At 47.0% G+C, this 56,684-nt stretch overlaps 1 protein-coding gene across 2 annotated transcripts; it reads right to left on the reverse strand.

The window, feature by feature from the left end:
* Positions 1-13,443: 13,443 nt before the first annotated feature.
* Positions 13,444-52,791, reverse strand: NDST1 (N-deacetylase/N-sulfotransferase (heparan glucosaminyl) 1). Of its 2 annotated transcripts, XM_006893690.1 has the most exons (15): positions 52,756-52,791; positions 37,436-38,326; positions 31,015-31,509; positions 27,425-27,512; positions 26,324-26,478; positions 25,466-25,651; positions 23,868-23,996; positions 23,083-23,265; positions 22,721-22,817; positions 20,471-20,594; positions 18,189-18,363; positions 17,159-17,329; positions 16,366-16,475; positions 14,806-14,908; positions 13,444-13,833 (listed from the first exon to the last, which is right to left on the reverse strand). In XM_006893690.1, the coding sequence occupies exons 2-15, from the start codon at positions 37,946-37,948 to the stop codon at positions 13,714-13,716; spliced, it is 2,649 nt and encodes an 882-aa protein (XP_006893752.1). In that variant the 5' UTR covers positions 37,949-38,326; positions 52,756-52,791; the 3' UTR covers positions 13,444-13,713. The 2 variants fall into 2 exon arrangements, with proteins under 2 accessions (XP_006893752.1, XP_006893753.1); XM_006893691.1 differs by lacking the exons at positions 17,159-17,329; positions 52,756-52,791 and having other exon boundaries at positions 37,436-38,328.
* Positions 52,792-56,684: the final 3,893 nt, after the last annotated feature.

Consider the following 56,684-nt stretch of genomic DNA (forward strand, 5'->3'; position numbering starts at 1 on the left):
AAAGGAGATTAATCAGAACTGACTTTGACAAGCACTGTGGCAATTGGACAATTAAAACAGACATTCGGATGGCGGGGAAGAAGAACAAACTGGGAAGGAGGGTGGAGAGAATGGTGCGGCAATGAAGGAGTGAAAGCCCAGAATCCCTGTGAATGTTCATTGAAACTAATAAAATTTAATAATAATAAAAAAAATAATTTCTACACTTTTCTCTATCTTTCAGGTCCTTGACATAGCTAGAGTTCTGGCCAGTTATTTTGCAAATCTATCCCTTATCATTGCTTTTTAAGTCCTCCTCACTTGAAGGAAGCAAGGTTGTGTCATCTGCACACTGTCGGTTACTGACGAGTCTTCCTCCAATCCTGCTGTCATTTTCTTCTTCATAAAGTCCAACTCCTCAAATTAATTGTTCAGCATCCGAATTGGATAGGTATGGGGAAATGAGACACTTTTCTTAAAAATAAAAAAATGATACACCTTTCTTGATTTTGAACCACACAGTGTTCCTTTATTGTCCAGACTAGTTTCTTGATCTAGGGATAAGTTTGGCACAAGAACAACGAAGTGTTCTGGGATTCCCATTCTTCTTAGTGTTAGCTATAATTCCTTATGATCCACACAGTCAAACACTTTTGCAAAGTCAACAAGTACTTTTTTTCCCCCCTTAGTATTCTCTGTTTTCGTGTGTCTGGGTGGTCTAGTGGCAAGAAGCTGTGCTGAGTTCCTGAAGGCACACAGTTCAAGGCAGCCACCAGTTGCTTTGAGGGAGAAGGATGTGCAGTCTCCCTTTCGATCAACTGCCTCTGAAAACACACCGGAGAGTCAGCTATGGGGGTTCTGACTTGATGCTACTCAACAACAACAACATTCTCTGCTTTCAGCCAAGATCCACCTGGCATCAGCAATGATACCTCTCATACCTTGGCCTCTTCTGAATCTAGCTTGCATTTCTGGTAATTCCTTGTCGAGGTATTGTTTCATTGGTGTTAAAATAACCTTCAGCAAGATATTACTTGCATGTGATAGTATTAATTTCCACACTCTGCTGGATCACCTTTTTTGGAAATAGGAACAAGTATAGATTTCTTTCAGTCAGTTGGCCAGGTAACTGTCTTCCAAATTTCTTGCTGCAGAAGATCAAAGACTACAGCTTCAATATAGATTACATCTTAACAAAAAGAAAACAAAAATCCTCACCATTGGGCCAAGGCAACATTGTGATACATGGAGAAAAGGCTGAAGTTGTTAATAATTTCACCTTACTTGGATTCATGATCAACACTTATGGCAACAGCAGTCAAGAAACCAAGGGACATGTTGCACTCAGAAAATCTGCTGTCATGGCCCTAGCCAAATTGCTAAGAGTTACGTCAGTTTAAAGAATAAGATGTATCTGATCCAAGTCATGGCACTTTCAATTGATTCATATATTTAAGAGTTGAGTTGGGCAAGGGGAGCTCTGGTGGCCTAGTGGCAAGAAGCTGCACTGCAATCCCAGAGACGCATGGTTCGAATCCACCAGATGCTCTGCCGGGAAAGGAGGGACAATCTCCTCCTGTACCAGTCAGATCTGACTTGACGGTACACAGACACACAAAAATAATAATAATTATAATAATTAAAAAATAAAAATAAATTTTAAAAAAAGAGTTGGGCAATGATAGGGAAAACTGAAGAATCGATGTCTTTGGGTTGAGGTGTTGGCGAAGAGCATTGAATGCCATGGACTTCCAAAAGATTGACAAGGATGGGGAAACTTCCTTTCACATACTGGGCAAGTTATCAGGAGAGGTCAGTCTTCAGAAAAGGACATCGTGCAGGGAAAGGTGGAAGGTCAAAGAAAGGAAGCCCCAACAAGATGGATTGACACAGGGACTGTACAGCGGGCTTGAGCGTGTCAGAGATTGTGAGGATGTGCAGGCCAGGGCAAGGTTCAGGTCTGTTGTTCAAAGGGCTGCTAGGAGTTGTAGTTGACTTGATGACACCTACAACCACCACAGGGCTGTGCCTACTGCTTCCTTGTGGCTGCAGGTTTCTGTGGTTTGTCGGAAACTCCACGGGCCTTAACGCTGTGTCTGTGGAGCATCGCCCCCCAAAGCACTAGTTTAACTCTCCCACTGGTGAGGATGGGAAGCTGAGGCTCAGAAGACCAACATCCGAGCCGTGCCTTGTCCAGACACAGCATGTGAACAGCCAGGGCAGCCTCCTCAGTTCGGGTCTGACAGAGCCTCAGGATTACGTGGAGCAAGGCGGGAACCTCACAAGCCAACCTGGGGCACTGTCCCTCATGGCATCATCCCCACAAGAGTTATTCTGCCAAGAGTCCCTTTTTTCTGCTTCATCTGTTTCATTTTTAGTTGTGTTCTGTTAAGAACTTTCCAGTACACAAATGATACATCAATATACCATCCTTGGGGAACAAAACCCAAAACCTTTCAGTCAAGATGTAAGTCCCCTTTGAGAACTTCCACTCCAGTCTCTTCACCTTCCTCCAGAAGTAGCAACTCTTAAATGATGCACATCTATCTACACCACCCAGGGAACAAACAGCCCCGGGGCAGCAGCCTCTTTCAACAAGTGGTCTATCTCCTGACTGATCAAGCCTGTGAGTTTCCTCGTCCAGGCTCGCAGCCTCATTTGTACTGTGGTTGAGGTAGAGATGAACAGTGGGTCTCGTGTGATGGACAGCTAGGTTGTCCTGTGTTTTGCTATCATAAACATACTGTCTGACGTACATGATCAGGGTTTTCCCAAGGGGGCTTCCCACCCCTGGATGCCAGGTTCCCTGAGTGGATCCATCACTCAGGGGTGAAACAATCTGGTGTGCTTTATTCACTATTACTAGAATTACAGGACTCTAGGGCCCAAGAGAAAACTGGGTTGGTTTTCACGTTTCAAAGACTCTTAGGTTTCAAGACGGGCTGGGGGATAGGGGGTTGTTAAAATGGTCACAGTCCACCACAACAAGATAAAATAACCCAATCAAAAAATGGGCACAGGATATGAAGAGACACTTTACCAAAGAAGACATTCAGATGGCAAACAAACACATGAAGAAATGTTCAAAATCCCTAGTTCTAAGAGAGATGCAAATCAAAATAACTGTATCATCTCACCCCAGTCAGAATAGCAAAATTTAACAGAACAGCAAACATCAAATGATGGCAAGATTGTGGAGAAACTGGAACACTTAATCACTGTTTGTGGAAGTGTAAAATGGTGCAACCACTGTGGAAGGCTGTATGGCGCTTTCTCAGAAAGTTGCAAATAGAAATACCATTTGACCCAGCAATTCCACTACTGGGAATTTACCCTAAAGAAACCATAACCGTCACACAAACAGATATATGCACACCCATGTTTATTGTGGCTTTGTTTCCAGTAGCAAAGAGCTGGAAACAACCCAAGTGCCCATCAACGAACGAATGGATAGCGAAGCTATGGTATATTCACACAATGGAATTCTATGCTGCATTGACAAACAAGGAACTCATGAAATATCATGCAAAATGGATGACCCTGGAGGACATTACACTGAGTAAAATATCTCAGTTACAAAAGGACAAATATTGCATAGGGTCACTGTTGTAAAATGGGACTGACATCAGATCTGAGGCAAGACAGAGAAGGAGGGGAGGAATGATGTATATTGCATTGAAACAGATGAGGGAGGAACTGTTTAAAAGGGATATATGATTGGGTATTATTGTCATGACAGGAATCCAGAGTGAAGGCTGCATAGTGCAGTGACCTTGTGGGGTAGGGGGCAGGGATTGCATAACAAAAAAAAAAGTTTTTCTTTTCAAAGAGAAGAGTGAATTGGGGGGGAAAGGGTGGGCAGGGAGAAAAGTACAACAATGAATGACTGGAAACCCTAAGTGTCTGTAAACTTTCATTATAATTAATAAGGAAAAAAAAACCAACAAACTTGGTCACAGTCCAGACCCTCCGTCCCTCTGATCACAGCACCCTTATCTTTACCTGGTTTTCAATTTTTTTCTTTCCTTTCTTAAAACTGATATTTTAATAAAAGTTTATAGAGATCACAGATTTCCACTCATTCAGTTCACTTTTCTCTTTGAAAAAAAAAATTTCACCACCATCACATCTGTCCCCAGTTCACTTTATTATGCAGCTCTAATTCTGGACCACTGTCATGCAAATAATACCTAATAACATATTCCTTTTAAGCAGTTCTATCATCTGTTTCAAGGCCGTGTATATTATTTATCCCCTCTTTTCTTAGTTTTCCCCCAACTCCATGTCAGTCCTGTTTTATAACAGTGGCATTATGCAGTATTTGTCCTTTTGTGATTGAGATATTTCACTCAGCATAATATCCTCCAAGGTCACCCATGTTGTGTAATATTTCATGAGTTCCTTGTTTTTCAATGCTGCATAGTATCCATTGTATATATTCCATTGTACCAGAGCTTTTCTATCCATTTGTTATTGACAGGCACTTGGGTTGTTTCCATTCCTTTGCTTTTGTGAACAGTGCAGAAATAAACATGGGTGTGCATGAAACTGGGTGGCATTTCTGATTTCTTTAGGGTATATTCCCAGTAGTGGAATTACTGGGTCAAATGGTATTTCTATTTGCAACTTTTTGAGGAAGAGCCATACTGCCTTCCATAATGCTTGCACCATTTTACACTCACACCAACAGTGAATAAGGATTCCTATTTCTCCACAACCTCACTAGCATTTGTTGTTTGCTGCTCTGTTAAATTTTGCTATTGTTACTGGGGTGAGATGATTATCTCATAGTTGCTGATTTGCATCTCTCTTAGAGCTAGGGTTTTGGTTTGGGTTTTTTTTTGTTGTTGTTGTTGTTTTTAGAGCTAGGGATTTTGACCATTTCTTCATGTGTTTGCCATCTGAATGTCTTCTTTGGTGAAGTGTCTGTTCATATCCTGTACCCATTTTGTGACTGGGTTGTTTATCTTGTTATGGTGCTTGAGTAATCTATAAATTCTAGATATAAGTCCCTTATCAGATATGTCATTATCAAATATTTTTCCCCCAGTCTGTGGCTTTCCGTTTTACCCCGTTAGGAAAGTTTTTTGATATGCACAGGGATTTGATTCTTAGAACATCCCAATCATCTATTTTATCCTCTTCTGGTTGAAGGTTTTTCAGGATATTTGGAAGCCTATTCATGTTGTGGATTAGGGCTTCTGGAGTTCATCCAGGCTTTTCTCTGATGAAGTTTATTGTCCTTGGCTTCAGTCCTAGATCCTTGATCCACTTTGCGTTGATTTTTGTGTGTGGTGTGAGGTGTAGGTCTATCTTGAGTTTTCAGCAGATAGTTTTCCAATTCTACCAACACCATTTGTTAAAAAGTCTGTGGTTCCCCATTTAACTGGTTTCATCTCCTTGCAAAAATCAGTTGACCATAGGTAAATGGGCTGATTTCTGGGTTGTCAATTCTATTCCATTGATTTACGTGTCTGTCACTGTACCAGTACCATGCTGTCCTGACCATCATGGTAGTGTAGTAGGATTTGAAATCAGGAAGTGAGATGCCTCCTACCTTGTTTCTCTTTTTAAGGAGTGTTTTGCTGCTTATTTGGGGTCTCTTTCCATTCCAAATGAAATTAGAAATTTTTTCCATCTTGTGGAAGAATGGAATTGGAATTGGGATTGCATTGAATGTACTGTAGTTTGCCTTTGGTAAAATAGTCATTTTCACAATATTGAGTCTTCCTATCCAAGAGCAAGGAATATTCTTCCCTTTCTCCAGGTCTCTTCTTGTTTCTTGTAGTAATGTTTTGTAATTTTCCTTGAATAGGTCTTTTCTGTTTCTAGTTGAATTTACTCCCAAGTATTTAATCTTCTGATTAGCTGTTGTGATGGGTATTGTTTTCCTTAGCTCCAATTCTGTATTCTCTTTGTCACTGTAGAGAAATCCAGTTGATGTTTGTATGTTGATCTTGTATTCTGCTACTTTGCTGAATTGGTCAACTATGTCCAGTTATTTTCTTGCCGAGTCTCTAGGGTTTTCTAAGTATACTATTTTATCATCTGCATATAACTTTACAATTTGGATACCTCTTATTTCCTACTCTCGTCTAATTTCTATCACTAAGATGTCCAATACAATATTGACTAGGAGAGGTGATAATGGGCATCCTTGCCTAGCTTCTGTTCTCAAAGGGAATGCCTTTAATCTCTCTCCATTGAGAGCAATGTTGGCTCTTGGGTTTGCATATATACTTTTTACTATGTTGAGGAAACCCCCCTCTATTTCTATTTTGTTCAGGAAAGGGTGCCAGATCTGCATCAATTGACAGGATCATGTGGTTCTTGTTCTTTGTTAATATGTGATGGATTACATTGTTTTTCTTCTGTTGAACTATCCCTACATACCTGTTATGAATCCCACTTAGTCAGGGTGAATTTTTTTTTCCTATGTATCTTTGGATTCAATTGGCCAGGATTTTATTCAGGATTTTTGCATCTATGTTCGTGAGATATATTGGCCTATAGTTTTCTATTTCAGTGGTGTCTTTACCTGACTTAGGTATCAAGGATATGTTTGCTTTATAGAATGAGTATGGGAGAATTTTATCTTTCTATTTTCTGGAATAATTTATGTAGAATTGGTGACAGTTTTAGAAGTTTTTTTATTACCTTTTCTTCTTTTGTATGGGTCTGTTCAGTTGTTCTATTTCAATTTGTGTCAGTTTAGGGAAGGTATTGAGTTTCTAAATATTTGTCAATGTCCTATAGGTTTTCATGTTTTAGTTTTTCATAATATTCCATTAACCTTTTTATTTGCTTCTGTTGTGACATTGTTTCATCTCTTATTCAGATTATGTATCTTTTCTGTCTTTTGTTGGTTCTGCTAGTGGTTTGTCAATTTTATTGACCTTTTGAAAGAGCAAACTCCTGGTTTTGTTGATGTTTTTCTTTCAAAACAGTGTCTCGGTTGTTACAAAATTCTAAAAACTTCTGATGGAGCCTGGCCCTTACATGACTCAAGGATCCTTTCTGTTAGGCTTGGAAGTGTGACCAGCCAGCCTCAGGTGGGTGGGATGAAGAGAACAGTGGCCTGCTGCCCCCCTCACTTTAGACTTGTGAGACCTATTTTGAATTCTGACTTAATGAATTTGTGTGGTTTCCAGTTACTTAACTGTAACTTATTATGGAAGCATAAAAACTAATGTACCCATTTTGGCCCCCCTGCCTCTAGAACTGCTCTTGTTCTAAACCTCAGGCACCAGCCCTGTTCCTGTCCCCTGGGCCTTCCCAGAAGACACTTCTTTCCTTCTGGAGCAGCCTCTCAAGATTGGATGACAGTGGTCAAACCTCTCCCAGAATCTTCTCCAAGACAACAGACAACAGTATTTATGATGAGACGTTCTGGTCTCCCTCACTGGCTTAGTCACTCTCTGGGGATGGGGTGTGTGTGTGTGCGCGCGCGTGCTAGTGCTTCTCCAGTGAAGTCCAGCCTCCAGCTCCCTGCTAGAGGAGGCAGCTGTTCTACGGAATGCAGCCTCCAGGTACATTCTTGCTCATGACCTGTCAAGTTTCCAGTTGGAAAACTGCAGAGATCTCTGCAGATGTAGCCCTTGGGACAACGGTGTGGTCACTTGGACACCTTCAGTCAAAGAGTGGGAACTTCCAGTCATGCCCTCAGCACATCCTCTCCCACCCCTTGGAGATACCTGCTTGCAATTCTGTAGATGTGGCTCACATCTAGTGGTTTAATTCAGTGGTTCTCCCATCTTTTTGTGCATGGTGTGTGGGGGGGAGTTGTTAAAATACACACTGCTTGCCCCACTCCCAAGAGTTCTGAGTAAACTGAGGAGGTTCCAGGAACAAGCAGTTGTAAACGCTCCCCAAGGGAATCTCACTACAGACAGCTGGCCAAGATCCCTGTATGGCCTCATCTCTTTCCTCCCTAGGAAACTTCAAGCCAGGCCCTCAGACTAAGACGAGAAAATAACTTGCTTCATAAAGGTTTTAGATCGTCGGACAGTGGATCTCACCCTCATCTAGGACCACAGGTTCACCAGCCTGCACAGGGTTCAGGGTTCCCCAGGTGGGATGCTCCAGCGTGCTGGAAGCTTATTAGAATGAATGCAGGTGCCTGGGTCCCATTTCTGACTCTCTACAAGTGAGAGCTGGTTTTTGCATTTTCAGCTAGTTTTTCAGACAAGGCCCTTGACTCCCTTTACAGTCCTGAGGATGTGGAAAACAGGATCAAGAGTAGGGGTGACTCGTCGTAGTTACAAAATCCATTAATGGCAGAACCTGGCTCTCCTGGTTCAGTGCGTCTCCATCTCCAGTATTCTGAACTATCTAGTTTCTGTCCCAGATGGGTATCTGGAAAGATATCCATTCACAAGCCAGTGGTGGATTTAACCAAGTCACTGTGGGTGGGGTGCATGTATGTCCCTCATGCATCTATGGGAAGACAGAGAGCAGACTTGCTGTGTATGCAAATGCACCCATCTCCACGCCACCCTTGTCCTTGCAAAAATGTCAGACAAACAGACCAATGTATACAAACAGAACCCCACTTTATTAGCAGTTAGTTCAAGATTGTACATTAATGGAGGAAGGTTCCCACTTTTAACACAACCCAAAACGGCTGGTTCGAGAGCCCTCATCAGATGAGCTGAGAAGTGCCTCCTCTCTACCCCTCCCCACCCCCCCAGCATGGGAAGGAAACCTCTGCCCGCATCCCTAAAGTGCCCCCCACCCTCTCCAGTCAGCCCTCTCCTCTCCCCAGGAAATGACATGAATTTCATGCAAAAATTACAAAAGGAGCCCTCTTGCTGATAATAAAAGCTACACAGTCATAGAAAACCCATCCTCATCCTCCCCCTCTTCCAGGACCAGAGAGGAAGAAGAGCAGGAAGGATGAACTTCTTAGGATAAACGCAGCCATGGTCTCCCCCATGCCCCGGGCATTGACTCCAAAACCCAGGGTCTTCACTGGAGAAGGTAAGCCACCTCTGGCCCCTGAGCTGGCAGGGCAAGCCCCAAGGATAACCACCTCAAAACTTGACAGGCCTGTCCCCAGGGCAATGTCCAGGGCCTCTGGGAGGTCTCTGGGTCCCTGACCTTCTTTAACCTAGAGAAGGTTTGCTTCTTTCTCCCCTACCAGTTGTTTCTGCTGAGAACCTTCTAGGTGGTTTACAAACCTCTGCTGTGGCCCCTCCACTCACTCAGAGGGGAACATGGAGACCCTGGGAGGACAGCAGGGAATGTCTGCAGCTGGATAAAAGCTCTCCTCCTCCCCACATGCCAGCTTGGGAGACAGTTTCTACCCGGGCCCTCCTGTGGTGCTTCCTATTCAAATGTACACGAGTCCACGTGGACCAAAGTCCTCCAAGGAGTAAAAACCCAAGGACCACAAGAAAGAGACAGACATGAGACAGAGCCACTCTTTGGTGCCCTGTGAGCCAGGGCTGAATAGCTCATTCCTAATGGGGCCCCAATGCCTTCTAATGCTCTCCTTCTAAAACATTTTCTTCCCGTTCTTTCAGATCCTGACCCACTGGGAACACATCTCGGGCAGGCATGAAGCCATCAAGTCAGTACAGAAGACAAAACGCCACACAGCCTAAATGACCCTTGATGAGACAGCGAAGCTGGCTACAGGACACCATCAGAGACAATCAGACAAGGTCAGGGGTTTGTACAGGCATGGGCTACCAGCCTCCCAAAGTCAATGATATTTTTTTTAAAAATCCAAGTATGTGCATGTGGGGTAGAGGGCACAAGACAAGATTAAAGAAACACTGTACAAAATGCGTGGTGTGTGTCTTGTCTGGACCCTGATTTGAAATGTAGCTACAAGTTCCTTGTAAAACAATAAGAAACCAACAGAAAAAAAACGAAATCCACTGCTGTGGAGTTGGTTTTGACTCCTATCGACCCTACAGGACAGAGCAGAATTGTCCCACAAGGTTCCCAAAGCTGTAAGTCTTCATGGGAGCAGATCGTCTCTTCTGTCTCCCAAGGAGCAGCTGGTGGATTCAGTTGGCAGAGCAATACTTAACCCAACCTGCCACCAGGAGTCCTTCGGGGGGGGGGAGGGGGCAGGTGGGAATACTTAAATATGGACCAGCCAGCAGCGCCTTAAGGCAAGACTGCTGTCTTGAGTGGGATATTCAGCCAATATAAAGGAAAGTATACTGATCCTTCAGAGACGCTGGCTAATGCCTCTAGGGAAGAAGGCTCCTGATGTTTATAACCTTAAAAATAGTTCAGAAGAACCCAAATAAAACATGGAAATATGCAAGAAAAATGTTAATCATCTTAAACCTAGGTGGCGGGGACATAGGTCTGCATGAGAAAACGATGGTAAGACAATCTTCCTTGTTCACGCTATCCCATGGGCTGGCACCACAGGGGACCCCCAGGCTATTCAGGGTCCTTCCAGCTGGCTGTCTTCTGGGGAGAACACACAGCTTCCCCCTCAAGAGGCCCCAGCGGCACAGATACCCACATGCTACTCTGCTGTCAGGTGCGATCAGCCAGTTCCGACCCTTGGAGATCCCTGTGACAGTGGGATTGTCCCCTGGGGATTTTCCCCAGGTGATATTCTTTATGGAATTGGACCACCACACCTCTCCCAAAGGAACCACTGGGTGCATTCACGCACTACCAATTCAGTTTGCAGCTGAGCACTTAACGGCTGCACCGCCAATCCAGGGACCCTCTACTCGTATTTAGGGACATCAGAAAGGCCTAAGGGTTCAACTGTAGACATGCCTTCCCAGTGGGAAGAAGCCCACACCTCAGAAGGCTCTGAGAACATATGCGGGCTGAGGGGAGCTGCCCCTCCTGGGGACAAGGCTGATGGAGGACACAGAAGGGGAAGGCACACTCACGAGCATTATTTACGCTGCTCCTGTCTCTTGCTGTGGTTGATCATTCACAGTGAGTTGGTTACATGCTGCACTGACTGCTCTCTGGTGTTCTCTTCTCTTAGGAGAATCTGTGTGCCCATTAGCGGAGGGCAACAGTGATCAGACAGACATAACAACGTGCAGCTCAGGCTCCCAGTCCCCTGAAAGGGCCTGGGCAAAATCCAGAAATCTTTTCCCACAGGTCTCTGCCAGCTCCTTCCTCAAGCCAGAAGCATAAAGAAGTGAACTGCTCGCCCCATGAGTGATGGCTCCATTCAGCGCTACTGGGCTTTCTGGGCTCCAGAGGACAGGAGCAGGCCTCCAGGTCCAGAGGGCAGACCACAGGAGCTGGACAGTGGAAGGTTCTCAACCCCTCAAAGACAGATGGGGAGTGAAGCACAGGGGTGCTGCCCCTCTTTGGCCATAAGACTCCACTGTACAGGCATGAGGATGTGATGATATCCCACTCTGACCTCAGAGGCCCAGCTCCTGCTCATCTGCTCCCACCCTGTCTTGACCCAAGATCTCCAGACCTAAAAGCCCCAGTGAAAAGCATGATGAGAACTCTCCTGAGGTGGGGGTACAGTGAACCCACACATAGCTAGTCCAGTTTTCTTCTCTATCCCAGCATAGAATGTGAGGAAGGTTATCAGTCTAGAACTCAGAGACCAGGCTCTGCAGGCAGGGGAAGGATGCTTCAAGAGGAGGAGACCGAGACAGGGAGACAGATGCTGATCCGGAACTGAGAGAGAGAGCTCCAAGGCACCCCGGCGGGGAAGGAGTGGTCTGTCCCCTTTTTCTGGATTGACCAAGGGTGTGACTGAGGGAGGGACAGGAACCTGGCACAAAGTAGGGTCCCACGGATGGGCTCAGAGGCAGTGTGGCACTGGAAGAAGAGCACTGGACTCAGGATGAAGAGCCTCGAGTTCAATTCTTGGCCTTGCCCTCAACCAGCTCCATGACACTGGCCAAGCAAGCCACCTCCCCATCTGGGTCTTTTCCACACCCATCAAATGCCCTTCCAGAGCCAAGATGCTAGAGTCATCTCAACAAAACAAGGCTCTCCACAAAGTACTTCCTGGGTGTTGATTCAAAGCTGAGTTGGCAGTTAAGAGGGGGCTGGGGAGAGGCACCCCAGCCTCAGTCACTTCACATTGTTTAAAAGAAAGGGGTATAGGAGCAGACCCCAACCACTAGAGAACAGCCCAGAGATCCCACTGTCTGCAGGGGGCCCAGACACAGCTATGTGGGTCCCACTGGACATCCCAGTTCTCAGGGAAGCTCCCAACCTAGCACCATGTGAAGGGGAAGGGGCAGGCCAACTTTTGGCCCCAGCTCACCTACCCAGTCCCAGATGTTGCCTTTGGCCAAAAATCTCCCAGTGTGACTGGGCTCATTCCATGAAGCCAGATTTCCTGGAGAGAGCTGTTCTTCCTACACATCTCAGCACCCATGTTCACCTGGGGTGCCCCCAGGACAGCTGGGCACTTGGAAGGTGGAACAGAAAGCAACCTCTTCAGGAACTCTTCCGTACTGCTTACTTGAGGTCCCAGATGCACGAAGGCAACCACTGTCTCCCAGCTCACTCTCTAGCACTGAGATAGGATACCCTTGGGAACTGGGGCTTGCCACCATTTTGTATGACTGAATTAAAAACAAACCTAACAAAAAAAATAGAATATATATATATATATATGTATATATATACATATTTTTTTAATATATATATATAACACAGTGCGACCCCAGCACCCAGGGTATAAACTCTGGCACCAAGAAAAAAAAAACCAACAAAATATTAAAATACTTTAGCTTCTTAGTATTCGAGAGGTTAAAAGGGGTCTCTGGGAACACCCAGCCACAGGAAGCGTGGGCAGAGCAGTGGATGGCAGTCTCAGCAGCTCTGCTCAGTGTCTGCCAGGTGCCGGGGCTGGGTGGGCACAGGGACAATGTATGTACATTGGAACGTGTATGCTGGCAGACTCCTGAACCACCTCAGTCTTTTACCACAGGAAACACCACACGTCATACCCCAGGGTGAAGACAGGGAGCAGGGTCGAGGCCTGGGTCTCCAGGTTCAAATGGCATGGCAGTTCCCCAGGTCCTGAAGGAGACCTTGAGGACTGAGTGGATACGATAGGAATCAGATTCTTTCCCTTCCCAAAAAAGGGAAGGTGAGAGATGAAGATATTAACTAGAATGTGTGTGTGGAGGTTGAGAGTTCTCTCGAGGTGGCCACACTCACATCCAACCTAATGAATGACCTGGCTGAATGACCTCTGGATGGCCTGGCTCAAAACAGTCAGGGAAATAGCCAGCCCCTCTCCCTGGTTTGGCAAAAGTCCCAGTGGGGCTCTTCTCCCTTATTGTTAGGAGGCCGGGGGGGAAATACGGCAGCTATTACTGAGAGGACACCCTACTGGGATGGGTGGAAGGATGAAGGAGAGGATATGGTTGGTAGAACACAGTGAGGGAAAGAAGAGAGCCTCATGGAATCCCTCCTATCAGAAGTGGCCTTCCACCAACAGGAAGTGGTCTTCCACAAACAGGAAGTTGCCTTTCCTCCAATAGAAAGTGGTCTCTCCATGGAGAGGCTGTGAACGGAATTGACCTCTGGTGGTCAGCGAGGTCTTACAGGCCACAGTCCCAGCAATGAGTGCTCTGAGGCCCTTGTGGACCTGCCTGGGTTCTTCTCCTGGCCTGTCTGGGCCACGGCAGAGTATTGCTCCTAAGTGCTTGGCCGGCCCAGGCCCAGCTCCCCACCTTGCAGGTCAGTCTGGCTCAGCACGCGGCAGGATGTCCCTGCCATCACAAATGTTCAGTCTGGCTGTGGTGGCCGTGGCTACCTCGTGTTCTGAAGGTCCTCCCGCAGCCAGGTGGGCAGTGTCTGGCCCATCTTGTATAGCAGCTTGGAAAGCTCGACGTTGTGGTCTCGGTAATAATCCTTCAGGAAGGCTCGGGACTGTAACAGAAAAGAAAGCTCAGATCTTGGGCATGAGATAACTCGAGTGAACCCCTTTCTAAAACCACTGCCATTCTGTTGGATTCATCCCATACATCTAGTATTTATTCTTCTAAATGGTAGCCACCAACAGAGAAATTCTATACAGTAGAAGCACCAAAATCTAGCCCAAAATGTCAAAATTCTTGTGATAAGGAGAAAAGACAAAGAATTAACCACAAGGCAAGGCCAATGACAAAATGGAAACATAACTTGATTAGACTATGACTTTTCCCTCTATGCTTTAGCACACGCTGTTCTCTCTAACCTTCCATTCCATAGGTCCAAATTTGAGCTCATCCTTCTAGGTTCAATTCCAGAAGCCATGACTCCCCATCCTCCTGTGACAGGCCTTCCATACACCTCTCAGTGTCAAGTGACTCCTCCAGGATCTGAACTCCCACCACGCTGTGGCTACCTCACTTAGTGCACTCCATACCTTCTGCCTTGTATTCCTTTCGGGGTGTGTCACCTCCCTCCTAAACAAGGGGTCCTTGAAGACGGTGACTGTGTGTGGCTCATCCTCAACGTCCCACAGCACTCAGCCCTCAGTAGCAGGTAATAAACTACAGTCCAACTCTTTCCCAGCCCATATTTCTTCCTCTTGAGAAATTAAGAAATGTGAGGGCCATTAACATCCTGGGTACAGGGTGCCCCAAACCTACTACTATCAAAGCTATCTCAACTCAGTAACCCAGAAGGACAGAGCAGAACTGCCTCACAGGTTTTCTAGAGCTATAAATTTTTAAAGAAACAGGCTGCCAAATTTTTCTCCTTTGGAGTGGCTGATAGGTTTGAACCAAAGACCTTTCCATTAGTATCACAGTGCTTAACTAGTTTACCACCAGGACTTCCAGGCATAGGGGAAGTGGAAGAAAAGGCTCTCTGCTACTCAACAGGAAAGCTACTTGAGGCAAAGGGTCCATCACTTACATCCAAGTCCATCTCTGGGTATTTCCGGCCCTTGCTTTTGCCCAAACACTTGGTTTTTCCTCCTTCAAGCAGTTGGCACCAAAATCCTTTCTTTGGATCAAACCTGTGGAGGTGGAAAGAGTCTATGTATTAGGACCTGCCTGAACCCTTCCTTTTCAACTTTAGACAATGTTCACAGACCCTAGAAATAGCAAAGCCTTGGAAAGAGAGAAGTAGACTCCCCGATACCACACCCATGAATGTGCACACATACACACCTGCAGACGCACGTACACACACTTCTGGACTCTACTGACAGTGGGGGCTGATACTTGTTCCTTGGCCTTAGTTCTGTCCTTGGGCTACAATAAACACACTTGACTAAAGTCCTGAGTTCCTTCGCCAATCTCTAAAAAACATCACTTTCCCATCCTTCATTATTCTCTTTGTAACACTCTCTAAGTCAGTGGTGAGCAATACTTTTCTTACCCAAGAACTCAACAGGGGGAGACATTTTACTGTAGTTTCTTTTGGTTCTTATTCAATTATCTCTTTTTCAGGAGGTACAATCTTTGCAGCTGCTTTTAAGTATGCTCATAACTGATGAGTTTCATCTGATGGGATAAATTTCAGCAATGACAGACAAACATGTCTTCAGTAAGCAGAGACATTTGGGCAGATGAGATCTGAAGCTGCCATGGGGAGAGGAGGCAAACTGGCCTGAATCCAGCACTAGCTCCAGAATGATTAGGAGACTGCTGATGAGGAAGACAGCAGGGAAAAAGCATTCGCCTGAGGCAGGTAGAGGCACTAAGGATCTGAGGTGGCTTACAGTGTGGACAAAGTTACAGGTGCTGGTAAGAGTACAACTACAGTTTACTGCACACTCAGTACAGGGCAGCCACTGAGCTAAGAGCGCCCCATGCAACCCTTCATTCAGTTCTCACAGCGACCCTTATCCTCAATTTAGACATAAGGAAACTGAGGCTAGAAGAAGTTAGATAGCGAGAAGGGAACATCTTTGCAAATGCAGCCAGAGAGAGTGATTCCACTCCCTCATCTCCTCCTCATCACTCCTGAAGCCCTCATCTGTTGAGTCCCTCAGCTGCCTCTGCTGAACTCCACCCTGCAGCACAGGAGGACAGTCACTCACCTCGGGGAGCGCATTCTCAGGGCACAGGCACTGAGTTCTGACTAAGTTGGGATTACTATCCATTAACGATAAATAATATTTTTCTTCTCCCTTTTCTGAAATTATATTTTAAAACCATAATCAAATAATAAGAGATCTTTGTGGAGCTGGGACTGTTCACTACTAGTCTAACTTACATAGATTAGACTGAAGGAAACATCTCAGGAGTAAGCTGACCTAAGTAAAAGACATCATCACCTCCCCTTCTCTTGAGTGTATGTCTTTATTAATATGGTTCAAGATCAAGTAAACTTTTCTGTTTACCTGCCATAAGAAAAATGCTGCATACCCTCATACTTGCTGACTGTAATGAACGTGTTTCTCTCCCATAATTACTCACAATATTGGCTTTTTGGCCAAGGTGCCTTACAAGGCAAGACAATACTCACGCCAAAGTTTTGTGGTAGTCAATGGTGTTGGCCACCCCAAGGAACTTCTGCACTGTATCCATCACTTTGGCAGGTTCTGTTCGCAGTAGTTTGCCATCCAGTACCAGAATCTGGAAAGTTGGAAATGGATACTATTGATACTCCTCATATTCCTCTTTTGGCCTCTTTCTAAGCTCCCAGTCTCCACATCATGCCTCTGCCTCAAGCCCCAAGGTTTCCCCACCAGCCCTCTGTGATCTTGCCCCTTTCCACCAGGCTCTACACTCCCAGATCCAGCTGTGCACCTCAGAAATTTCTGGGTTACCATTTGTAAAGCTGTGATGGACAAGAGCTCGATGAATTCTCACATGTCAACCTTCGAATAAATTCAACTAAACCTGAAGATCCAACAATCAAATTCACAAATGGCAGCATTTTGGGGTGTGTGACTGAGGAAAGTGAGGCCTGATTAAGCTGAGCCCAAGGTGACACACGTGAGGCAACAATGCATTGGAGCCACTCACCCACTAGTCTCAGACATCAGAGCCTACTCTCTCAGCCATCACAGCCCACTCTCAGCTGCTGTTTCATTTTGCCTAAAGGACAGATTTTTCTTCCTTACCCTCAACTTGTAACAACATGAGATGCCACAATGTTCCCAAGAACGCAGAGAGAGGGCTGAGGGATTTTAATTTTCTAACTTCGGTCAAGTTTCAACTCTGGAAGTGATGGGATATTTGGAGGCTCCCAATTAAACACGGCAAACCTGTACTATGGCTACTTTCCCAGGGGCAGGGCAGCAGCAGGTAAGCACCTGGTTGGCATGGAAGGCGCTGAGCCAGCGCTCGATATGGGTGGCGTACCAGCCAGGGACCAGGCAGCGGTTCTGGAGGGCACGCAACTTTGCGGATGCTTCAGACCCCGCTGTGATCACCTCGTGGAAAGTGTACTTCAGGGCCACTGGGTCATCGTGGGCTCGCTGGTGCTGTGGAGAGTAAGTGACAGGGTCAGCGTGCTGGGTGAAGGGCACCAAGGAAGTAGCCTTCTTGGGTCAGCAGCTAGGAGGTGACAAAGAGGTGTCAGCGTCTGAGTCCTGGCACTGTTTCTCACTGCTGCTTCACCTCAGGGAAGCCACACAAGACAGAATGGGAGCTGGGGCTTCTAAATACCCTCTTCTGTAATTTCTGCCTTATCAACAAACCACTTGTATGTGCCATGATCAACGCAAGTGTGGCGCGTCATGAGTGCGCTGTTTAAAATGACTTTCCTAGCCATCAGCTTTGACTGTCACCATACAACTGGATGGGACTTTGTAATACGGTGAGTATAAACTAATCATTATGGGACTGGTCAGTTTTTCACACCCCATCCTCAAGTTTAAATTAGCAACAAAAGTAAGTATCTCACTACTAGCATGGATGAGGAAGCGGAGAGCACAGCACATGTGGACCCTCCGGTGGGTTTTCAGAGGCAGGTGAAAGCACAGGAGGACACAGCCCATCTTTCTCCCATGAACAGCTGGTGGATTCAAACCATATTCCTCTGGGTCTCCTCTCACACAGAGTGAGAAAGCTAATGGAGGGCCGTCATGAGTCACAATCGACCTGATGGCAACGGATCTGGTTTTTTTATTTTAGAGTTTGACGTGGATTTCTGCCTGTCTCCTCCCCGCATAAGAGCTCCATGAAGCTAGGTTCTCAATTCTTCATCATCACAGTCCAGGTACCGAGCTCGGAGCTGGCACACAGTCGATACTTAGTAAATACTGGCTGGCTGAATGAGTAACTGAGTTGCAGAAAGTTTCCCAACCGCTGCCCAGAGACTCCACCTCAGCCCAGACTCACCTGATACCAGGAATAGGCCCGGTCTGCTGGGTTGATGAGGATGGTTAGGACCTTGGCTTTGGGCAAAAGGGCAGCTGCCCGGCGGGGCGCCACTTCTGAATCAAAGTAGTTGGCGCTTTTCTCAAAGTAGAAGTCGGAGGTGGTGTTGGAAGGGATAGGGAAGAACTCCATGTACCTGTGGGCAGCCCAGGGAGGAGGTTCACAAGCAAGACTCGTGAGGATGGGCCTGAGGAAATGACTGAAGGGCAACATTTCCTCACAAAATAAGTGGGAAGTATCAATATCATTCATATAAAAGAATTCTAGTCCAGATTCTTCAAGAACAATACCCTTTTCTGAATTCATTTCTTTCCAGGGAAGACCTTGAGGTTAGGAGATTTTAGGCTTTATGGGCATGCTGTGGGTCTCAAAGCACAGGACCCCTGTGGTTAGAATTGTGTCAATCAATCCTGGGACCCCACCACCCTATCCAGCTTGGCCCAATGTTCCCACCATTACCCTGGCAGGGCCTTAACTTCTCTGGCTCTGAGGGTGAGCTGGGACTCAGAGCAGCTCCCACTCTGACCTGAGGGAGAGTAAGCAGGGACAAGCTGCTTTCCTCTGCCTCCAGAGGGCAGGGCTCCCCTCTGATTAGGCACCTCATGCTGGGTGTCAGTGTGGACCAGGAGACCAAGGGAGGGATGGGATCTTCTTGAACCACCCAGTACTCTCTCCCTGGCCGAATACAGATAGGTCTGATGGTTTTCCATACCAATAGCCCTCATCCCACCCAAGATGACCATCCACATCCATCCCTTGGGACTACTGCTGAGTTGAGGATTCCCTAGAAACGAAATAAACACTCCAGACCCTCCAAGGGATATTTCTGCAGGAAAGATGAAGGACATAACGTCAGATGCTTATAAGCAAAGACCAACCCTGGGTTGGTTATGGTTTCTACACTCCACCTTAGACCCACTTACAAAATCAAGATCTGAGGAAAAAGATGAGAAACTTTTAAAATATTCTTTATAGAACAGCATTTGTATGTCATTAGAATCCCTCGTTCATTAGGTTTAGAAAACACCTAAATTAAGAAATTTCTGAACTAGACACTCCCTCCACCCCAAATTTGTATCAGTTGGCTGCAAAATCTGACATCTGGGTAAATTTTCAAGCATCTTGCTGTTTGCTAGTGGGGTGCTTTCCTGGCCTTGCTGACTGTGGTACAAGGACTATGCTAAATACATGGTACGGAGCTTTAACGGTCTTGTCCACAGGGACTGGTGCTGCTAACTTAAAGGAGGGGCCTCTATGGCAGTTCGAAACCACCAGCAGCTCCTCGGGAAGAAAGTTGGTCCATCTCCTGTTTACAGGCAGAAAACCCAACAAACAGAGGGTCAGGTATGACTCAGGTCCAACTCAATGGCAATGGGTGTGAGTCTAAACTACACAATGTCACAACAAACTACCTTTCTATGGTTCAAAAAATTATGACTTCCAATAACCTATCTGGACACAGTGGACTTTACAGATATGTTAGGGAGAAACACAGATGAAGATTAAAATAAGATACAGACACCAGAAAAACAGTCAAGCAAACAAAGTATGTATGAATGGTGGTATGCAAAACCAGTTTGCTTTGTAAATTTCCAAATGACAATCTGAGAAAGGAAGACAATAAGAAATACTTACACAAAAATCAAATAAGTCTTTCCACCAAGCTAATCCACTGACATAAAAAGGGTAATAGCAAAGTAAAAAAAAAAAAAGGCATATATACAAGAAGACCCCAACCGGAAAATCAAAGAGAAAAGTCATTCCCAATCCGGTCCTCTCCTTTCTAAGGTAAGCTCTGTGGATGGGGTCTGGTGGGAAGCTGCTACCTCCCCAGCTATTGCCCTAGAAGCTAGGTGGGTGTATCTCAAGGCTTCCTGCCCCAACCTAGCCTAACATGGTGAGAAGGGACAGCTCGTACTCATGACATTTACTAGACTGCAGCCTTTGCTCTGTCCCTAGCTCTCAGATAAATAAATCCCTTTCTTTCTGTGGAACTCAGGATGTTCCTTTGCCAGAAAAGGAGAGGCTGTACTTTGACTTCCAGCAGACTCTGACACCATGCTATACTGCGAAAGAGCAAAGGGCTTCCTCATCAAGTGTCCTGTCTGTGACAAGCTCCAGCGTCACGACCCAAGAGTCACTATACTTTGACCCTGTTTACAGAACTTCAGCTGTGTGTGAACAAGGGACAGCTGCTTCCTGCTGGGGTCACTGGAGACCTCCTCTGAGGCAGGTCCACTTACCAGTCTATGCCTTTGTGATAGTTGTGACCATTAAAAAACTGTATCTCTTCAAAGGTTTCGGAGCTGGGATAGTTGCTGCTCAGGTCCGGGTGCATGCCCAGAAACAGGTAGAGGGCTGTGGTGCCTGTGGGAAGGAAACGCAGCTAAGATCCAGGGCCCAGTGTCCAAGAAGAGGGGAGAGCGGGTCACACACAGAACAGGGAGCCTCAAGCCCTGGGTTCTAGTCCTTGCTCTGTGTTACCTCCTAGAAGGGACCAGGAAAGCAGTTTCCTCTCTGGGCTTTAGAGTCTCCTCATCTCTAAAGAAATTCAAAATGGCAGATATATGGCACCTCAACTCCTGTACTCTCTGTGGACACCACTAACCCATCATCGCACTTTTCATGACTAAACGTGGCCTTGGCCTCAGGAACCTCCGTGCTGTGCTCCACAGCCACATCCATTTGATTACTGTCTCCACACGACCCCAGAACTAGATGGTTTCTACTGGTCCCTTGCAGCCACTACTCTCTCTGGCATTTAAGAGAAGACCAGAGAAAGAAGAGCTCCACGTCCTCCAGCTCTGTTAACATTAAATTACTGAAGAGCCAAGAAATGTTGCTCAGATGTCTCCTCCCCTGGGTGTCCTACCCTCGCTCAATACTCTCTCCTCCATCACAGTCCTAGAGCTCATTTATTCTCTGTGATGAGTGTTGTTATGTACCGTCAAGTTGCCTGCAGCTCATGGCAACCTATGTACAACAGCAACAAACCCTGCTCTATCCTGTGCCAATCTTATTGTCTCCAACATACCTACCGCGATTACCCCCGTCACTGAATCAATCCATCTCATCAAGAGTCTTCCTCTCCTGCACTGTCCCTTCACCCTCCCAAGCATGATGTCCCTCTCCAAGGACTGGTACCTCCTTGCAATATGTATAGTATGTCATATAGAGCTTCACAATCCTTGTCTCCAAGGAGCAGCCTGGTTTCACCCTCTCCAGGATGAATCTATTTGTTCTCTTAACAGTCCGAAATCTGTGATATGTGCGTCTATGGTTTATTTGTCATATAAACCATGTACCTGAGAGATCTAAAGAGGTTGTAGGGTTTTGAGATTAACAGTTATAAGTTTAGGGTCACAGATACAAATATTCAAGGCCTGAAGCTGCCATTCCCTAACTATTGTGTCTGAGGAAGCACTACACTGCTCCATGACTTGAGTTCCTTGTCTGTACAACAACATTGCACATTCCTGCCTTTCAGGGCTGTGTGCATGGCAAATACTTAGCAAGCATGTCAATATTCTACCTCCCGCACTAATGACAGACATGACTGATCACAGTCCTCTTGGCACTAAACTAGTTTTGTCTGAAACTGCTCAAACTTGCAGAGCAACCAAATCTGGGCTTTTCTGCCTACACTCAGAGATGTCCAGGAGGACAGCAAACAGTTTTGCTCAGGACAGGCAGGCTGTGAATTTTGCGCTGACCCCATCCAGGATCTAGACTCTTCTCACCTACATTTTGTTAGATGCCGTCCAGTCAACTATGACTAACAGCAAGCCTATGAGAAATCAGAAAGCTGGACAATGATCAAAGGAGAATTGATGCCCCTGAGCTGTGGTGCTGGAGAAGAGTTCTGAATATATACCATGGACTGCTAGGAGAACAAATAGGTTTTTCCTGGAGATGGTTAAAACAGGCTGTTCCTTGGAGGTAAGGATTCTGAAGCCTTGTCTGACATACTTTGGACATGTTGCAAGGAGGGACCAAGTCCTTGGAAAAGGACACCATGTTTGGGAGGGTGGAGGGACAGCGCAAGAGAGGAAGACCCTCTATGAGGTGGACTGATTAGTGACTGGGGTAATGGGGGTAGGTGTGTTGGAGACAGTAAGATTGGCTGAGGATCGAGTAGGGCTTAGGGCTGTTGTACATAGGGTCGCCATGAACCACAGGAGACTTTACAGCACATAACAACGACAACATTAGGAATGTATCAGAATCTGACCTTAGCTTATGCCACTCATAATCCGTGCCATGCTAAGCCCACTGTTATAGTCACTGTGTCAGTCCATGTCACTGAGGGTTGTACACACCTTTGCTGATCTCCCTAATAAGCAATTCATGGCTTATCCCAACTTTACTCCTATTCATGAGAAAGAGGGAACATAATAGTGAGGGATGAGGAGAACAGGTCAAGATAGGACCCAAAATTCTGTGGCTGAGACAGCAGAAGTCGGGGAGGCTGGGTCAAGAGGAGAAAGACCTGCCTGTTTTCTGGGGGCCGATGATGAGGAGCTTTGGGAAGCGGTCACATGTCTTCTCCTTGGACCAGATGTCTTTGTGGCGCTTGTCCTCGCAGGGGTCCTAGAGCAATAGTTGAAGAACATGAGAGGAGGCCAACACCCAATGAATGGATTCCACTGCACACGGGTATATGGTTCTTAAAATGCCCCCTCAATGCTGTAATAGCTATTTATGTCCTTGCCAGATCCCTCACCTTAGGACACTGAACTCCTTGCATGTAGGAACTAATTCTGGTTCATCTCATGCCCTCACAGGCCCCACTCCGATGCTTTTCTACTTCTCCAACGGAAGCCAGACTGCCCTGCCTTCACATCCTTCCCCCTACCTGCCAGAGCGGGTCCTTCTCCTCTGAGAAGATCTGGAAGTACTTCTGAGCCAGCTGCACAGGGGGCAGTGTCTGCAGCCGGAGGTTGGTCCAGGAGTGCAGGAAGCGCACCAGGTGCTTGAAGGTGTACAGGCCCAGGCGGTCATTCCCATAGTTGGACAGGTGCGTCATGAAGATACTGATCTGTTGCAGAGGAAGGGGTGAGAAGGGGGGGTGAGCAGTCAGGACTCAGGGTCACCCCTGCCCATACGACTGGCTCTTCCAGCCCGGCCTCAGCTTGCAGGGCCACCTGACAGCCAGTCTGAGATACTCCATGTCTATCCCAAACTATGTGACTCCAGGCTAGACACAACCAGGTGAGAATCCACCAAATCTCACAACCCAGAAATAAAAAGCTGCTTAAATGTAGGAATTATGTGTGTTTTGAGTTTTCTTTCTTTCTTTTTGGAGGGCAGAAAACAGAGAAGATAAGCTTTATCACATAAAGCGGAGTACTTACTATCATTCAAGCATGAATGTTTATTTCTATTTTACAGATATTTACAGGAAGCTCAGGTGAATAGTTAATATATGTGAATGCTTATGAGCAAATAATGGAAAATATGGTCAAAAATGTTAATGCTATTATTCTAAAATGAAAGATTAGGAAAGAAAAGATGCCTCAGCGGCAGCTGCTCAACACAAAATAGATAGAACCTCCCTCCCACACCAGTGTCTCTGCTCTGCGTATGGGAAGGCAGTCCAGCCCCTCCTTCTCACCCAGCCATGGGCTACGGGGCACTCACGGGATTGAGAAGCACAGTCAGGAAGAGTTCGCCCCCATTGATGATCTTGTCCAGTTCACTAGAGCCACCAGGGTACTCGCTGTAGAAGATGGTGTGAGTGAAGAGGCCACAGGTCTGCCTTGGGAGGACCTGGGAATGGGGTGGGGGAGAGGACCAGATTGGGTGAGAGGACCCTCAAGGGCAAGACCAAACTGTCTCTTCAGAAAGCCAGCCTCCCTTGTGACCTCAGAGAGCCAAGGATCCAGCCTGTTCTAATCTCACCTCCTCTCACAAGCCATACACATGGGGGACCTCTCCCCTTAAGACCTTTTGAAGCCTGGAACTTCCTTTCAGGCCCTTGCCATTTTGCACACTTCACTGTTATCCTATGCACAAGATAAACAGATCCAAGAGCAGCAGAGGAATGAAAGTAAGAATGTTCCTAGAATGCAGATCATGCCCACCGAGGATCTGCCACCCTCTCTCCATCACAATCTGCCACTTTGCTGGTGCCACTAAACTTCTCCTGGTAACATTCTTCATCATGTGCTAGCTTATCTGCTTCTTCTCCTTCTCCCATCACAAAACTGTGGGCTACGAGATGGCAGCAAACTCTGCCTTGCTTATAGGTGGGGCTAGTAACAGAAGTTCATGGTCAATCAGTGAATGAATAAATGAAAAAAGGAACAAAACCCCCAGCACTTCCACAGCTGGCCCATCTAGGCCGATGACAACATCCTTCTGGCCGTTCAGACCAAACCTTTACATCATCCTTGACTCCGCCCCTTCTTGCACACTCCACACCCAACTGGTCAGCAGAGTCAACTGGTTCTACCTTCAGAGTAAGTCCAAAATCTAATCTCATCTTAACATCGCATCCTAAGAAGCCATTTCTCCTCTGGATGACTGCAGCACCCTCCTAACAGTCTCTCTGCATGCACTTTTGCCTCTTACGGCCTCTGCTCTAAAGAGGAGACAGGATGCTGGAGATCCACTTAAAAGAAGTCACGTCAGAATACTGCTCCACTTAAAACTTTTCCATTTCTGACTGAAAACTGAAGTCCATCCAATCCATCACGCCTCTGACCTCCTCTCTTACTATAATCTCCCTCTAGCCACACTCAGCTCCTACATGGTGCTCAAAAGGCACCCAGTACAGCCTTGCCCTCTATGCCTTCAACATTCTCCCCTCCAAACAGCTTGGCAAACTTCCTCAGAGGCTTTCCCTAACTATTTAAATAGTTTCCTCTCTTTCACCAGCACTCCCCACCTCATCTACCTGCTTGACTTTTCACAAGACCACTTATCATCTCCATTCTATAGTCCACACTTTCATGAGCACATTGTCTCCTGCCCTGGAATGTTTACAAGCACTTTTTCTGTTTAAGTCATGTCTGTGTCCCCAAAGCTGAGAGCAGAGACCGACACATAAAAGTTCAAGAAAAAAAATACTGAAAACATTATCAGTGAATTACACTGAGCACTGTCCCAAGCCCTCCAACCAGAGCCACCTGAGCTAGCTTTAAAGAACATTAATGGCCCAATTCCTATGTGTGTCCACACAGGCCAGAACGGGCGGGCCCGTGTCTCCCGGCCTGCAGCTGTCAGGGCCCACTCACCATGATGCCATTGTGGATGAAGCCTCGGCGATAGCGGGCTGGCTTCAGGTGGGGGTACTCCTCCGTGCTGGTCACGCGAATGCTCCATACCTGCTTCCAGGCCTCATAGAGTTGCACATGCACAGGATACACACCTGAGTGGTGGGGTGCCACGGCATAACTCATGTCTGTGGGGATGCCATGCTCCTGCGGGGAGGGGTGTGCAGGGAAGGATAAGAATGGTTCTCCTTCCCTTCTGGGCCTTAGTTCCCCTCTGGAGAATGGGAGAAAGAAACCAGGGGCTGGAACACCAGAGCCACTGATCCCTTGGGGAAGAGACGTGCCCAAGTCCAGAGTGATAAGCAGAGCAGGTATAAAACTCTGGGCTCCAGACTTGGTCCAACAGCTCACATCCTCCCGCAGCACAGAGGACTCAAGCATCCAGTAGGGAGGGACAAAATGGGGCTCTTTCTGTCTTTTCCTAGCTCCAGTCATCTGGGGGATCCAGGATGAGTTTGGGATCCAACCTCATTCCCTTCTTACTGAGCTCCTCTTTCCGCTTCAAGGAGCAGCCAACGCTGGCCTAAGGGTAAGAACTTGGGCTCAGAAAACAGCCAGAAGTAGGTTTAAGTCTCATCTGGGCTTCCTCTTATCGGATATGACCCTCCCTGGCCTAGGTTTCTTGTTGATACCTGCCCTTTGGGGTCTCTGCAAGCCTTCAATGAGACATGTTTACAAAGGTTGCTTGTCCTAGCCTTGGCATAGAGGTGTTAACAAAAAGCTGTCAGGTCCACTGTGAAGGGAGCCAGAAGCCAGCAGTTTACAGCCCAGGCTGGCCCCTAAGCCTCCCAGCTCTGGCCTACAGGGAATCTTACTCACGACAGCGAACTTCTTGTTCAAGGCCATCTGTTCGGCCAGCACGGATTGGTTGTGGAAAAGATGGGGCTGCATGTGGCTCCACATGTGAGGAAACCACCAGAACTCCTTCACGTACGACAGCAGCAGGTCGTCCCCCGCGTCCTCGGCATCAGTACCTGCAGCCCAGCACAGGCAGCTCAGCTAGGCACCCAGCCCTGAGGCCCGTTACCTGAAACTAGCCAGTATGGGAGCAGAAGCCCCGGTCCAGAGCCCGATTCCATTCCAGAGTGTTCCCTGACCAAGTCCTTTCCTTTTCTGGACCCCGGGTCCCATCTATGCAACATAAGGTTTGGAGTCAATAATCTCAAGGATTTCTTCTTCCACTAACACGCCTGCTCCTAACATCTTCCTATTTTTCCATTACATCATTTATCATTTACTTCCTGATGTTTGAAGCTCTTTATAGATCATAGGATGTCCAATCCTAATTGTTAGCTAATAGGCTTTTCCCCCAGGTTCAAGAGAGGGTATCTTTACTGTGCTGTGAGTAAAAGGCAGCTAGGGGGATGGTAACTGAAGACCACTCAGGGAGTGTTCCCTCTTCCCAGTCCCTGAGGGGCATCATGTGAGGAAACTGGGAGAGTCTAGAAGTAAAAGGAAAGCACAAACCCACAGCCTCCACTCTTACAACCTCAAAATAGAGTCAGTCACTGTGGGTGGGCACAATTAGAGAGCATTTTCACTCCCTTTACTATGTATTTTTACTCTGTTCTTAAAATGAAAGCACTTTTTATAAGCAAAATAGACTAAAAATAATTGTAAAAGATAGTGGGTACAGAAGAGGAAAAGACATCCCAACCAGGACTGCACAACCAGGAAGGCCCAGGGAGGGAAGTGGGAACCCATTGTTGTCTTTCTGTTGAAATGGCCTCTGCCTGGGGCTATGACTGTTTTTGTGACTGTTGGCTCTAGAGATGCCAGGAGTCAAAAGCTGCCCCTAATGTAGTTCTTTACATTTTAAATTCCTGCTGCCCCTCATGGCACAGTGCTCTGAAGGTCTGGATTTCAACAAGCCCTGGAAGTTGCTAGCAGCAGCAGGTGGAAGCTGCCAGGCCCACTTACCTGTGTGGAAGAATTTCCCTGAGTAGCCCAGGTTGAAAGTGAAGTTTGGGATGTGTGTGCGTAGTTCATTCTGCGTGTCAAACAGGGCCTGTAGGAATAGAGGGGAGAAAATGGTGAAGGGGAAGCCAGGAGGTCCCACTGAGGGCCTGGGAAGGGGCCTGCTGCTGTAGGGTTGGCACATCATATACAGGACCCCATATAAAGAAAAATGTGGTACTCTTGGTGGTGCCGCTGTTTAAAGCACTGAGTTGCTAACAAAAGGTCAGTAGTTCAAACTCACCAGTCACTCCAAAGGAGAACGATACGACCTCTGTGTACATAAAAATTCACAGCCTTGGAGACCCTATGGGCAGATCTATTCTGCCCCTAAAAATCACTAAGTGGGAATCAAGCTGATGACTGCAGGTTTTGCTTCATTTTCCTGGTTTATTAAATAGGCATTCAGAATTTCAAGATGGCCACAGCAGAGCTTGTATGAGTCATTTCTGAATGCAGGCCTGTGTCAAACACATGAAGACAGCCCTGAGCTGCTACCTCTATGAGATTTCTGACAAAAACGACCTAAATCTAGTCAATCTCTGCTGTGTGTCCCTGAGAAACTGCCACTACTTCTCTAGGCCTCAGTCTCTCCTACTATGTAATGGGCATACAATCTCCTTCATGGGGCTCTAGGGCTGCAAGGAAAACTGTCTGACATATGAAATAAGAAAAAATGGTGTCCCTTTGCCATATCTGGGGTCACTGCTGCTGTGTGTTTCTGTGTGCTCCTCTGTTTATTACAGAGGACTACTCTTCCTTGCAAGAGTAATGTTCAAGGGCCCTGACTTTTCCCAAGACACCCTGGGTAACCAGTCATGCAAGGTTCTAGTGCGTGGCACACCCAGTGCTTTGCAAGTCAATGAAGGAATACTGATGCTCTGAAGACAGACACTCAGTTACAGTCTGGATTTAGGATTGAAAAAAAAATACTTTCTCCTAAATGACTCACTGTCATGGCTGTTAAATAACCTGCAACAAGCTAATTTCAAAAAGGCTTTGGAAGCTAAAAGCCCTGGTGCTCCAAGCACCATAGGCTTCCTACTGAGGCTGTGAACTTGCTTCCTGGCAGATGAGTATGTTTCAGCTGTGTGGCCTCAGGCATGTTATCTCACCTTGCAGAGCCTCAGTGGTACTAGTCCCCATTTCCAGGGCTGTGCAAATCACTGAGGTGAGCAGAGAGGAGCTGAGCACAGAGCCTGGCAATCCCCGAATCCTGAAGGGGCAGCCACTATTGGCATTTCTTAAATTGTGCTGTACATACAGAGCTTCGGAGGTGTGTCCACAGTGTGCTATTCTACTAAAGAAATCATGCTGTACAGCCCCTCCTGTACAAGCTAATGAGGACATTCATGTTTCTAAAAGAAAGGCTCAGTTGTAGCTCGTGTTTGGGATTAAAGGGAAAGAGCTCTGCCCTTTCTGACTCACTAGGATGTTGAAGGCAAATGAGACCAGGGATGGCAGAGCCAAGGGATTTCTGCATTGCTCTCAGCACAGAAAAGGGGTGCCTCTATTAGTATTCACCTACAGAAATGGCTCCAGACTGCAGTTCTTCCTTTCAACATGAAAAGGAAAAGTGAGTAAGTAAGAAGGGCAACCCCAGGCCTCCTCATGGAGAGACCCTGAACAGTCATCTAACCAAGACTCATCCCTTGTCTGCAGGTTGAGGACTTGTTTGTGTGTCTCACAGGAGAGAGCAAGGCTGAACCACCTGAAGAAAGTGCTAAGAAGAAAACAGCAATCCCCTCAATACAGACGGTGGCACTGAATGGAGTCTTGAGCTGGAAGGCTAAATCAGAATCATCTTTAACCTTTTGTAGGAGGGCGGGCCCTTTCTCCACCCCCATCTCACAAATGAGGGGCCATTTCTTAAAGTGCACCCACCACAAGGGGAAACACCACACCGATTAAAGGTGGTTGGATAAGGTGGAGAGCCAGGAGGGCTCTGAGCCTGGCTCCACAGCAGGCCCCCTTCTTCACTCTCCACTCCAGCAGTCCAGGCACCTTTGGGAAGCCCTCAGTCTCCAGGAAATAGCCAAAGTACCTCCCATCTACCTCCTCTTGTCACTTGCCAGCCGAGGCTCTGAGATGTGAAGGTTTAGGGAATGAACAACAGGTGCTGACTCCTAACGCAGCACCTGACCCAACACCACTGCTCTGGTTTTCCTCAGGAGTATGAGCAAGAGAAGAGTGTTCTCCAAGTCCCACAGGATTCTCTCAACCAAGGAAGGGCTCGGCCACAGCCCTACCGTTGAATGAGATGATTCCAAGTGGACCTGGGACACAAACAATCTGAATTACTCATTGTTTTCATAAGGGTCTTTTTTCTGTGCTGCTACTAACATTAAAAAGACATCTTGGTTTATGGTAATATGTTTCTAACACTCACTAATCTCACGTAAAAGAGGCCAGGCAGTCAGCAAGCAGCAGTATCTCTCTGGAATTTAATCCTGTTTTGTTTCCACTGGATTTATTGTTATGGTTGTCTTCTATTTATGGCAACTGATAATGACTTTCCACTTATGCCAGTGATATGCTTTTTTCTGCAAATAATTTTAAGTAAAATAAGAGAGTTGATTCAGTGACTGGGATAATTGGGATGGGAGTGTCAGAGACAGTGCGATTGGCAAAGGACAGAGCGGAGTTTAGGGCTGTTGTACATAGGGTCGCTATGAGTCGCATGCGACTCGACGGCACATAACAACAACAACAACAACAACAAGAGAGTTGACTAAAATAAAGTTTTAAGGACTGCTTAGTGATCTTAATTCTCCATTTTCTTTTATGAGTAATGGTTCACATGCATGCAAATCATTGTGGTTTGCAAAGTATTTTACATACAGTTTAGTTTGGTTAATGCTTTTTGAACTAAAAAACATATACAAGTGCACTCTCTACACTCTCTACACGTCAAGTTGGTCCCGGACTCGTGGTGACCTCACTTACAATGAGATCAGAACACTGTGGTCCACAGGGCTTTGACGGACTGGTTTCCAGAAACTGACAGCCAAGCCTTTCTTCCTGGCCTGTTCTACTTTATCAACTACTGAAACTTCTTCAGAATGATAGCAACTCAAGCCCTCCAGGAGCCTGACAAGTAGTGGCCATGACTGAGGTATACTGCCTGGGAATCAAACTGGGATCTCTTACATGGAAGGTGAGAAACCTCCCGCTGAATTATCACTGCCTTCATTCATATACACTTCGTCAGAAATATGCCTGATATATGCGTAAACCTTGAATTCTTGTTTTGAGAGATCTGTTAAAGATATTTGTAAAAATTCTGGCACTGACCTATTTTGAGAGTTAAAAACATGTTTTGGTGACTAGGTCTCTTTCTCTACGCTCAGATACAAAAATCTCTCTACACTCAATACTTCAATGTAATTTTAAATGGCACTTCCTCCTAACAAACAGAGAGTTTTAAAAACATGACTAGTCTGGGAGTGGAGGTAATTAGGTAATTGATAGCACAGGTAAGAGGCAGCAGGGCTAAAGTCACAAAGGGATGTCACACCTGGGACATCCTTACCCATGTGGCATCATGACCATACCTTCACATCCTCCACCTTCATGCGAGTGCCCTCCTTTCCCACAAAGATGTCATCAATGTCCACCAGGATGTAGCGGTCCAGCGGCAGTGACAGGCGCTTGCCCGTGAGGAAGGCCACAGCATCAACAAAGACCAGCTTGTGCAGCCAGAAGTTGAGGTTGTTGCCAAACAGCACACGCTGGATGCCGTCATGGAGGCCCAGGTCCTGGACCACGGTGGCATGCAGCGCAGCATGCAAGCCAGCGTCCGCACCCAGGTGTGGGATGGACTCAGACGAGCGCGTCTTGGCCAGCAGCACTGGCTCGTAGGTGGAGTGGTTTGATTGGAACACTGTCCAGTCCTCGCCAGGCAGCACACCCTTCTCTACCTCGCTCGGCCGTGTCACATAAAGCAGCGGGGACTTGGGGTTGATGCTGCAGTCCTTCAGGCCCAGGTTCGAGTGTAGGAACAGTGGGAAGCCTTTGAGCTGTGCACTCAGCAGGCTGTTCTCATTGGCCTGCAGCAGGGTGGGAAAGAAAGGCATAGGACTGTCAGATCTAGGGCCCCAGGGGATCAACACAATTCAGATGTGGTAATATCAACAATATTCACTAACATTTCTGGAGAGGTCATCCTGCTCCTGGCTGGAGCTAATCTGCCACATAAACCCAGCTCTACCCTCTTATAATACACTAATGAGTAGCATAAACTCATCTAAAAAGTTAGGCATCTAGTTCCATGAACTTTGCATACAGAAAATGCTGTTAATCCTCACAATGCTCCCATGATTAGATTACTGCTACTCTCATTTTATAGATATGGAAACGGAAGCACAGACTCCATAACTTGTTCAAGACTGCGGGGTGAAAAATTAGCAGTTCTGAGCATGAACCATGCCGTCAGACTGCCTGCCCTGGGCAAGTTATGTAACCTTCCTGTGCCTCATTTTCCTCTGCTGTAAAATACAGTCAAGGAAAGTAAAAGACTCTCTGTGTAGGGGTGTGTGGGGGTGTGTGTGTGTGTGTTTGGGGGTTGGGAAGCGCATCATAGCACTGAGGCTGGCAAAGTACTAGGACAGGACCTGCAGCATTATCATTCACTCATTCGGTCCTCATACCAGCCCTGGGAGGCACGCTCCTGGGTACAACACTTCACAGATGAGGGATGTGACCCTAAGCAGACCAGTGGATGCCAGGTGGTCTGGCCCTAGAAACCCCTGCACCTGACCACTAGAGCTCCACTGTCCGAGGCATCCAAACAGACTTTTGTCACATGATCCTTTCTTCAGCAGAAGTTTCATGTAGTCACCAGTGCAGAAGAGAGCAAAGAAAAGCAATCTGCTGGAGGTGGGGAGAATCAAAGAGATCTTACAATCCTTAATTACCAATAAGCTCTTACTATGCCCAGAGACATCTGAAGACCACTGAGTACAACCCTACCTCTGTCCCAGTCCCCCATGCTGATTTTTTCACTCCCTGCGACGCTGAATCTCTTTCTCCTCTTCTCCTAGGGCCTTCTGCTGCCCAGCTCCGTGGGGGCCAGCACACAGTGCCCACAGGCCCCTCTTCTTCCTTCCACTGGGCCACTGCCCTTAATCCTTCATGCTCTCCCTATACAACCTAATGTCAAGCTCTCTTATCCTCCCAGGCAGCTGTCTTGGGATATGGGTCAGTTTATCCTTGACCATGGGCCAATTCCTTTCTGTCTTGTTAGCAGGCATACTTCCGCCTAGCCTTCAAATCATAAAGCATGCATACTTCCCTCCTCTGCTCCAGCCGCCCTTGACCCACTCCTAAGCCTCAGCTGCAGCACTTCTCCCAACAGCTGCATCATCTGCTCAGGGTCTCCCCACCATCCTGTGCCAACTCAACTACAACATTTATACCTTTTGGATTCTGACAACCAGTGGGTAGACATACATTTGATCAATAACTTGTATGAAAGAATGAAAAAGCAGCAGACAGCTCCCAAGTACCTAGCACATGATATGTATTTAATTCAGGATTCATGTGTTCATTTCACAACTGTTCTCAGTGTGAGGCACTGTGTAAAATGCCAAGGGTACAGCAATGAAAGAACAAATATGGTCTCTTGCCTCACGGACTTTAAAGACAAGCAGGGAAGAAAGATACTAAACAAATAACCACAGGAAGAGACACACAATTAAAATACAGCACATGCTATAAAGTTCACAGTTTAGATGTGCAGATAACAAGGCCACAAGTCTGCTGCTTCCCGGAAGGCTTCCTAGAGGAAGAGGCTTTTAAGGTGAGACTTAAAGAAAAAGAACTATGAGCCAGGAAAGAGGTTAAAAGGCCAAGTTCAAAAAACAACAAGTGCAAAGGCCCTGAGGTAGGACGGGGCTCCTCATGCTCAAGAAGCAACAGAAAGCCACTAGGTCCAGAGCCGAATAATCTAAATAGAAAGGGAAGATGAGGGAGAAAGACCAGCTGAGAGCAGGCCTGCAGGACTCTGAGGCCTGTGGAGGATCAAGATTGTATCCCACCTACACTAGGAAGCCATCAAAGGGTTTTGAACAGGGGCATGACCGGTTCCCATTTACATATTTAAAAGCTCCATCTGGCTTCCTTGTGGGGAATGAGTGAAGTGGAGCAAACAAAAGTGGACAAAGGATACCAAATATATTTGGTGGGGGAGGCAGGGTCTTATATAGTACAGTCACCACAGAGAATGGTCAGGTGGGCATGCACAAGGGCCGTCTAAAGGGATAAGTGAAAGCTGACCTCTCAGCTGAGTTAGTGCCTCCATGCAGAGCTGTGTCTGCCCAGGGGCTGCATTTTACTAATCTCCTCCTTGCAGAAGTGTTTTTTGCTAATTCCCACAAAGGCTCTGCAGGGCCCTGGCCTTGTAAACCATGATTAGGAGTCTGGGTTTGATTCCAAACACCAGAAGGGCCTGCCAACTTCCCACCCTGCCCCTAGCCAGCCTAGGGTGTTGAGGTCCAATGCAGAGCTCCATCCTCAGAAGCCACCCCCTAGCCCTAGACTGCCTACCACTCGAAAATCAGCACTAGCCAATGAAAGCTGCTTGGGTTGTGGGAGTAAAGGTGTCTGGCTGGGGCCAGTGACATTTTATCTGCTGTGGCCTGGGAGGCCACCCAGGACTATGGGCGCTGGGGGATCCCATTTCAAAGCCCTGACCCTGAGCTGACCATCAGGTGCTGGCAGTTCAGCCAACTGCCCAGCTGGGAGCCATCAACGAAGGGAGAGCCAAGTTGCTTGATCATCCAGCCCAGCCAGCAATGAAAGCAGGCAGCAGGGGGAGGGAATGAACAGGGAGCTTTGGGCCTGCAGAGGTTAGATCACAGCAGAACTGCAATCATGTTGCAGTCAAGTTGATTTGACTCCTGGTGATCCTACGAGTTAAAGAGTACAACTCCTTCATAGGGTTTCCTTGACCATAATCTATATGGAAGCAGACTGCCAGGCCTTGTTTCTGCAGCACTGTTGGGTGAGTTTGAACCATTAACCTCTTGAACAATAGCCCCCAATAAACCATGTGCATTGTCAGGGGCTGGTCTCATCCCACCAGACTGAATAACTCTCCAGTTTGTCAGTACTGAAGAGTCACTCTGGGGACACTATGTCAATGTCCTACCCAATTCAATCAACAACCATTACCATTTGATTCTGCGCCAGGCTCTCTGCCTAGAACTGGGGCTACATATGAGTAAAACTTCCTCCCATCCTTAAGGATCCTGCAGGGGTAGCTACTGGTTAGAATCACAAGGCAAAGTGTGCCAGCTGCTGCACTTACTAACTGTGAAGACGACAAAACATGCTGCCATTATTGAGTAGTCCCGGGGTCATGCACTGTGCTTGGTGCCTCCCATCCACAGTTTCATGCATAACGTGGCCCACTCCACACATAGGGCTGAGCGCCATGTGCAAGGTCACACTACTTATGAGGCGCAGAAGCATTTGAACCAGGGTCTGGACTTTCAGGACTGTGTTCTCTAACTACGCTGGTTATGCAGCTGCCAAGGAAAACTGGAAAATGAGAGTCACCAGAATCCCATGGTGAACCTCCCGGTTTGGCAAGTTCTGCAGAAAAAAAACACCCCAGATAATTCTGTATGGTCACCAGGGGGCGCCCATCTGAGCAGAAAACCACAGGCGCACTAACCAAGCAGCTGTGTTTATGTGAAGACAGAAAAAGCACAATGACCTGGAATTGCCAGGCTCAAGAGAGCTCTCATGGCCCAGTCTACGGTGAGTGGCACTGCTAATTCAAAGGCTATGTATCTCTGGAAGTTCAAATCCACCACCAGCTCCAAGGTACAAAGTTGAGCAATCTCCTCTAATCAGAACTGACAGCCTCGGAAATTCAACAGGGTCACTGGGAGAGGGAGCTGTCTCAACAGCACTGTGTGAGTTGAGGCTCTTAGTTCCCCTTCTATAGGCAAGCAACTGGGGCTAGATTGTGTCTCTGTCCCATCAACTGTGTCTAAGAGCCTAACCTGCTGCTTGGACCCGAGAGATGACAGAAATCCTTATGCTGGATATGACTTCTGAGGTGATATATACTGAGACAAGTGTGTTTAAGACTCCAGGACTCACTGAATAGCGATGAAGGCTGTCTGGGTTCAAATCCTGGATTTGTACTCAGGACATGTGACTGGGTGCACGTTTCTTAACCTCTGTCTCTACTTCCTTCTCTCTTCAGTCAGGATCACCCAACTGCCTTGGAGGATGCTATGGGTGTTAAGTAATGCACAGAAGACAGGGTGTGACGCTGAATGAGCACTCAGCATTGTCATCTGTGCCAACCTTTCTCAGGTCTGGGGCAGGAAAAGGTACAGAGTTCAGCAGAAAAGGGAAAACAGGCAATGAAGACATTCTGACGTTATGCTGCTGTAAAGGCATAAATCAGATGAGCATTTCCCCAAGTCTGTGCTGTAAAAAGGGGTGCTCTATGAGTCAGCCAGGTGGCAGACACTTCTGCTGGTGTCTGCTGCAGGACTCTGCAGGACTTCCGGTTTCTTGACCTGCAGATGCTCCCCTCAGTTACAGAGCATCCTGCTGAGCGAGGTCATAAAACACCACATGGGTCACCGTGGGTGAAACCACCTCCTTGGCACTGAGCACAGTCCAAGAACACAGGTGTCTCAGGAAGGCTTGGGGACAAATAAACACCCCTACGTGGACATCAAGAGGTTCTCATTACTCAACAGTTTAGTGCTTGGCTGCTAACCAAAAGATTGGCAATGTGAGAGATGAGACCTAGCAAATGATGGGGCAATGCTGCTCTGTCACGTGGAGTTATCACGGTCAGAACTGACTCACAGCACCTAGCAGTAACAGGTGGACACTAGCCACCCATGCCCTTTGCCCTCCATGCCCTTCCCCTGGTTTTGCTTACTTATCAACACCTGCCACATGTTTATCTGTTCACTGTCTGTGTCCATCCCACTGAAACGTCAGCCCCATCAGTGTAGGGACTTTGTTCACCTTGATCACCATGTGATCCCCATGCCTAGCTCAGGACCTGAAATACAATAAGCACTTAAGAAACAGTCACTGAAGGAAGGAACAAATGCTTTCCTAAGCACACTTTGGGTATCAACTAGCACTTGCTTTTGTCTTGGCAGCCCAGTGTCCTCTGACTCAAGCTCCTCCTCCCAAGGAGAGAGTCTCTTTTCAGCAAGCACCCAGCAGTTGCTCTTGGTCCCCTGCACAGCTCAGGGAAGCTCCTTAGCTCCCACTGGACACTGGACTTTCTTTCTCCCAGTGCAAAATGGTTTGGGCTTGGAAGGCCCATGAACTCCATAACCCACCACAGCTAAGGAGGGGCATGGAATAGGGAATTCAACCAGGTTCAAATTTACTCCTCCACTAAGACACTACAATATAACTCCCAGAGCCTTGATTTGTTTATTTTCAAAACGGGAACACCCTCCTTTCAAAAACCATGCCAGGTTTAGAGTCACTCGGCAGTGCTGATTCTCCCCTCCCCTGAGCCACCTCCAGAACCTCTTTCAGGTCAGTGACTTTGTGCTGGCCCTGTACACAGTAGGCACTACCCCTGCCACACACCCCATCAGAAGCTGTTGTTCCTGTTAGGTGCCAGCAAGCCAGAAGCAATCCATAACTGACTCCTAAAGGGTTTTCAGAGGTTATAAAACATGTGGGAGGAGACTGCCATCTTTCTCCCATGGCAGTTTTGAACTGCTTACTTTCGGGGTGAAAGCCCATCTCCTTCCCACTAAGACACCAGAGCTCCCTAATACAAACTATTACTTATAAAGTTCTTTTAAGGCATCAGGCATTGTGTTCTTCCACTACTTCAGGCATGCTCACTCATGGAGTATGTAAGGCTGGCACCATCATTACACTCACTTTATAGTTGAACAAACTCTTGCAGCCAACTAGCAACTGTAGAGAAGAAATTCTAAATGCTGAGAGGCCCCACTCCCTGCATACCTTGAAGAAGCCAATGATGCCCACACCATAGGCCACACAGTATTTGTCGAGTAGCTCCCGATTCCAGGCATCCAAGTTGACATACTTGAGAATGTTCTCATAGATGATGAGGGCAAATCGGCCTCGGCCCTTGTCGGTGAGTGTGGGCATATCACCTTTGCCTGGTGCAATCTCTGTGCGGTACTTGAAGCGGCTAGACTCCAGGATGGCCACCACCTCCTGTCCCAGCTGTGAGTAGAGGCTCTCCACAAACACCAGCACCAGCGGATCCGTGCGAGAAGGGGTGGCTGCCTGCACAGGCTTGAGAGGCAGCAGGCGACTGGGGGCCATGGGAGGTGGGTCTCCACAGTCAGGCTCAGGGGCATCCGCTGAGGGCTCCAGGCCCCGCTTCCAGCCATACAGGTAGTAGGCTGAGACAAAAACGCTGAACAGGCAGAAGATGAACAGCAGGAAAAGCACAGCCTGCGGGGACACGTGCCGACACAGCCTTCGGAGGCGTGCCAGGGTGGGCATCCTGGCCCAGCAACCTCAGATGCCGGAGGCCCGGCCTGCCCTGGCTACTCCAGGGCCACACAGGAGACACTAAAGTCCACCAATCAACAAATTAACAGAGACTTGGAAAGTAAGGCCCTCAGGGGGCAGGGTATGTGAAGGACTGGGCCCCTGGCCCTTCTTCCCCAGCCAGGGGCGCAGTCCACAGGCTGGTTGCGCTCCTTCCTTCCTCTGCGCCCCTTTATGTCACCATGGCAAACCCCCGCGTGTTCCTGTGCAGAGTGGAAGTGCCCCAGGGCCTCAGGACCTCCTGGAAGGGCTGGGTAGCAGGCTGAAGGACGATGGACTGGCCCAGGGGTGCCTCATGCCGCTTGCTTGATGGGGCCCACGGAGCTGAGGCTGTAAAGAGAACAGAAGAGTAAGAAGGTGCAGGCATAGACTCTCGGGTCGGTTGACCAAGGACTTGGAGGGCCTGACCTCAGAAGGATGAGTTTAAGGACTGTTCCCACCCTGTTAGTGGCATGACTAGGGACATGCTCTTTAATGTCTCCAAGCCTTGGTTTCCCTATCTGTGAAATGAAGGTAACAAAAGTGCTCACGAGCAAGGAGTTGAGGAAATAAATTCAATAACACGAATAACTAACTTGAATAGCACGTAGCATATGGTGTCTACAAATGATGGCACTAATATTATTATTACTAGAATCTACGACTAAGGCAAGAAAAATCCATACACAAGGACCGAGTGAGCCAATAAACATTTATAAGTCTTGTGACTTAGAGGTAGAATTCTATCATAGCCAAACACCACATCTTCATTTGCTCACAGTGCTTTTCCACGAAGCTGTTCCTCTGAATGGGTCCAACAGTCCCAATGGATAGGGGGGAAGACTGAGACTCAGGAGAAGCAGTTGAGACTGGATTTCAAGCCAGTAATGTGCAGCATCAGTGCTCTGGCTGTGCAGAAGTCCTGGCATCTGTCAGGCACCAGTGACCCTGTCTGTAATCAGCCCTGCAGTAAAAGGCTGTGCTTAAAGGTGAACGGATTCTTTCTGGAGAATGACAAAGGAGGATAGAAGGAGAATTGATGCCTTTGAGCTGTGGTGCTGGAGAAGAGTATCGAAGGTACCATGGACTGCTAGGAAAACAAACAGATTTGTCCTAGAAAGGGTTAAACCGGGTGGCTCCTTGGAGGCAAGGATTCTGAGGCTCCATCTAACATACTTTGGACATGTTGTGAGGAGAGACCAGTCCTTAGAGAGGGACATCATGCTTGGGAGGGTGGAGGGACAGCGCAGGAGAGGAAGGCCCTCTATGAGGTGGATTGATTCAGTGACTGGGATAATTGGGATGGGAGTGTCAGAGACAGTGCGATTGGCACAGCACAGAGCGGAGTTTAGGGCTGTTGTACATAGGGTCGCTATGAGTCGCAAGCGACTCGACGGCACATAACAACAACAACAACAATGCAAACATTATCTGTCCTTCATCCTTAGGGCATGCATGTACCTACCAACCTAGTGCAGTGGGTGATCAAACCAAAAGCATCCTCCTCACTGGAGGGCTCTGTTCACCCAAGAGATGAGAACTCTGGATTCCTGAGGGCAGGTCTCTCTGAGCATCTCAATGGAGAGAGTTAAGAAGACCGGTGCACCCATACACTAAGCCAATCTTTCCAGTCCAAACAGCTTCCCACGTCCATGACCCTCTAGTCTCCCTTCAACATGAGTTGATGTCAGAGGGACTGAGGTTTCCTAACACTCCAAGTAGCAACTATCTATCCACCCCAGCTGCAGAAAGCTGGGGGAGCACCAGGGAGGGCCACTCAGAAGAGAAGCTGGGAAATCCTGACTGGCCCAAGACTGAACGTGGGGGCCAGTGTGGGTACACTGGACTAGTGCCCCAACAACAGCGCTTCCAGGAGCACATGACAGCACAGGTAGGTAAAGACTTCCCACAAGAATACAAATCCCAGTGCTGCTCCTAACAGTAACTGTCCAGCAACAATGGATTGCCTTTAGAAATGATGGGTTCCTAGGCAGGCATTTAAACCACACTAAAAAAAGAACCTTTACAGAGACAGAAATATAATTACCGTTTGTATTGTTAAAGTAGGGAGCCCTGGTATTCCACAGAGAGTTGGGCAACCCTCACTGGTGGGTCACTCTACCAGTGGCTCCAAGAAAGAAAGATGAGCAGTCTCCTCCCACTAGATTTACAGCCTTCAAAATCCAATGGAAGGGCAACTATGAGTCACCTCCCACTCTATAGCAATGAGATGAGATCTGACTGTTAAAGTAGAAAATGTTTATAAAATAGCACGTGAGCTTATTTTTATAAAAAAAATACTGAAAACAGATGCAACAATAAAAAATGTTAACAAGAATTGAGTGATTTTCTGTTCTTTTATCTATGTCCCTCACATGTTCTGCATTCACAATTTTTGTAATAGTAAGAAAACAAAGGTTTTCTTATTTTTATGTCCTCAGAAGTAAGAGGCAGGGATGTATCTTTCTCCTAGCTCTGTGTGAACATGCTGTGTGGCATGCCCTCTCTGAGCCTCCTGTCTGTTAAAAAGGGCTCGGGACTCAGGTCAGGTGCTGCCTGGGGCTGACCTATCTCAGATATTCTACAATTCAGTTCCTACTCTGTGCTAACATCCTGGTAACCAGAGGGAGCCAAAGAAACAGGCTGGGTGATGATGCATGGTGACAAGGGCAGCAGTAAGCAAGAAGAAGGGTGTATGGAAGGGCTGAGGGGTCAGTGAACCCTCTGGGTAGGAGTGGAGGAACTGTGAAGCTTGAAGAGGGGAAGGATAAGGAAGCAGCACCTAATACTGCTTGGAGTAAGGCAGAGCACAGAGCTTGGTGGGAACTGCCTGGAGCCAGGAAAGCTGGTTCAACAGCCCTAAGAGGGAATCCACCAATAAGGGCAACCCTCTGACCTACAGCCACATTGGTTTGGGGCTGGGGCAGGAGCACTGTGGGTGGGGAAGCAGGGAGTCCCAAGGTGCCCTGCCTACCACGGATGCCACTGAGACTGGCCCATCCCAGCTATCCAACTCTACAGAAGAGGAGATGAGCCCAGGAAAGTAGTGGTCAGCCACATCCCCTGCAGGCCTGAGCACTGAGGTCTTTCTAACATTAACAGCCTTTTGGCGTGTTAATGAAGCAGCCAGCCAGCAGAGACTCAGGCATCTGGGGGTCATGGACCTCTGTGGGAATCTGGCAGTGTTTTTCAAGAAAATATGCACATATGCTGGGAAATGCAGTAACAACTTCAAGGAGTCCAGGCCCTGCCCCACATGCTCATCAAGCATACCCACAGACCTAAAGCCCAGTGGTTACCATGCATACTGCAGCTTGAACCTTGGTTTAAATCCAAGCTCTACCACTTAGCAGTTGCATAATCTTGGGCAAGTAATTTAACTTCTCCATGGCCTAACTCCCTGATCAGTAAAAGAGGAATATGTTATATACTTTGCATAGCTGTGAAAATTAAATGAGCTGATATGGAACCATACAGAGCACACAGAGGGAACTTAGTTAATGTCACCTGCTTTTGACTGTGTGGATTTCAACAAATTGTGGTTAACCTTGAGAAGAATAGGAATCCCAGAACACTTGATTGTGTTCATGCAAAACCTCTGCTCAGACCAGGAAGCAGTCTTCAGAAAACAATAAGAGAATACTGCATGGTTCAAAATCAGGAAAGGAGTGTGTTAGGGATGCGTCTTGTTTCCATACCTTTTCAGTCTATAAGGAGAACAGATCATTCGGGAAGCTGGACTTTTAGGAGGAGGAGTGTGGCATCAGGATTAGAGGAAGACTCATCAACAACCTACAATATGCAGGTGACACAATCCTGCTTGCTAAAACTAAGGAAGACCTAAAAGCACTTGCTGCAGAAGGTCAAGGACTGTAGTCTTCAGTATGGATTGAAGCTCAACATCAAGAAAGCAAAGATTCTCACCACTGGGCCAATTGGCAGCACCCTGATAGATGGAGAAGAGATTGAGTTGTTAATTTCCGCTTGCTTGGTTCCACAATCAACACTCTTGGCACCAGCAGTCAGGAAACCAAAAGACAAACTGCACAGGGAAAATCTGCTTCAGTGACCTCTCCAGAGTACTGAGAAACAATGCTGTCAGTCTAGATGCTAAGATGTGCCTAACCCAGGCCATGGTCTTCTTAATTACTTGCTATGCATCAGTAAGCTGGACAATGACTAAGGATGACAGAAGAAGAATTGATGCCTTGAGTTGTGTTCAAGAAGTTGAGTTCAAGAAGACTTTTGAACTTACCATGGACTGCCAAGAAAACAGATAGGCCTAGCCTGGAGAGAGTGAAACCAAGTTTCTCCTTGGAGGCTAGGATTTTGAAGCTTCATTTCACATACTCTGGGCACATGGCCAGGAGGAACCAGTCCTTGGAGAAGGACATCATGCTCACAAGGGTAGAGGGACAGCACAGAGGAGGAAGAACCCAGAAGACATGGACTGACACAGTAACTGGGACAACAGGGGTAGCTGTGTCAGAGTCAATGAGACTGGCTTAGGATAGGGCAGGCTTCAGAGCTGCTGTACATAAAGTGGTTATAAGGTGCAGACAACTCAACAGCACTTAACAATAATCAGCTGCCATCAAGTTGATTCTGACAAATGGCGGCCTTATGTGCGTCAGAGCAGAACTGTGCTCCACAAGTTTCTCAGTGGCTAATTTTTCACAAGTAGATCACCAGGCATTTTTCCCCATGGTACTTTTAGGTGAATTTGAACCTCTAACCTTTTGGATAGCAGCTGAGTACTAAACCATTTAGCCACACACGGATTCCAGCATGCAACGGAATGTTGCTGCTTATTTAACATGTCGTTGTTGTTATGTGCCGTCGAGTCACTTGCAACTTATAGCGACCCTATGTATAACAGCCCTAAACCCTGCTCTATCTCTTGCCAACCTTATTGTCTCTGACACAGCTATCCCCATTACCCCAGTGACGGAATCAATCCATCTCATCGAGGGTCTTTCTCTCCTGCGCTGTCCCTCCACCCTCCCAAACATGATGTCCCTCTCCACGGACTGGTACCTCCTTGCAACATGTCCAAAGTATGTAAGATAGCTTCAGCATCCTTGCCTCCAAGGAGCAGCCTGGCTTCACCCTCTCCAGGACGAACTTGTTTGTTCTCCTAGCAGTCCATGGTATATGCAATCCTCTTCTCCAGCACCAAAGCTCAAAGGTATCAATTCTCTTTATAGCATCCCTATCCAGCTCTCCGATTCAACAATCTAATTGTATTCACAATTTAGCTTGCCAAGTACTTCTGAATTCATTTCTCTCACAGAGCATGTTACAACACTAACTGAAAGGTCAATGGTTTGGATCCGCCAGCTACTTCTAGCTCTCTAGAAGCTCTGTAGATGTTGCCACAAAGACCAGTCCTTGAAGAAAGACATCATGCTTGGAAGGGTGGAGGGATAGCACCTGTGAAAATTTACAGTTGTACAAACCAGATGGAGGGTTACTAAGTCAGTCTCAACTAGATGGCAGTGAGTGATAAAGTCTTCTTAAAACCAAATAGCATTTAGTTTAACTAAATAATGTAAAGAATGTCTGCTTAGAGCATTGTGTTCTTTTAATATCTATCTATGTGGGGCTAACTGAATAGATGGGCTGGAAGGCAGTGAGTTTAGTAAATAAGGGCAGAACAGCTCAGAAAAGGAGGATAAAAATGGTGTACAACTTGAAGAATGTAATCAGTGCCACTGCACTGTACATGATGAAACTTGAATTGGTAGATTTTTGCTCTGTATACTCTTAACAAAATAAAATTAATTCTTAACAATAGCAGCACAAATACCTCAGGCCTGAGAGAGGGTAAAGAGAAAAAGGAGGTAGGCCAAGTCCTCTCTGTCCCCAGAGGAGGGCAGTACCCTCAAGAACACAAGGGGGAAGAGTGGCTGCTTTGTAAACAAAGTGCTGACCACCCAGCTTGCTGGCAGGGTGCCCCAGAACTGCAACCAGACCACCATTCCTGCCTGTATACTTGAGCCTCATGGGTCTGGCTCTGGGCAGAGAATTGGTGGGTTTCTAATCCCACCTGGAGACACCATGACTCCACTGCCCTTGACCACTCAAGCTTCCGCACCCTTGGGCCTGCTGGGACCTCTCCAAAACACCAGCCATTTTCCTAACTCCAGCCTCACCACCAGCCAGTCCCACCCAATCTGTGTCCTGCCTCAGGCTTTTGCTAATGAAGTTCCCATTGTCTGGAATGCCTCCCCCTACCCCTAGAGACACTTACTCATCCATCAAGACCCCAGTTTTAATGTCTCCACCTCTCTGAAATCATCTCTAGCTAACCCCCACCTCTCCTATCCCATATCCCTCCCATTCTTCAGGCTCCTCACTCATGCAACTCCATAGTGGGTGGCTGAAAATGAGGACCCTTTGGCCAAAACGGAATGCAGATGTGTGTTCTTTGGCTTGTATAGCCTTTTTATTTTTTTTTAACTTGAGGTTAGTTATCAACATTTTAAAATCAGGACATTACCTAGAAAAGTCAGAACTTCTAAGCCCTCTTTAAAATGGCAATGTTCAGATAGTACTGGGTATCCATCCTCATTGGCCAAAATCAGAGGAGACTCCTGCAGCTGCCCGTCTCAAATGAGTCACTTACTCTCCAGCTCATAGCCGCATCTCTCCACATTCCAATATCCAATCTTATTTCCTCACAGAACTTCCTGTCCAGCGCCTAGTGCATCAAATGTGTTATGTACGAACGTACGTGTACGTATACACACACACACACACACACACACACACTCGTTCCCTCTCTCTCTATTTGAGTGAACATGTCTGTATCCAAGTCTGAAAATCCAAGGGACAGACTATAGCATCCTGACATGGTGCCTGGCACATAGGAGTCAATGACTACCAGCTTCCTTTCTTATCCCTTCCAGGCAGGCCGGGGTGCCTTTTGATGACAAGGATCAAGTACTTATTGAATACTTGAGATAGAATGACTAATTGATATTATTACCAAGTTACAAACAGGAGACTAAGGCCTGAAGGTGAAATGCCTTGTCAAAGTCACGTAAGAAATAGCTAAACCTGTTTCCTTCTTGACTTCAATTCTGCTGTTTCATCCCTCCATGACACCCAGGGATTTCTACAATAAACGTAAATACCATCATCATAAGAACTACTGTCATGTTATTACTGTTATCATACACTGAATGTTTGCCACAGACATGGTTAAGCACTTTTATATACATCTCACTTAATCATAACAACTAATCCTGTCATCCACACAGATGGTTGATAAAAGTAAAATTCAAAGAGGTTAAGCTACTTGCCCAAAATCAGTGGCAAAGCTGAAAACTGAACCTAGACCCAATGACAAGAGCACTCCAAAGACTACAGGGGAGCCTTTGCTAGGATTGGTGGAGGAGTAGGGGGGATGGGGGCATCTCAGCCACTGAGGCTTCAGCCCTCAGTCAGGCTCCCACTGTGCGCTCCACGCCCTCGCCCCAGCAGCTTTCCCTGCCAAGGTGCTGAGGATAATGAATGAGATGCTCTGGTTGCCATGGAAATGCCATGGCAACTCAGCACTTTTGGGAAATACCACAGTAACCATGGTCATTGCTCTCAAGTTAAAAGTCACTCTACACACACCCCCTACACTTGAAAAATGTCCTGGTTCTCCCCAGCCCTCCCTAGGAGAGACAGAAGGGGAAGGGCAAAGATACAAGACAGGCCATCTTAGAGAGCAAGCTATCCTGGGATTGAGGCCAGGAGACGGGCTCAATTTCGCCCTGATGGATAGGTGGGCTCTGACAGTGAGACCTAGAGCTCCCTGTGGACAAGTGGAGAGACTTAACACATGCTTCAAAAGCCCCACCTCACATACTGAGTTTCTACTATGAGCCAGAGCCTCCCTAGCCAAGACATAGGTATTGTTTCATTTCACTCTGTGGTGTTAGCCTAAAAGTTGGCTTTTTTCGCCATTACAGTTAGCCCCCTCTGGTCTCTAGCTACCTTAACTGCAGACTCATGGTCTTACAAATCTTCAAGGTCTTGCAAATCACCAACAGCTGTGGGACTATGATAAGAAAAAGAGAGCTTCCCACACAGGGCAAAAAGACTTGAGGGAGACTGGAGCAAAATCTTGGTGATAGTGAGGGCCTGGTGGTGAAGACACTGTGGTACTGCCATGGAGAAATTGACAGGTGTAAGGCAGAGGAACCATAACTGCCAGAGATAAGGATTTTGCTGTTCTTGCCAGATAATTAAGGAGAAGCTGACTTATAATGAGGCAAACCTTGCTGGATGATTTGGATTTGACTGCTGAAATGAAACCAGAGCCTAAACCAACTGAGGAATTGTGCCTTGGAACTGTTGGGCCTGGACTGGTACTGTAAGACAGTCTCTGCCTCCCCCACTTATTGTCCTCATAAACTCCATTTCGGTACTGTAACTGTGAGTCGACAACAAATAAACAAAGCTCTTGCTCTCTCTTTATCTGCTTTTGGCTCTGGGGTAGTGAAGGGGCTGTGCTATTCTTACTCCCTCTGGCCCTTTCAGAAAGATGCTAAAGGCCTTGTATGCCTATGCCCTGTTTTCTACTACTCAGACACACTCTAACCTTACAGGGGGGCAGTGCAGTGGCCACTAGCAAAGCATCAAGAGCTCAGAGTATAATCAGTCTGCTTGGGTTTGAATCTTACCTCTATTATCTACTATTTTGTGACCTTTAAATATGTCTCTCAAACTCTCCCCAAGAGTCAGTTTCCCCAACAGTAAAATTAAATTCACATTATTTATCTGTTAAGGCTGCTAAGTTGACACACTCAGGTCAATAACTGGAACAGAATCATTACACACTTAACATGTAGAAGCTAAGGCTGGGGAAGGAACTAATCCAGTCACATGCCAAATCAACAGTATCAACAGAAAGAGAGAGGAAAGGAGATAAGGGAGAAGCCAGAGGGGAAGAGCAAGAGAGTAAGTTCCAGAAAGGAGTCACAGGTGTACAATCACGCTGGAGCCAGGAATAAGTTAGTGTGATTCATTCCCTCATCTTGCATTTATTGAGCAGATAAATACTGAGTAGGTGCCCGGGGAGTTCTGGTGGCTGAGTGGTAAGGAATTGCACTGCTAACCCAAAGGCAGTTTGAATTTGCCAGCAGCTTTTTTGGAGAAAGATGGGAAATCTGATTCCATGCCAGTCACAGCCTCTGAAAACCACACTGGAGGGTCAGTTAGCTACAAACTGGTTCCAACTGGATGGTAATGCTTGCCAGTTTTTTTGTTTTATTTTTAAGTACGTGCCAGGCATGGTGCTAGGCACAAAAAAAGTAGTGACCAAGGCCTTCTCAATATGATTCTTAAAGGCCTTTTTGTCCTCTGAGAAACTGGGAGGTTTGTACTCCCACTTTCTGGGAAGATACTGTGCAGGATGAATGAGGAGGGAAGGTCTCCCTGGTTCCCATGCCCACCCAGCCCATATTTAAATCCCTGCCTGTCATTCCTGACAATGTCAATGACCCCTGAAGACCCACTGTCTCCCACCCCTAAGCATACTCAAACAAAAGCATAGACAAACATGGTGTCATTGCAGACATCCAAGTCATATCACGAATCTCGGGAGTTAAGGCAGGGGGTCAGGTACGGGAATAGGTATTGTGCTTGGGCAGAAGCTGGGGTAGGAGGAAGTGGCAGCTACAGGCCCAGGCACTGTTAACTCCACATCCACACCAGGACCACGCCCCACAGCTGACCTAGTCCCTCCCAGTCTGTCACACCCCAGGACAGTCACGCCACCACCCACCACCCAACCACTCCCCACAGCCACCCAGCTCCACCAGTCAGGCTGCCATAGCCTGCCCCACCCACCACAAAGTGCAGCAACAAAAATCTTCCACATTTGCTTCCCAGCTGTGTGAGCCTTCCCAGCGGAATTAGACCCCTGGGAGGCTGAGACCAGAAGCAAATCCCTCCTCTTTTGGAATTCACTGTTTGTCTCATCCCCTATCCAGGCCAGACCTCCACAGTGCTGCTTGGCCAGGAGCCAAACTGCCGCCTGCCACCCCAGAACCCAGCGCTGTCACCCCCAGCAGACTATCTGAAGGCTGACTTGTTGGTGAGTGAGCAGATGGAGACCGAAGCTTAGAGAGAAAAAAAAGATTTACTGGGGTCATACTGGCCTGGCTAGCCTTGTCCCCCACATCATGGTTCACACACCCTCCCCTCATTTTTTACCTATCTAAATTCAAGAGAGCCCTGGTGGCTTTGTGGTAAAAAGGTGCACTGCCAACCCAAAGGCATGAAGTTCAAACCCACCAGTTGCTCCATGGAAGAAAGATAGGTAATATCCTCCCAGGTGATTTTAACTGCCTCTGAAAAACCGCTAAGTGTCAGCTATAAGGGGTTCCAACTTGAAGGTACACAACAACAAACTACTCATCCTCCTCCAATGCCAGCCTCAATATGGGATCGAACTCCCATTCGTGTGAGGGCTTTTAATAGCTGGATGAGTACTCTGGCTCTGCATACACCACTGAATGCCCTGTTCCAGCAACTACAATGCTGGTCTCCCAATTCTAGGGAGAGCTAGTTGCTCTGATGCTGAGCCTTATGCCACTGGAGTCTCAAATGCCATAATGGTTACCCATGGGGGACAGTGTTTGGTGGAGCTCCCAGTTTAAGACAAGCTTGGAAGCAGGAGTGGCTTCCACTTCCTAAACAATATGCCTCTGGAAACTCTATGAACTTTGAGTAATGACGATAGTTAGAGAAAGGCTTCATCAGGTCTTTTGTTTATAGGGTCGCTATGAGTCCTATTTGACTTGAAGGCAATCAACAACAGCAGCAACAGCTCAGTGGTAAGGAGGTGCACTGCCAATCCAAAGACACATGCGGTTTGAGTCCATCAGCTGCTCCACAGGAAAATAGATGGGCAATCTCGTTGCATGCAATTAACTGCCTCTGAAAACTCCCAGAGGGTCAGCTAAGAGTTGGTTCTCAATGGACAGTGCCACACAACAACTTCAAAGCAAACACTTCTCCTCCTTCCAGGCTAATTTCACAACCTGGATTGGCACCCATGGTAGATACTCAAGAGCGTGTGTCCTTCCCCAGAACCTTCCACTTTTCTGAGTCTGTTATGAGGACTCTCCAAGCTAAATGCAGTCATAATTTGAATTTTCACTTATTACCCATTTTATGCCAGTACTTCATTATCACTTAATTCTTACACAGCTCTGTGATCTATTACTGCCCCCCTAAGTTTATGGAAGCCCAGTGAGTGACTGGCTTCTCGAACTAAGGAGTGGCTGATTGGGTTCCTGGCACAGTGTGCCCTGACCCTGGAGATTAGGAGCTTCCTCCAGAGTTTCACTGGCCCTTCTGGGTTGACCTACAACAGCTAACTCAGGACAGGCGCCTCACACATCCCATTTTTTGGTACCCTTTAAATGAGCTTCATTTTGGATCTGCCTCTCCATTTTATGTATTTTACCATCACAAGCAGCTCCTAATGATCCTTCTCGGAAGCAGACCCATAAATCATCCATCAACCAAAAAAAGGACACGAAGAGTAAAGTGCTGGTTCACGCCTCAGTTCTTAACTCGAGAATAAGTTCTGGGTGCCCAGGCAGGGGAAATCTCAGGAACTCAGACTCCACTTGTTGGGAATTTCTTTCTCATTCCAGGAGTCTACATTGAGAGTTTACCTTTGTACCAGCTCTGAAGGGTTTACTGGGCAAACAAATGAGGCAGCATGGGACAGAGGGGGCAACGTGGAGCACAGCCTGGGTCTGGACAAGCTGCACTCCAGCCCCATCGAAGCACCGATGCAGACTAAGTACTGGAAGGCCCATCCCAGGGCAGGCTTATTCATCTACCTACACAGCATCCACAAACAAGGCTCCATCTCTGCTTATCCTCCAGATCTGCCTATGACAGAGTGAAATCAGCCTATTTATCTGAGGCTTAGGATCATAGGTTCTTGAAAGAGACAAAACAACATTTTCTTATAAATACTCTAAACTTTATTAACCGATACCAACAGCCAACACTCACCAAGCTCTTACTCACCAGGGCTTTGCAAAGAGCTTTCCCTATTTATGACTTTCAGTCTTCATGTCAATCCTGAGTGGTGGTTTCACTGCTGTAGGCACTTTACAAAGAACACTGACATTCAGAGAGGGTTAGTAAATAACTCAGGGCCACAAAGCTGTGCAGAGGTGAGCTAGGATCACCCCAAACCAGCTCATCTTGCAGCATCTGCTCACACCCCTACCATTTCTCTGCCCAGGATTCCACTGCAGTCCTGAGCCAGTTCTTCAGCCCAGAACACACTGGAGAGAGGCTTCTTGCAAGTAACCAGCCCCTAGACTGCCCAAGGCTGAAGAATACAGGATCATCCAGCTTCTCTAGCAACATTCATCTCCAAAATCCTGCCTGCCAAAGTGCGGGACAGGACCGGACCCCAGTCAGAGGGTTTGTCCCCTTGTCCGCTACCCCCAAGAGGTTCTTCTATCCTAATCAGGTTAGGTACCATGTAAGAGAGGTAGAGTTCCTCCATCTGGTGGTGCCTCTTCTGGACCCACCATTAAAGAGGTTGACTAAACCAATCTGAATACGTTAGCATTGATTGTTCCACAGTTAATTTTGAAGGACCCAAATTTGTAGCACATTGCAGTTTCAAAATTTAAACTTCTAGACTAAATTTCTGGGCATTCTCAATACATGGATATGGAATGTGCAGAGGGAAAGGAATTAGCATTGTACTTTATTATCACTGTATTGTAAGTGGAAAATGCAATGTCTCAAATAAAGATGTATTTAAAAATGGCACCATTAAAAAAAAAATAAAGAAAGTGGGCTACTTCCACATCTGAGAAGGATGTCTCACCCTAAGAAAGAGGGGACAGAGGCAAGACTGGGGCAGAAGCAGGAGAGTTCAGTTTCAGGGACAATGCAAGGAGAGTGGTATCCGAAATGCTTCAGGGATGTTCTGTGTGCTACGCTTATACCAAATAAATATCTGAAGTAATTTTGTTACTTATTCCCAATGAAGTTATGTGCTGTCAAGTTGAGTACAACCCATAGCAACTCTATGAACAACCGATCTGAACCCTGTCTTATCCTGTACAATCTTCAACATGAGGTAGAAACATTAATAAACTTTTCACTTGCAGAGGAATAGGGAAATACTAGTCATTACAGCCTCTGAACCCTTGCAGGCCACTCCTCAACCCAGACACCCTTATGAGATTCAGAGGAGCAGGCATGTTGAGGGGCTGCTGTCCACCGATGCGGGAGCCAATATCCATGTGAACCTGGAATCCACATCAGCACTCCGCTCTTTCCCAGCGTCTGAGCACTTGGGAAAAGACAGCAGCATTTCCTGAGTTAGGAGGACTTCCCAGCCTATGAGGTACAGAGCCAAGGATACTGATGGGAGGCAGGAAGATGGAGCAAAAGCTCAGAGCTGCTCTCAGAATTTCCACTCACTCTCCATGTACCTCTTGGCAAGTCACTTCCCTTCTGTGAGTTGTGGTGTCCTCATATGACAATGAGGAGTCTGTGCTAGATGGGAAGTTTGTGACCTTCTGAAATGCTCAAGACCATTAGGGAAGTTTGTGACCTTCTAAAATGCTCAAGACTATTAGAGAGATGCAAATAAAAATTACAATGAGATGGTATCTCACCCTGGCAACAAAAGCAAATTTCAATAAGACCACAAAAAACAAATGTTCTGGAAGAATGTAGAGGGACTGGAACTCTCATGCACTGCTGTTGAGAATGCAAAATGATGCAACCACTATGGAAAGCAGTATGGCACTTCCTCCGAAAATTGGAAAATAGAAATATTATTTGATCCAGCAATTCCACTACTAGAAACATAACCAAAGAAATAAGAGTGGTGGCGCAAACTAACATATGCATATGCACACCTGTGTTTATTGTAGCAAAGAATAGGAAACAACCCAACTGTCCATGAATAGAGATTTCTTCATGGCTAAAGAAATGATCGTACATTCACATAATGGAGTGGTAGGCATTACTAAATAGAGTCAGTAATTCATGAAATATTTCACATGGATGAATCTAGAATAAATTAGGCTGAGTGACACAAGCCAGTCACAAAAAGACAGCTTTGGTATAAGACCATTATTATAATAAAATAAGGGAAGGTTTACACACTGAGAGAAGCTTGTGACCTACTAAGGACTACAAAATCCTTTGAGAATCTATGAAGGCAATTGTGAATTCTCTCCCCAGACACAGGCAATGTTTAATATAAATTCTGAAAGATTATAACCTTCTCCTGACAGAAGTCTAGTTAAAAACTAAACAGCACTAAGGGCCCCTTTTGTACACAGGACCTAAACCATGAACATAACATCTAAGTGTTCATTCAGCTTCCCCCACAGCACACAGGTAAATCTTTAACTCAGACTTCTTGGTTGCAGGTAGATCTGAGGACTTGCCTAGCCTTCCCATCTCATTCTTCATCTCTCCCTCCCCCCTCCCCATTCTGTTCTCCACTAGAGACATGCCAGGATCAGCCGTGGGTCCTCTTCCTGGAGTGGTTCCAGGGCTCAGACACCTGAGGAATCTGCTTCTCATCCTGAACGTAGACCCAGCACCAGGCTCGGGCCAGTCCTGCTTCAAGCCTTGCACATATACACCCTATGCACACAGACATTCAGACAGACAGAGGAAGCCTGGACGTAAGGAAGGGGACTAGGGGTAGAGTTAAGAGGGCACAGAGAAGCCAGGTCCAACTAGGGAAGACAGGAGAGAATGACAAGACCCACCAGAGCTCCAGGCAGCAGCGGCTCAGCTTCTCTTCACTCCAGCCTCTGTTCGTTTCCTCTCGGTGGCTCCACGCTCCTCACTTAGCTCGGCTGCGCCTAATCCCAGAGCCAGGACAAATGGCATTAGTGTTGGCCCCGTCCCCTCCCCAGGAGGGAGGGAAACAGGGAGGAAGGGAAGCGAAGGAGGGTACCCAAAGTCACCAACCACATTCCCTCAGGCCTGTAGTCCCCATTCTTACCATCTCTCTCACCAGGAGCCACCAGCTCCTATACCTCCCTAACTTTACAAAAGGGCTGTCCTCCTTGGATGCTGTCCCCACCCTAAAAATCCCTCTGCAGGCCGGGTCCCTGCCTGGAAATACTTCCTTTGGAAAAGGAGAAAGGATGTGGCTGATCCTCAAGCTGACGGGCTTTGCTGTACTTTTTGAGAAAGGTAGTGAGTAGGAGTGAAAGAAACCCTTGCTAGGAACAAGGATAACCAGGTTCTGATCCAGGCTCTTCTGAGCTCCCCATGTCCCTGGATAACATTAAGCAAGGTGCTCCCCTAACTCCAGGTCTCAGTTTTCCTACCTGTCCTGTGAAGGACTGAAAGCTTTTATCAGAACCAGCTGTTGGCCTAGACTGCGAGGTTGAATTTGGCTCCACCCCAATTCCAGCTCAGCTGCCAGACCTCTGCATTGCCCCACCTCCTTCTGGGAAGTTAGGTGACTGACAGGTGTGAAAGGTACTGCAATCTGTGCCAGCGTGTTGAAATCAGGACTCCAAAGAGGCCTGTGAGCCAAGGCCCATAGAAGAGGAGCAATTTTACGACCATCACACAGTAACTGAGAAAGTGCAGGACTCACTTGGTATGGAGTCCTTGATCACCGCAAAAAGGTTGGAGGATTGAGACCACAAAGAGGAGCCTGAGACAATATGCTTAGTGACTATTCTATTACTCCCTGAAGTCTTCTTAAAACCAAACAACAATCGAGCTTAATTAGTAAAAGGAAATGTCTGCCTTGAGTGTTGTACTCTTTTAAGAACTACCTATATGGGATCAAACAAACAACAGCAACTGAAAAGATTTGACAGGAACCTTAGGCAGAGTTTATGTAACTCTGAAAAGGTGAGAACAGTTGCCCAACTCGAAAAATGTAAACAATGTCACTGAACTGCACTTGGAGGAACAGCTGAATGCTGCATGTTTTGCTCTGTATATTCTCAACATAATACTTTAAAAATAAAGGTACAAGGAACACAGTTCTACTCTGACACATTTGTGCTCACCAAGAGTTGAAACCAATTCATGGGGTCAGCAGCAAACTCTTAAAAAGTGTCTGCTGAGAAGGTGTGTGCCGTCTTAGAAGCCTCAGGTAAGAACACAGGTAACTTGCTATTGGCAGGGTCTTGGGCCCCACAAGCAGCAGTATTTACAAAGAAGGCTGTTGTCTGTGTGTGGCTTAGACAGAGACAGGGTAAACTTTCCAGGGTCCCTCAAGTACACTCTGGGGGTGGCCCAGGATCCCACCAGTCATCAATTAAATACTAGAAACCCCTGTCAGGGATTAACAGCCTAGGCCACTCTTAAGAAGTCACCTGAGGCTGAGCCAGCCGACCAAAAGAGGTGACAGAAGCCTGGCCCAGATGGACTCCACCACAGAGCTCGGAAGATACAAAAGCTGAGGGGGAAGGGAGGGAGCTGAAAAGCCTCCAGGTCTGGTGACCTGAGCGGCAGGGCCCATGTAAGCTGGAGGGAGAAAGAAGGGAAAAGCTTTGAGGTAGCTGGATCCACAGAAGCCCCCTAATCTCTCAGAAGCCTAGTGGGCACAACACGGGTCATGCTGAGAACAAGGCCTCATAAGGACTCACATGAAAACACCCTCACCCCACCAGACTCACTGGAGCTTGTCACCAGGACAGAAGCCTACTACTGTCAATACACCTTAGGCATGAAGGGCTCAACATAACTTACATGGAGGCACAGCTGGACAGGGGGTGGGCGCAGGAGGTGGAAGAGGTGGCAGGAGGCCCTCACTTGCTCTAGAGCACAATCAGTTACAGTGTCACAGAGCAAAAAAGCAGTAAGTGATCTACTTAACACAAGCTTCCTTTTAAAGGGATCCAAAATGGCCTCAGAGAGAGCCTAGAAAGTGCCTCTCAGGTGCCACAGTACCTGTGCAGCTGGAAAAATGTTACACAGTATCTGAAGACTGGAGTTGTCATCCTAGATAGGGACCTCTAAACCAGGTCAGGTAAAGAGGAGACAAGAAAGGGCATACAATTTATGGAGGGGCACCTTCAGGCTTGTGGCTGGCACCTGGGAACAAGCACTTCCCTAAATATTATGACCTTGGTGCCTTGTTTGCCTCATCCTAGCCTGACCCTGCAGTAGCCAGTCACCTCAGAAAGCTGCTGCTCCTCTCAGAGTCTTGCTTTATTCTTCCAGAAAACAGGAACAGCCAAGGGCCGCTGACTCTAAAAGTGCTCTCCCAACGATAAGCTAGGGGATTCAGTAGGGAATCCTTTCCAACCCAATCTCAGATATGGGCAAAATGAGCCAACTCTCTACAATGATAAGTCCATAAATCACTATGATCCAGGCTGAAGCACACAGCACAATGCTCCCACAGAACCATGAAGCCCTTTGCCAAAAGCTTTGACTCTACCTCACTGGGGCCTCTTTTCACAAATATGGAAACTGAGGTTCACAGAAGTTAAGTAACTGGCACCAGTGCTCAGCTGAAAAGTATGAAAGCGGAAGTTCAAACCAGCGTCTGTCTGGCTTTTAAAGCCCACATTCCATTGCATCAGAATGGATAACCCCAAACCCACTGGGGTCTGGAAGATGCTGCCGGATCTTTTCACCTCCCACGTTTTCTATTTTCAAGTACGTCATGCTGAAGCTAGAGTTGAAGGCTGGCTCCTGGATGGCAGAGAGCAGGCTGGCAGGGGTGGGGAAGTCCATGTGGGTGTCCGAGCATTCCGCAGATTACCCGGCCTCTGGCCAAGCCAGTTGTCCATCGCTGTGGTTACAATGTCCTCATTGCTATTAGCACACCACAGCAACCACTTGACCATTTTTAAGGCATTACAGAGGCAAAGCTTTTTCACAGACATCTGTGTCATATGGCAACTTTATGAGGGCAGAGCAGAGCAGGGATTCTTCCCTCTTTCTCAAATGAGAACAAGTGACTCCCCAGAAGAGCACAGTGAGTCAGTGTTTGAGACTGAATTTGAAGTCAACTTTCCTGTCTAGGGCTTCACCTTTTCCTTCATGCCCTAGACTTTTCAGCTCAACTAGTATGGATGGGCCTTTTTTAAAAACACAGTAATTTCAGCCGGGGAGCTGCCTCTGAGCAGCAGGAGGGAGCGCTTCTCTGCGCCCACGGGTCCTTTTTCCTGTGACCCTTCGGGTATTTCTGCCTCCAACCCCTCTCAGCGGCATGGAAGAATTTTTGCAACGCGCCAAGTCCAAACTGGCCCATGGAAATATTATGGTTTGAATCAGACACAGGATTCCCTTCGTACATGGAACGTATGAAGGAGTATACACACCATTTTCATATTTGCCTAATATGAATTTCCATCACTACTAACGAGGATGACTGTATTGATTATGTATGGATTTAAGGCCAGGCTCTAACTCTCCAGTTGATATTCTGAAAGAATAGAAGCAAACGCTTGGGAAAAGTCCACGTGGTGATTAGATGTAAGTCGTGTGATTTGGATTCTCTCATTTCTACCTTCACCTAAGCTTACTTTCTAGAGAAGATCAGCCCGCCGGGGGTTCTGTGTTTACCTGTGCTGAACATTCCAAGAACTGAATTCAACTATTTCACTGAGACCAGGTTTATTTTAGAAGAGCTAAATATCTCTGAGTCATTCCACATATTCCGAGATGAAATTAACCTGCATCAGCTAAATGATGAAGGGAAGTTATCCTTAAC

The sequence above is a fragment of the Elephantulus edwardii genome, unplaced genomic scaffold (genome assembly GCF_000299155.1).
Source record: "Elephantulus edwardii isolate Elephantulus edwardi_28Jun2011 unplaced genomic scaffold, EleEdw1.0 scaffold00130, whole genome shotgun sequence".
Lineage (NCBI taxonomy): Eukaryota > Metazoa > Chordata > Mammalia > Macroscelidea > Macroscelididae > Elephantulus > Elephantulus edwardii.

What these genes read in the sequence shown, in the direction of transcription:
- NDST1 (XM_006893690.1), bottom strand. Translation starts at nt 37,948, where the DNA reads ATGCCCACCCTGGCACGCCTCCGAAGGCTGTGTCGGCACGTGTCCCCG. An exon ending in TGAACAAGAAGTTCGCTGTC is followed by an intron (nt 25,652 to 26,323) that starts GTGAGTAAGATT and finishes CCCTCCCCGCAG; the next exon opens with GAGCATGGCATCCCCACAGA. An exon ending in TCATCCACAATGGCATCATG is followed by an intron (nt 23,997 to 25,465) that starts GTGAGTGGGCCC and finishes CCCCATTCCCAG; the next exon opens with GTCCTCCCAAGGCAGACCTG.